The sequence below is a fragment of the Quercus suber genome, unplaced genomic scaffold (assembly GCF_002906115.3).
Source record: "Quercus suber isolate HL8 unplaced genomic scaffold, Cork oak 2.0 scaffold_417, whole genome shotgun sequence".
Lineage (NCBI taxonomy): Eukaryota > Viridiplantae > Streptophyta > Magnoliopsida > Fagales > Fagaceae > Quercus > Quercus suber.
In genome coordinates, this window is record NW_027069868.1 from 376,986 (window position 1) to 449,074 (window position 72,089).

General features: G+C 34.1%; 5 protein-coding genes across 5 annotated transcripts; 3 read left to right on the top strand and 2 right to left on the bottom strand.

Annotated features, from left to right (window-relative positions):
* Positions 1-16,144: 16,144 nt before the first annotated feature.
* LOC112040099 (protein SULFUR DEFICIENCY-INDUCED 1) lies at positions 16,145-20,121 on the top strand. Its single transcript, XM_065761536.1, has 4 exons — positions 16,145-16,380; positions 17,731-17,943; positions 18,780-18,935; positions 19,539-20,121. The coding sequence occupies exons 1-4, from the start codon at positions 16,258-16,260 to the stop codon at positions 19,944-19,946; spliced, it is 900 nt and encodes a 299-aa protein (XP_065617608.1). The 5' UTR covers positions 16,145-16,257; the 3' UTR covers positions 19,947-20,121.
* A 14,709-nt stretch (positions 20,122-34,830) lies between these two features.
* On the top strand, positions 34,831-39,326 carry LOC112040101 (uncharacterized). Its single transcript, XM_024073004.2, has 8 exons — positions 34,831-35,070; positions 35,167-35,283; positions 36,620-36,813; positions 36,896-37,001; positions 37,116-37,263; positions 37,455-37,594; positions 38,502-38,668; positions 38,754-39,326. Exons 1-8 carry the CDS (start codon positions 35,007-35,009, stop codon positions 39,045-39,047), a joined length of 1,230 nt encoding a protein of 409 aa, XP_023928772.1. The 5' UTR covers positions 34,831-35,006; the 3' UTR covers positions 39,048-39,326.
* Positions 39,327-45,367: 6,041 nt separating this feature from the next.
* Positions 45,368-49,809, bottom strand: LOC112040096 (putative vesicle-associated membrane protein 726). Its single transcript, XM_024072998.2, has 5 exons — positions 49,422-49,809; positions 46,672-46,813; positions 46,468-46,588; positions 46,167-46,229; positions 45,368-45,851 (listed from the first exon to the last, which is right to left on the bottom strand). The coding sequence occupies exons 1-5, from the start codon at positions 49,609-49,611 to the stop codon at positions 45,708-45,710; spliced, it is 660 nt and encodes a 219-aa protein (XP_023928766.1). The 5' UTR covers positions 49,612-49,809; the 3' UTR covers positions 45,368-45,707.
* An 11,373-nt stretch (positions 49,810-61,182) lies between these two features.
* Positions 61,183-61,551, bottom strand: LOC136062461 (protein FAR1-RELATED SEQUENCE 7-like). Its single transcript, XM_065761525.1, has one exon. It carries the CDS (start codon positions 61,549-61,551, stop codon positions 61,183-61,185), a length of 369 nt encoding a protein of 122 aa, XP_065617597.1.
* Positions 61,552-65,137: 3,586 nt separating this feature from the next.
* Positions 65,138-71,798, top strand: LOC136062463 (uncharacterized). Its single transcript, XM_065761532.1, has 4 exons — positions 65,138-65,748; positions 70,166-70,227; positions 71,161-71,298; positions 71,433-71,798. The coding sequence occupies exons 1-4, from the start codon at positions 65,238-65,240 to the stop codon at positions 71,781-71,783; spliced, it is 1,062 nt and encodes a 353-aa protein (XP_065617604.1). The 5' UTR covers positions 65,138-65,237; the 3' UTR covers positions 71,784-71,798.
* Positions 71,799-72,089: the final 291 nt, after the last annotated feature.

Genomic DNA, 72,089 nt, shown 5'->3' on the forward strand with positions numbered 1-72,089 from the left:
AAAAAGAACAATCACCCAAATTTATTAAAAAAAATAAAAATTATGTTCCAAAAAAAAAAAAACATGTCTAGTTTTTTTTTAAAACTATCACGCCCAAACCCTAGAAAATCAAAAGAAAAAAAAAAGAATAGGAAAAAAAAAGGCAACGTTACTCCAGAAAAAAAAAAAAAAAAAAAAAAAAAAAAAAAAAAACAACAACAACAACCACAACGTTACTGTCCAAAAAAAAAAAAAAAGGCAACTAGACGAAACCCATGTGTGCACATACACATGGACATTTTTTTTCAATCAAGAAAAAATGCAGCCCTACTCAGTTTTTTCTCCATTTTGGAGAGAAAACATTTTGGTGGGCTCAATGAGAAAATACCTAAGCCCCACCATTTATTTTCCTTCCTTCTCACCCAACCAAACACACTCTAAAAAAAATTTTCCTTCCCATTTTCTTTCTAGAGTTTTCCATATATCCTATTTCACCTCCAAACAAACACACCCTTAATGCCTTTGTCTGTGAAAGCAATAAGTTGTTGTCCACTTCTCCTTGCCATTGATCCCTCATCCCTACTTCAATCAAATAATGGATTGCCTTTGCCTAGAACCTCCAAAGGATGTTTCCAAAGTGAAAACAATTTTTGTTGTTTAATTATTGCTCTCTTCAACTGATGTACAATCTTTATTCTTTTCTCAATTCTAAAAACTTAAGTCTGGTTTTATAATTTACTAGTTTGTAATTTAAGCATATGCATAAATGTATTTAAAAATAAACAGTTTTTTTTTTTTTTATCATGAAAATATACATAATTAATCGAATTATTTGAAAAAAAAAATAAACATAATTAGATGCAAGTTAAAATTCTTGCCTAAGTTTAATATTACTTATGATCATTTTTATTCTAATTGTTAATAAGATAGAACGTGTGGTAATTTTTGTTGAGTAGATATATGATTTTTGTTGAGTATATATATATATATATGTTGGGATATAATAGATTTACCCCAATTAATTAATTCAATTACTTAAGTTGATTAATTAAGTCAAATTGCATGTAAATCGTGGAGGCACCAAAAAAATCACCAAATAAACTAAGTGCAGTGGAAATTAAATTGATATGGTGATTTGTTGACGGATGGTTAAAACCTCTTGCAAGGCCAAAACTCTACCGGGTGAATTTTAGATCACCATTCCCAAAAATCCACTAATCAATAATCAAGTGATTACAAGTATGAGAAATTTTACCACTATCCTGGCCTATCCTAAAATACCAACCTAGTTTATTTGGTGATTTGTCCCAAAATACCAACCTATAGCTGAACCTTTGCTCCAATACCCAATTAGACTTAATCTTGTAAAAGACTTCTTCCTTTGTACAAATCTCCAATTTGTGACTAATTTTTTTCACGGATCCTAGTACGTGACTAACTCCAGCAACTTGATTGATTGTTGTTAGCTACAAAGTTCTTCACTTCAATGATGTTGAAGATCAGGAAGCACTTGATTACAAAACCCTAAGTTGCACAAACACAGTAACTTCTCATAGAGTATATGTTCTAAGTCTCTATTTCCATACTTTAATAGAGTCGCCACTTAGATTAGGTTTAGGAACTATATTTGGCCTTATGGGCCAATTACTTACACACATGAATCCACGTATCAAATTATGGGTCTAGAGTTTGGGTATAGCTTGGGAATGTGTTAGACACCTAAGACTGCCCGGCTTGTGAGCCGGCCTCCCTTATGTGTTTCTAGGCTATATTTAACTAAAGAGTTTATTAAGAGAGCCCTAATCCTTAACCTAAACATACATCATGCACTTTAAATAAAAATAACACATACAACATGTTAAAACCATATCACAATATAAAAGGAAATAAATAAAACACAATAAAATAAAATAAAATAAACATGGTAAGTTGACAATTAAATAAAACACACAAGGAAATAATATCAAATAGACTAAACATGGCAAAAATACTAAAACAAACATGGAAAATAGTTAAACCTAAATAATTAACCTAAAATAGAGTCAAATAGAATCAAAGATTATGTGAAAAATGATTAAAAAAAATAAAAACAAGATTTTACCATAATCTAGATTCGGGGTGCATGCGCATATTCAACTATGCTACGCATGGTTGAACCACGCGCACTCATACTCGATGATGCGCACGCATCCTTTAACACAAATTCAAAAAATTCCATTTTTTTAGAGATTTAATTAAACAAAGATATAATACGTGAGATCAAACAAGCATGTTAAAAACCCTAAAAATTAAACTAACATAAAACAAAAATACAAAGCATTAACATAAACAAATAAACATGAAACAAAACAAATAATTAAACTAAACTACATAAAATAAACATACATATTATACTTTACATGAAACCAAAATAACAAATCAAGGACAACAAGGATAGATTATAAACAACCTAAAATCATATTAGAACATATCAAACATAATTAAAACATCAAACATATCAAATAAAAAATATATAAAAACTATGTTAAGAAACTCATGTGAATCTCGTTAAACAAAGGTAGAGTTCATGGAAAGAACACTCATCTTGCTTTAGATTATGAGTTTAGAGTTTGTTTAACCGACCCCTCAGTGCCTACAATACAAAGATTAGATTGATAGGATAAGAATAATCAAAAGAACACAATAGTTTGTTAGTAATCATAACTCAAGAACAAAAAGTTTTGAAAAGTTTCTTAGAAAATAATGTTTAAAAACAATTTTTCCTACTTAGTACTAACTAAAGAGAGCTTCTTTTGATGATTAAAAAACGTGCTAAGGGGCTGCCCTCCAGTTTTGAAAAGAGAAAAAAACAAAATTTAGAGAAGATGGAGGCCAAAAAATCACTCTCACTAAATAGGGTTTTGATTTGAGACATAAGATGAGTACTTATAAGTTAAAATTAGGATTTTTAGACTTTTTTATGATCTTTGGACGCTCTCAAGGGTTTATGGGCTGGCCCACATCAAAACATGATGTTTTGGGCCCTTAAAACGAATTTTTATAACCCAAAAAATCGGACTGCCCAGTTAGCCTAACTTCAAACAGTCATAACTCACTCACTATAAGTCCAAATTAGGAATAATTTGTATTCAAATTGAAGTCTAGGATGTTTAATTTCAAATGAAATAAACCACACTAAAAAATTCTGTGTGGAGCAAAAGTTATAGTCAAAATAGTAAGCAAATGTCATTTTTCAGTATTGATTTCAAAGCGATTTGAGCATTTTTGAGTTGTGATTACTTCCAAACTATTATAAACTCTTTAATCCTTGGTTGACATGTGTCAAGCTCATTATTAGGGCCGGGGACCAAAAATTATTAACGGGTACAAAATGTGATATCTACAGTACTTGATGACTTTTAAAATAAGCCTTATATATACTAGGTTTGTAGAGAGGGAAATCCTAATCATTCAAGTCATCATGGGCCGAAATTCATATCTAAGAATTCTAAATTCATAAGTCTCGATAGATCGAGCTTGTGTCAAGCTCCCTCATTAAATCTCGATAGTAAAAGTTTTAATGAAATAACTTTTCTTCACTTGTTTTTTGGATCAATCATCATGTCTTTAATGATACCACTTGTAAAGTAAACTTCACATACTTGATGATACATTAAACCCAACTTAGATCTAACCAATTACAAGTAAAGTGCGTTTTGTTAAAAGATTAGCCAATACATAGAAAATATGACCCTAACAATATATATGATTTACCCAAAAAAGGGTGTTTAGAAATAAACAAGGAAACGGAAGTTAATAGGGCACAAATGGGAACTTGTAAGAGGCAATATTTTCAATCCTACTTTTGCATGTCCTTGTTTATATGTGTGTGTGTGTGTGTTTTGCTTATATAATTAGTTCTACTAACAAGTCTTTTAAGGGCGTGGGTTAATGAGCCAAAAACTATCAGCATATTGTAACTAGGAGTGTGCATTGTGCGGTTGGGGTTTTTTTGTGAAATTTTTTCACTACGCCGTAGGGGTCGGTTTCCACTTCATCACCTCTGTTCATCACCATCGGAGGTCGATTCTCCGGCCTCCATCAGTGCGGTTTTTTAGTACCAGTGCGACTCTGTTTTGTCGGTCTTTCTAATCCATACCCATAGATCAAAACCCATGCCTTCACAAGTCACAATCATAGATTGAAAACCCACATCCACAAATAGATTGAAAACCCATATTCACAAATCTAAAATCCCATAGAGAACCAAAAATTCAAAACCACAAAGGAAGAAATTAAGAGCTAATACCTTAACAATCAAATCAAAGGAAAAAGAACTAATAATACATCCAAAGTACCAAGATTCAAGGAGTGGTGGCACCAGATTTCGAGAGAGAGATAGCACGTAGTGGATAGAGTTTAGGTTTGTGAGGAAGAGACTAAAAGAAATTAAGTGTCTGAGTTTGAGAAATGAGAAAGTGTTAGCTGTTTATGATGGGGTTTGTGGTTTGTGTGTGATAGAGATAGATTGCTAACCTAATGACCCAAAGGCTAAAGCCCAAGGCCTCAAGCCCAACCCATATTAAATAGAGAAATTTAATTTGAGTTATTAGCCCGTATGGACCAAACTTACAGTCCAAAAAGGAAAACTCATGCAACAAACTAGTCCATAAGCAGCAAAACCCTAACGTCCACACCCTCACAGCTTACTCATCATGTAGACACTCAATTTTGCACCCATAATTTAATCAAGGAGAATGACTTGAATGACCATCCATGTACCCTACAAATCATGATTGCATTACATGCATCAACTTGTCTTTGCATTACACGTATTAATTCATTCATTGCATATCATAAAAATGATCTTGAGATTCTAACGGTCACAATGGTGTTTTTGGTTTTCAAATTGGACCATCGGATCGAAAGATATTGCATGATCAAGTTTGCACGATCAACATGCATTGCGTCTAGGTAAGTTCGACCACACATGATTAATTTAAATTAATTCCGATTGGGTAAACCATTAAAATTAATTAAATAATTCTGTTATTGGTTGATAATTAGTGTTTAAAATAGGATTGCATGCATAGGAATAAAAGGGATGATTGAATAACAATAAAATTTTGGATAATCTGAAGTTTATCAAGATTTATTTTAGGGTACTTATTTACAAGATAATTGTTCTTAAATAGCCTGAATTATCTAGAAAAGAGATGAAAAATCATAAACAAGGGATGAAAACACGTCTAGGTACAAGGACCAGTAAAAAAACCTTAGAAAAGGAGTCCAAATAACACCCGAGCACGAAAGAGTGTTTGGTATCCAAAGGCCAATTTGGCACTTTTAGAGTGCCGAACGGCACTCTAAAAGGGCCGAATTTTCCTTTGTTGGGCTTTGGCCCAATGGCCTTCGAGTGACAATAATGTATACCCTTTTCGATCATTTCGCAAAAGGATGAGTCCGGATTCACACCCTAATCATTCGTGCCTATTTTTTAGAGTTCTCTAACCTCTATAAATAGAGACTGAACCTCATAATTTAGCACCTTTTTTTTTACGCTCTGAGAGGCATATGTTTTAGGCTCTTAAATTGCTCATATTTTCTGATCCCCTCAAGAACAGAGAGTGCTCATGCAAGAGGTTGTTTCCTTCACCCTATCTTTTCTTTATGCTTCTTTTTATGTTGATGATTGTTTTATTCATAGCATGAATTATTAATCATTATTTTGTTTTAAGCATGATTGTTTTTATGCAATTGTTATAATCTCTTTCTTGAATATCAATAATCTGCATGTGAACAACTCTTTTTTTAAAATAAAAATAGATTTGCATCTTCCCTAAATGTAGATCTAATTTTTTCTTCAAAATAAAATAGATCCCTAGATGTAGATCTGAATTTTTCTTCAAAATAAAAAACAGATTTACATCTTCCCTAGATGTAGATTTGAATTTTTTTTTTCAAAATAAAATAGATCTGCATCTTCCCTAGATGTAGATCTGAATTTTTCTTCACAATAAAACAAATCTGCATCTTCCTTTGATGTAGATTTGGATTTTTTTTTAATCAAAATTGGTTTGTGTCTTCATTAGATGCAAATCCGAACATTTTATATATATATATATATATATATATATAATATAATATTAAAAAANTTTTGTAATTTTCAAGTTTTTCAGGATATGTAATTTTTTATTCAATCAATGAAGAAAACAATTCAGCCATGTATTTGTATATATATTTTTTTTTCTTTTCTTTTCTTTTTTTGCATAAAAAAAAAAGTGGCGACTCCACACCATTTACCCAAAAAGAGAGGTGCCCCAAAAGGTACCCGAATCTCTTTTTTGAGGGACACTTTTTTCGAGGTTTTTCACACATCATATTTCATTTCTTATCTAATATTTCTTCCACCGCTTACTCTCAGTTGAGTTAGCTTTAAGGTCAGTTTGTCTTATAAAAAAAAAGAGACTATACTCACAGTAACTCAGCATATCACTCTATAGTCTATACATGTTTAAGAATATATATATATATTTATATATATTGGTGCGGTTTGGTTAACATCGGAATACAGCATCTATCTCCGATGAGCATACCGCACCGACGTCGGAATTATCCATCTTCTCTAATTGCTGGCTTCAGTTCAATCGATTGGCCTACGAAGCGGCGCGGTTTAATCGGTTTTGGGATGACAATCGGTGCAGTTTGGTGCTTGCACACCCCTAATTGTAACTATTTCAAAAAAGTTAAAAGAGTAATAAATTATAAATTGGAGTTGTTATTTAAGTTTTTCTAAAAGAAATATTTACTTGTCAACAATGTATTTGTTTGCAAGCACAAATTTATTGTGGTTGTTTGTATTTTCTTTGATGTGTACAATTTAATTTTAATTTTAATTTTTTAATAAAAATATATAAAAGCATCATTTAATCTATACTATTATTTAAGGGGTTTTTCCTGTTTGGATTTCTCAATTTCGATGTCCAAAATACCCTCAAATTTACCAGTTTGTAAAACTTAAATAATAGGGTTATATATGTAAATTTGCTAATTTAAAAACTCCTAAATTTTAGCAAAATTTAAAAAGCATTTCACAAACTATTTGCTCCTTGAATAACTGACTCCCACTCTTCAAACACCATACACAACCATCCCACTAACTTCCCACTAAATCAAAATCTCCTAGGATCACTTTTACTTGCTCTTCTCCTCATTTTTCAATTCCAAATAATCTCATTCTACTCCTAATTTAGATTCAGTTTCACCTTGCAACACGTTACTTCATTACTCTAGAGAAAAATTAGAATGAATTATAGGGCTGGTGACTCACCAATCTATCTTTCCATCAAACAATTTTAAAGAATTTTCTTCAACTCTTGCCTTTTCAACCAAAGCCCACAATGATGGTGAGCAATTCCTAAGATCCCCTGAATTGCACATTTCCCATTGTTTGGATTTTTCCTAAGTTAATTTCATCAATTCAACTACATTTATAAATGAAAACTAAAACTTTGAAAACATGCAATAGGAATACTAAGTTAATTTCATCAATTCAACTACATTTATAAATGAAAACTAAAACTTTGAAAACATGCAATAGGAATCGACGAAGAAATGCATACAAAGGTTAGTAATGTAGAACTTGATTTAACTATTACGTATCTGTTTTTATGTTGATGTGTTATTGGCAAGGGAGTCAATTCGTACCCGAGGCTGTACTGGTTTGGCCAGTGGAATGATATATTTCGATATCGATCAATACTGGTGTACCGTTTTGGGTTTACCGCTTTTTTATATATTTAATATATATATATATATATATATATTATAAATGTACTACGTCCACAATATTTTCTCAACACTTTTACAACAAATTATATGTGACTATTTTTTATTGGTTCTAATTTGAACTTATCACTAAAATAATTTTTTTGCCCCACTAATAAAAATCCATAACAACCTAAAACTTAAAACTTATTGTGAAAATGTTGTAAAGAATTTTTTTTATACACGTATCTCAATTTTCCACTACCCTCTGCCAACAAATTTTTTTTAATAACTCACATTTTTTCACCTCCACCCATTCTCTTTTACTTTTACAATTTATATTTCTTTATTTTTATATTGATTTTATCTCCTCCACATGTTTACCTCCACTGAGTCTTATCTCATTTCAAATTTCAAAAAGCTAGTCTTATCTCCTTACCTGTGGTCAGTCATCACGTGGGCACCCAAAGCAAAACTCTCTGAGAAACACTTAAAGACGTAAAAAAAGCAGAGAAGAAGGAGAAGAAGAAGACTAGAGTAACACAGAGTCACAGGCATTGCAGAGACCACGAAGAAAAATGGAAAGCTAAGCAGAAAAGAGACCAAGATACAAGAGAGATGCATCAAATCGTGAAATTTGTTAAGAAATTATCTTAGGTGAGTGAAAAACTACAAAGAAATCTGTTTTTTTGTTTCGGGCCGGTATCCATTTTTCAGCCGAAATCCGGTATTTAGCTGAAATGCTCTCGGTACTCCTGATATTTAAACCAGTACAAAATGAGGATGTTTTTGTACCATTTCAGGCACCGGCATGAAAAATATCGGCCGTATTAGCCGGTACGGTATGAAACTGACTGCCTTGGTTATTGGTTCTTTTCCATGTAGCCTTTTCAAATTGAATAGAAATGACCTGCTCTTAATGAAAAATGCCAAAAATTATGATATTATTTCAACAAAAGAGAAATTCATTCGTGCTAAGATATTCCTCTAACAAATTTAGTTTCTAGCCTTGGGTACATGCCAATAAAAACCTTGGTTATTGGTTCTTTTCCATGTAGCCTTTTCAAATTGAATAGAAATGACCTGCTCTTAATGAAAAATGCCAAAAATTATGATATTATTTCAACAAAAGAGAAATTCATTCGTGCTAAGATATTCCTCTAACAAATTTAGTTTCTAGCCTTGGGTACATGCCAATAAAAAATGGCACATAAAATTACAATCTCATGTAAAGATGAATAAAAAGTTATATTCAAATGATTTTTTTTTCTTTTTTTAATAAAAGAGTGTCATTGGTGACGAACATCCATGATAGGTTGTCTGTAAGAGTGATGATCACAACTGCGTCCTTTGACGAACATAGGGGCAAGACCCCGTCGACACGATTGGCAAGGCATGCGTGCACACATTGATAGCACAGATAAATGCCAGTTGGGTAGCTGGCAATCCATAACTATGCCGAGACAATTACAAAAGCAATAACGGCACAACAGTCATCCGTCGTGCCTTAACTGAGACTATCATTACCCATTAAAGGCAACGGTTAGGGGAAAAACGCTCGACCCAACATTTATCGAACATAATTGCACCAACTTGAAGAAAGCTATAAAAGGTGAACCCAGCACTAAGGTAGGGGACAGGTAAAAAATTACTAGAGAAAGAGAACTGTGAGAAAGTTTATTCTGGGAGTACGTAATCTAAATTAAGCATCGAAATATTCTCAGCTGGCCTCACACCGGTGAAGACATTCTTTTGCTCTCCTTTTGTCTTGACAACAGGTCCTGGAGATCGTCCATTGCACTAACGAGAAACATACTAACGAGGCACATTGCCAACTTCATCAATTGGAATTATAGTAAACTACATATTCATGATTATGTCATATGTTTGTTTCTGCTAATCGATTGTTTATATTGGCAGTTGTTAAGTCTTTCAATTGTTCTATGTCTATGTCTATTGGAACGGAAATCTCAAGCGCAAAGCAAAGAAGTTATGACTGGAGTTGAGTCATGCTGTACATATTTTTTCCAATATCTACAACATTTTTACAACAAATCCTAAATGCCACCTACGATTTGTTGTGAAAGTATTGTGGACGTAACACTTCTCTTTTTTTCAATAGTCGGGTGAAACATTTATTCCATAAATTTTAGTTTTTCGTATTAAGAATTTGTTCCATAAATCTACATATGAACATATGTTTTCAATGCTATATCGGTGTTCATTTTTTGGAGTGACTCTCATGACACTTTTGGTCATATTAGTAGTTTAAAATGCATAAATATTAACTAGCCTCTAAGCATGCACACGAGAGGCTCTTCTATTTTTTTATAAAGGTTAATAATTTGCATATATTATAAATTAGGATTACTACATTTTTAATCACAAAAATACCTAGGAGTGTGACGACCGTTTGTACCAAATATTAAAATTATTAACTTTTTTCCACGCATAACACTTATCACACTCCTAGTTATTTTTGTGATTGAAAAATATAGTAATCCCAATTTATGATGGATGCAAATTATTAACCTTTACCAAAAAAATAGAAGAGCCCCTATGCACGCGCGCGAGTGCGTGCTAGTGTGTGCTCAGAGGCTAGTATAAGATATAATGTATCTTAAGTTGTGTCCTTAATTAGGACACACTTGATAACAAAAGTCTTCTAATAAATAAATAACTTGTTACAACTCCTTTTCAAAGCTAAAATTGTTTATTAAAAAATGGTTAATTAATTGCATACAAGTGATGTCACAAAAGTTTACTAATCTATATATACTAGTTACAGGCCCGTGTGTTGCACGGTTTTATGAAAAAACTTATAAAATAAATGTATAAATAATTATATATTTTAATAGATTCAATAAAGATAAAAGAAAAAATTATCAAATGTAAATAATTATCTCACTAAAATAAGGGGAAAAGATTTCTTCCTAAAACTAAATTAAATTGATAATTCCAAATTGAATTTTAAATTGATAATTATTTTTAAAAAAAGGTACTAAACAATTGATAAATCTAAAATTAATATAATCTTGATAATATTATAAACTAGTTGCTAACCCGTGCAATGCACGGGAAAGATATTGAAAAATAGATTTAATCTTTCTTTTATTCTATTATATGTCATGTATATATAAGTGTGTTTAGGTCTGTTGATAGAGAGCAATCATTTAAACAATCGCAGCAAAAAAATTTTCTATTAATAGTAAAATTTGTGTATACATAAATTACAGTTTCATGTAAAGTGTACATACACATGCTCTATACGTCTAAGGAAGGAAACATCACAAACCCTTTACATATGTGGGTTAGATTTAAAACAAACACATATATTCCAAATCTGATAAGCCAACTCAATGGTAGAAAAATGTTCTTTATAAAATTAGATAGTAACTTATTTTACAAAAGGAGGCAATTCTTTGTAACTCTATCTTGCTGCTCATATTCTGCAGTATACAACAAAGTGATTTACCTATCTAGGTACAATGGGCAATAGCATTGGCTGTTCTTAAGCACAATTCAATACTGACAAATGAGATAGAAAAGTAAAAATAAATAACATAACAAATACAAAAATTACCACTGTTCCAACCCTCCAAAACTCCATAAACAAAACCCTTTCCTAGCCCAAATATACAAAAAGTTCCCTCCTTTCCCACAAATCCAAGAGGGCTGAGACCACCAACAACTCCCCACAGCAGTCAGACAAACCTCTCAAAGAAACCCAAAGAAAGCATGACCCAACAAAGGCAGTTCCTGTTCCCATTCACTCTCAAAAACCAACAGAACAAAATAGCAAGAACATATACAACAAAGCAAGCAGCAAGGCATGGGAGCAAAAGTAAAAAAAGAGATATGAACAAAAAGCAGGGCAAAGAAAAGAAAAGAGAAAGAAGTAGAGATGAATCAATAACATTTCCCCACGCAGAAATTAATATCTAAAACTAAAGAAGTATATCTTGCTCAAAAACTTTTTTATTTCAATAAGATCAAACCTGGCTCAAAAAACCTTAAATTAAAAGAACACAATTTAAATAGATTAGTAAACCCAATGGCCAAATAAAGAAAACAGGTAAGCAGGAAAATCCTAAAATTATATTAAAAACATCACTAATTATTTTAAAAACTCCAAGCGACGAAAAATGGCAACCCCCCAACTCAACAACATCTTTGCCAAAGAATGCGTACTATGAAACATCTCCAAACCTACAATTTTAAAAAAATAACCTCCATATATAAGAAAGACATTTAATGAAATTAATTATTCCCAATGAGAAAAATACACACACAGTCTTGCATGCTAATATACATATAGGGCAGGACAATAGCTAATCATAGCCTCACTCTCAAGCCATTTTTGAATTCAAACATGTTCCAATTTTCTCTAACAAAATTAAGAATATTTTTCTCAAATCCGCATCATAAAACACAAATTATATCCACTAAAGTGACAATTTGTGAATGCAGTATTATACAAAATATGAATGGTTTTGATTCATGGGCAATTAAACAGGCCTAAGAGATGTGCCTAATGAGGGAAACATGCAAAGAAGAATCCATTATCAGGTCTAATGTTATTTGCCTAAGTCAAATAGTTCGATAGTCAATAGATTCATAATTTCTCTACAACTAAAAGTAATGGCTTATAGGTATTTATCATGACCAACTCTAGAATGTGACAGAGACTAATTTTACAACAAAAAGCTTGCATTTCTTCTCAGCGTCAAAACAAAGGTTATTGTTTCAAATTTGTTGTTAATATAACACCATGGTATCATCCAAACTCACTCAAGCCCTTAGCAGGTGGATTTCACACAAGTTAGGAGAAGTGTTCAGTTGGTGAATAGTTTATATGTAGGCTCTATAAAGTTAGAGGAAGCACTAAACATCATATACCTGTATTCATAAAAAGCAAGGACTTCACATAGCGTGAAAATACCAGAATTGTTATTTTCAAGAGAAATACCTGTTGGGGAATGAGTTGTCCCTTTGTGGCCTAAAAAAAACCTAAAAACTCCTGAATAACAATAAAAAATTAAGCTATAATCAAATTAAGTAATAGAACTTTGACTAAAACAATCAAATCAGGGAGGAGTAAAATAAAAATCAGATAATGATTCATAGATATAAAACCCAAATCGCCCAGATCATAAACCAACCAATCAAATCTTCATTAATTTTGACCCTTTTTTCCAGTAGAGAAACCCCCTGATAGGATTAAAATCAAAAGCACATTAAATTATCAAGTAGATTATAAAGTTAGCCAAAAAAAAAAAAAACACAAAACCCCTTAGTAACAATCGAAAATTAAGCGAAAATTGAAATTAGTAAATATATCTTTGACTAAAAAAATCCAAAAAGGAAGGAGGAAAACAAAAATCAGATAATAAGTCATAGATTAAAACCCAAATTTCCCAACAAAAACAACGAAATTTCCCATTTTTTAATCAAATGAAAGCAAACCCAGATTATAAATCAATTAGGACTGCCCAAATTTTGATCGCATAAACACAATAAACCTAAAAACCCTAGAATATGAAACTAAGATCAAAAACCGAAAAACAGAAGGCAAATAATAGAAAGATTCAGAGAGAGAGAGAGTAGAAACATTGTGGATTTGAAATATCTTTTCCCTTCGTGGCCTGTGTTTGCTCCACTACCTTCTTGTCTAATAACCCAGATATCAAGCCAAATAAATAAAAATAAAAAACAAAATAGAACTGAACATGAAATTGAAACTTACCGACAACTGTGTGGAACCGAAAGATGGAGGGAGATCGGTCTAACAGTAGTGAAGAGGCCTCCCTCAAGTTTCAAAAGCTTCGGTTTTATATATATATATATAGATTAAAATTAAAGTTGATAATTCAAGAATATACGTGTAGAACATCTTGATAATTTGATGTAACATAAAAATCAAATAAGAAAATTGTTAAAATTAATCTATTAATTCTAACCATATTTAATAATTAATTCTAAGACCCTAACCCTAAGCATATAAATTAGATCAAAGCTAATAAAATTAGTTTAAACAAAAGGCAACCAATACACAAAACCTAATCAATTTAATAAAAACAAAATACAAAAACAAAGAAGGAGCCTTTAAAATTTTGACAATGTTTTGAATTCATTAATTAAGATCACATTAAGACAAAAAACCAATAATAACACTAAAGAAAATAAACAAAATGAAAATAATAATAATAAAAGAAGAAAGAATGTATACCTGCATTATTATGGGATTTAGGCATTCACATATTGAAATAAGATTCACTCCAAAAAGGATATATAGGGTTATATATATTGGTAGAATTCCATTTGAAATTAATTCATTTAAATCTTATTGAAATTAAAGATATCTAATCAATGAGTTTGTTTTATCTCGTAAAAATAGGGGGGGGGGGGTTTGGAGGAACAAGAGGAAAAGAGCCTCCTCGGCCATGGGTCGAGGAGCATCTCCTAGCTGTAAATTGTTCCAAGTATTCCTTCAATAAGAGAAAGAGATGTTCATGCTTCTAGGACGCCGGTCAGTGCCTAAACCTTCAACTCACTCTCTACAAATTCATTGTTCTGGGTTCGTTGGGTCTATAACCAATCTCTTTTGGGCTTAGGCTACAAAAACCAACCCTACAATATTAATTTAATAATATTAAAATTTTGAAAATTTAGATGATAAATATTATCTAAATTAAATTTTTGTATGTTAAATATTATCCCCTAATTTAAGAAATATATCCTAACAAATAAATAATAATAATGTTAATTAGATGATAAATATTATCTAAATTAAATTTTTGTATGTTAAATATTATCCCTTAATTTAAGAAATATATCCTAACAAATAAAAAAATAATGTTAATCTAATTTTATTTAATGAAAAGAATGAATTAGAGTCCTAGTAGTATACTATTCCTTTTTAGTTCTTTAAAAATCTAAAAATTTAATAAAATTTTTGCAATTTGGTAAAGTCACATGGCATAACCACGGCGTTTAAGCCCAAATTTTATTATATTATTATCTAAATTAAATTTTTGTACGTTAAATATTATTCCCTAATTTAAGAAATCTATCCTAAGAAATAAAAAAAATAATGTTAATTAGATGATAAATATTATCTAAATTAAATTTTTACATGTTAAATATTATCCCTTAATTTAAGAAATATATCCTAACAAATAAAAAAATAATGTTAATCTAATTTTATTTAATGATAAGAATGAATTAGAGTCCTAGTAGTATACTATTCCTTTTTAGTTCTTTAAAAATCTAAAAATTTAATAAAATTTTTGCAATTTGGTGAAACCACGGCGTCTAAGCCCAATTTTTATTATATATAATATGATATATATATATATATAACCGAAACATTTGAAACTTTCATAATTTTTCACGTCAACACAATATTTAAATAAAGTTATCATTTTATTTAAATAAAATTATTATTTTTTAGTTCAAATTTATTCAGAAGTGAAACTCTATCTCTTTAATAAGTCCAACTTAAACGTAAACTCATCATTATCATTTTTTTTTAAATAAAATTATTTTTATTTAATCAAAACTTAACAAAAAAATGAAATTCTATCTCTCTAACAAGTCCTACTTAAATTCAAACTCAAATGTTGATAATCTATATAAAAACAAAAATTATGATAGGACTAAAAAAAAAAGACTAACGTTTAAAAAAAAGAGACTCACGTTGATAATTGTGAGTTTGGTTTTTGGGTTGAAATTTTTACTATTTTTTTTATTGTATATGGTAGATAAAGCATCTCTATTTTTTTGAAAAAAAAAAAATCAAAGATGCAACCTATGTCTTCCAACCTAGGGAACGATAAATTTTTTTCTGATATGTTATATATAAATTTGTTGAATTTGGTTTGGTTTTGAAGTAGAATTTGGAAATTCAATAAATTTTGAAGTTTTAAGTCTTGAAGTTTTTGGTACTTGCGTCTCAGTAGGTTAATCTTAATTCTCCACCTCAAATGCTTTTTATTTATGTTCATGTGATTTTTGGTTTTCTTACTTGGTTTTCTTATTTAAAGCTATATTTTTAAAAAAAAAAAAAAAAAAAGTGAGTGAGAAGAATCGGATTACAAGAAGATTCGCAGAAAACAGTGGATCAAAACCGCAAACAAAGAAGAGTTATGAGGCCAAAACGAAAATGCCATATTTTATTTATTTATTATTATAAATTTTAATTTTCGAAAAGAAAAGAAAGCCGAAGTGGCTAAACATTTAGAGCAACACGCGTCAAAATCCAATACGTGGCAAAGGAACACGTCCAACCAACGTGAGCACATTAAGAAGGAGAAATGAATTAGGACGCAAACCCGACCAAGTTCATTCCTCTTCCCTTCTCCCTCCCAAACCAAACATTATAAAAAATAAAAATAAAAAATTCAGCATTTCTGTCTCTCTCTGTGTTCATACCTCCAAATCTACTTTTTCTTTTGTTTCTTCCATCACTACTACAAAGAAAGATTGAGAGATTTTAATTTGTTGGGGGAGAGAGAGATATCAAATCAGACGATGAGTCAGAAGAAGGAATTAGAGGGCGGTTCTCCTTCTCAGCCTCAGCCACAGCCACCGTATCATGTAATTCATAAGCTCCCACCTGGAAACACCCCTTACGTCCGTGCTAAGCACGTCCAGGTTACACCCTCCACTTTCTTTCCTTTTTATCCATTCTCTTATATTAAACGGTGCATTTTTAAATTTTGATATTATGTATGTATATAGTAGTGGACTTGAATTGTTCAGAAATCAGAACTATATATATGTGAAAAAAAAGATGCTATAATTAATTTGATAGTTCTTAATTATTATAATTATAATGACGGGGAGATCTTATTTCTGCAAATCTCAAAGGGACATTATTATTATTATTTTTTATTTTATGACGCGGGTAAGTGATCAGTGATACTAATTATAGAGTTTCAGGATAAAATTTAGTTATAGTTTTATGAATTTATGATGATGGATGGATAATCCTAATAATAGTTACCATATTAATTTTATGCTCACAGGCACACCAAAAAACTACTATTAGTATTAGCTACTCTTCCATTATTAACCACGGTTAAAAAGTTACATGCTTTACACATGAAAAACTTTCCTCAAGATTGGAATTTTCTCCTTTAATTTTGCATGCCTTGAAACTTAAAAACCTAAAATCTAATGATTAATACATTGCCATGCGGTACTTCCTCCTTTCTTCTCACACACACACATATATAGTAGCCAATCTTATTAATTTAATTTATGATGAAATTTATCATTCTTGCATGCATGGAGAGGGTATTAATTATAATTTTGTACTCTCATAATAATTTTTTTTTTTTTAAAAGTATGAGACAGACAGATTAGAGGTGATTTTATCATTTCTGAAAAATTTAAGAAATAAAAACAACTAGTACACTAATATCTCCATTTATTGAATTACTTTTTGTATTTGTCGCTTCATGATTTTTTCTTTTTTCTTTTTTTTGTGAGGCATTGGTTCATAATTGAGCAGATCATATTCATATAGAGGCCTTGGTCTTTACTAATTAAAACAATCCTACAAGATAAAATTTGTGGGTCTGGGCCATTTGGCATTTTTAATAGTATTATTGATTTTTTGTATGCTAAAATTCTCAAAAAAGAAAAAAAATCCCACACGTACGTTATTCCATTCTTTGAACTTTGAAGTTTGAACTCTAGAGTGGAGACGCAAAGTTGCGACTTGAAATTCTAAACCTTAATGTCATTTTGTCATTTCTCACATTTAAAAGCTATTTATCTTTATTTAAAAATGATAAAAAAAAATGCTATTTATCAATTTGGTAAGTACCCAGCTTCAAAAAAAAAAAAAATCACTGTATTTGTCAAATGTTTTTTCGAAATGTTAAAAGCTCTTTTTCAGTTAAAACTCTTCCTCTATATATATATATATATATATGATAGTGCAAAACTGATCTCTAATCTAAATGATTTACTAAAACTTTTGGGTTTAATTTACAGTTAGTTGAGAAGGATCCAGAAGCAGCTATAATTTTGTTTTGGAAGGCTATAAATGAGGGTGATAGAGTAGATAGTGCTCTCAAAGACATGGCAGTAGTTATGAAACAGCAAGATAGAGCAGAAGAAGCAATTGAAGCTATAAAATCTTTCAGGGATCGTTGCTCCAGACAAGCTCAGGAATCATTGGACAATGTCCTTATTGACTTGTACAAGGTATACTTATATAACCAAACGAATTTTTAAATCCTTATGGCTTAGGTTATTGCTAAATTAATAAATTTTTTTTTTTTATACAAGATAGAAATTCTATTCTAACCTAATTTAAATGTATATGTGTATGAAACTCCCTCCTGAAAACTTGAACCCTAACCCTTGGCTCCCATACCCCACAAGCACTCATACTTGTGGAGTGACTACCGCACTAAGAGTACACGGTGCTAAATTAATAATCATTAATTATCCGTTTATCTTTTTTTTTTTTTTTTCTTTTTTATATATAGTTTAAGATAGTGGCATCTTATTTTCACCATTATATTGGCAGTCAATCGGTCATATTATATATGGTGATGTCTCCAAATTATATACTTCTCCATAACGTGTGGTTGAATGTGTTAAAAACAAAGGCCAAATTCATCCAAGTTCCTATAAATAAAAATTTAAGCATTTCTTGTTGAGAAGCTCATAAATTTCTGTCGTTTCTTATACAAACGGCTTTTCTTCATAATTATATTTATGAGACATCTCGTAAAGTTAGCATATTCAGAATTTTCTTACAGAAAGTAATTGGATGCTGTTGGGGATGAAAAGATGGAAACTTTGAATGTTACAAAATTCCTAATTTTCTTGTCCTTTTCCCCTACTTCAGAACCTTCTATAAAGGAAGCCCTTAGACATCTTGAATATGATCTGGTCATATCTACAAGCACTTCCACTTCTTTTATGTTTCTTATGTTGTGTTTCTAGCTAGATAAAAGACAGTTGGGATTCTCTATCTGCCTTCGTTAACTTTTTGTTTTTTTAAATGGTACTAACCATAATAAGCTTGGCAGAAATGTGGGAGAATGGAGGAGCAGATTGAACTATTGAAACGAAAGCTTCGGATGATTTACCATGGAGAGGCCTTCAACGGTAAGGCTACCAAGACGGCTCGCTCTCATGGAAAGAAGTTCCAGGTTACAATCAAGCAAGAGACCTCCAGAATACTGGTAATAAATAACATCGAAATTCTGCTTAGTACTTGTTTGAGCTTGTCAGCCTAGCCAAATTTTCAAATTTTTGTCACAATTGTGATTTTTTCGTTCCATATTTTCTACTAATCAAGCATAAAACTATTAAGACATTTTAAGATTTTGTAAACTATTTCCTGACCAACCACAATTATGCCAACAAGTTTTGTTTGAAATCCATATTGCTTGTTTTATGTCCCCTTGGAATTAAGGATTTCCTCTACTGCCTCATGTATATTCTATTTTGCTTATATCATGTATGAGTTGCCTGTTTTCACTTTTATTTACACGTGATCTTATGTTTGCATATTTAATCTTCTGTACCCAAAAATTGCATAAATTAATAAATAAGAAGGAAGAAGGAAGAGCCTTCATGAACATGAGTACTGGCTTTAAAATTCACCTTTGCTTTATCATGTAATTTTACATACGTAAATCTAATGGCTTTCACTTTGTCTAATACAAGCACAAACTTCTTGGAAAAAATTAAATAATCAATGAACCCCACCTTGCATTTCCCTTCCCCCATTTCATTATCTAAATTGTTAGCATAGAGATGTGACTCTGGAAGTATTTGCACAGGGAAACTTGGGATGGGCCTATATGCAACTAGGAAACCATATGGCCGCGGAAGTAGTCTATCGTAAAGCTCAATTAATCGACCCTGATGCAAACAAAGCCTGCAACTTGTGCCTGTGCCTGATCAAACAAAGTCGACATGCTGAGGCACAGTCGGTTGTTGAAGAAGTATTGCAGGGTAAACTTGCAGGGTCCCAAGACCCCAAGTCAAGAAATCGTGCAGAGGAGCTGGTGCAGGAATTAGAACAATACCAACCTGCACCATCATCTCCAAACATGTCAAGATTAAGTATAGAAGATGCTTTCATTGAGGGGCTTGACCAGTTGATGAACCAATGGACCCCAATAAGATCAAAGAGACTTCCAATCTTTGAAGAGATCTCTTCATTTAGAGATCAGTTAGCTTGTTAATGTGGTCTTTTAATGTTTGATTGTGAATCTTGTTTGTTTATGTGGAATAGGAGGGTGACGAGAGATTCAATTGAATCTGGGGTGCCAGTGTAAGTGTAACAAATGAGCATTTTTCATAGTACTGTATATTTTTTCTTCAAGTGTCTTTTTGTAATAGGAGTGCTTACGTTTTCTAGTGGGCCTGACTTGTGTCTTCTACCAGTTTGGAGATAGCATGATTGACCTATAGTTGGTTGTCCTTATTGAAGAATAAAGAAGGCAATAATGTGAGGACAAGCTTGTCTGTTAACGCGGTTGGAGAATAAAGTCCAACCTGAATTTTTCGTTAAACAATCATGTGAAAGCAATCTAGGCGATGCGAGCAAAAGGAATACACCATGTACTAAAGTAGTAGATCTATAAAACATGAAGTTGAGGGACCTTGTTTTACACGAATAAATTAAACCCAATTATTTTATTTGGATAGAAAATAACATTACATGTATATAAAATAAAAGGTACGCCTTTTTTGTGTGGAAAGAAGCATGAATTTTGATATGTTTCACATACGAGAAAACCTTTGTACCATTTTTTAATTTTTTATGTTTTACCGGTCATCATTTATCATGTATTTGCTTGACTTTTCTTACAAATAATTAAAATTTAAAATAGAAAAAAAAAAATCAAACACATATCATACTATAATTGGTGAAACATAAAATGAAACGCAAAAAGTAGTACAAAAGATTTGAATAATCTAAATTGTAATAAAAATTAATTATTATAAGTAAAATTGAATAACCCATCAATTATTATGACTTTAAATATTGATGTAATTGTCAAAAAAACAAAAAATGTAACATCAAAGTAGAGAGAGAGAGAGAGAGAGAACCCTTACATTTAGGTGATAAGCTCGTTGGTTTGGAGTGTGGCATAAACCCAGAGTTTCTATGTTCAATCCATACCATTAGTTAATGAATTTTCAAAATGTCTCACAGGTAAGAAGTACAATACTTTTTTTGTCCCAAAAAAAAATGTACAATAGTTTTCATTATATCAAAAATAAATAAATAAGAATTGAGAGAGAGAGAGAGAGAGAGAGAGGATTTTAGAGCCCTTTCTCTCAAGGGTGACTCTTGCAAATGACTATATATTTATAGACCTTTCTATTCTCAAATATTCAATATCCTTGAAAATCAAAATATTTTACATTCATAAAATATTAGTTCTATTTGTTCCCTCAATTAGTACTGATATTCCTATTACAAATAAAACTTATTCTTCTTAAGAAATTACAAACTTTATACCCTATTATTGTGGTTCACCAGGTAACCGGTTATGAACTCTACTCCCTCTTACACAATATTTTGGCATCTCTAGGTATCTTTTTGAGCTTGGTGAGTTCGTTAGTTAATTATTTCCACTAACTTCTTAAGCATATAAACTATTTTTTACATTCTTGATTATGTGTTATTAAACTTGCTTTATTCTTATGTTGAATTTTGTTTCACTTGTTGCAAAAGCGACTAAATTTAAGTATAAATTTCCTATTTCAAATCAATTGTTTCACATATAAATCTTATAGAAATAAATATATTTATCTTATCAATACTCTTTTTAATTACATAGCTGTAGACACCACATATTGTACCCCTTACAACTCGGGCTCCCATTCCCCAAGAATGTTGGAATTCTAAAGTCTAAGGTCGGTTTAGGGCCTAATCGGAAAGAAATTGACTTGAGGAAGTGTTTTTGGAAAAATACAATTCTTTTTAGACTAAATAAATCTATTTTTGAAAAATAAAAACCACGGAAACCCTAGGGCATGCATACGCATACACACGTGTGGGCACGCTTGCACGAGGCATGTGTGTGCGCACGCATACATGGGGCATGTGTGCGCATGCTAGGGTTGCAAAAACCAGAAATGAAAGATTTTTTGCATTTAAAACTTGGTTTGGAACGAATTCCACATCGTCTGGGAGCCGCCCCAAACTCCTATTTTCGACTATAAAAAGCCTGAAATGGTAGATTTTCAAAGGAGGAGGAATTCTGAAGGAAAAAACACACGAGATTCACTAGAAAATGGTGAATCAAAGAGGGATTTTTTCACAAAACTCCCTTAAGTCAATATTTTTATGTTTGAGACATTTTCTAATCTTGATCTTCGAGTTTCAAATGTTACTAACTAATTTTGGTTTCATAGTGACTAGATTGACTAAAGGGAGCGGTCGAAATCAAGCTCTAAAGAGTTCTTGTGTTGAGGTAAAGTTTCTATCTTTGACTCTTCATTTTTCTTAGTTTTCTTTGATTCCTTTGTTTGTTTATATGTTTTAAGGTTTTAATATATCAGTTTAGTTTAGGTTTTTGTTTTGTTTTATGTCTAAAGCATGTTAGGTTGCTAGATTTCTGCTTTTGTGTTTTTGTTCTGCAAGTTTCTAGGTTTAGGGCTTAGGGCGTGTATGTGTGCACATGCTTACTGCATGCGTACACATATAGCTGGGCTACGCATGCATGCCCTATGTATGTGCACAAATACTCATGCCTAAAAACCCTAATCCAAGCCTTTTTGCTTTTGTTTCTTTGTTTTGTTTACACAACATGCCTCTATTTGAGTTGTTTTTCACATCTATAAGTCTCTGCTTCTCTATTTTTCTTTGTTTACCTCTTTGATGCTAGTTAAGGTTTTGATTTGTTTGTTTGCCATGAACATACATATGAATATGGCATGCATTGATGCATAGGTGCTGTGGTGTAGTGAGGTAAGCCATGCACTCATATGAACATGCATTGATTTGAATATGATCTTGCTTTGGATGATGAACATGAATATGTTTGCTTGTTTGCCTTTTCCTTAATAATGAGATGCTTTTAGCACGTTTGTTCAAATCTACCTTGTGATGTTTCTGCCCTTGGAAATATATGTTTAATGCCATGATGGATAATGATTAGGCTTCGGGATGAATATGTCATATTTGCTTGCTTTTAGGTGCACACAAGTTAGGATAACAATGTTGAGTGTGCCTTTAATGGGATTAAGACATGGAATACAATAAGTGGAAGCCGACCCACGGGTCAAGTGGGTTGGGTGTCTAACACCTTCCCATCCCCATACCTAAACTCTAGACACGTGCTCTGGTAATAGATCAATCCTTCCATGAAATGTGCTATATTTATGATTCCTAGACCTAATCTAGGTGGCGACTCCATTTTTTCGCTGCCACGGTCCATCCTAGGCCAAGATGTACCCCCAAACACCTGCATAATCGCAGGCACTTGTGCCCACAATAGCACAAATTTAAGCTACTATAATGTTGGTTTCACATTGCATCCACATACACATATATAAAACATGTCACTGAAAGGGTTTAGAGAACATAAATTTTTAAGATTAATATTAGTGAATTCAAATATTTTATTATCCTCCCTAATTTAAAAAATGGACACTTTTTTTTAATATTCTTGATTGCATGTGTCATTAAATTTGCTTTTTGATGATTTTTGTTTCTATGAAAGAAACTAAACATAAGGAAGAATGACATATTCAAAATAAATTATTATTTTATTATTACTTGGATAATAGGTATTCCAAATAAAAATAGTTACTTATATAAAATTGATAAGAATAAGTGAATAACTATTACATTCATTTTATACACTTTATATTTTGACATGATTTAAGAGCTAAAACATTAACATAGCAAAATCCTAAGGCCAATTGTGTTTTGTGGGATGGGGAAAATATTATTTAAGTCCTTAAATTTTGGAGTCACAAGCAATTTGGTCTCTACTTTTTTGGTAGCATTCAATTTGGTCTTTATTATTTTTAACTTATAAACAATTTGGTCCCTTCTATCAACTTACTAACGAAAAATGCCTATGTTGGAACTGGTTTACATTACTAGTGCACATGTGGTCAAATAATAACATAAAAATCAAATAATTAAACATGAAAAAAGCTACATAAGCATTTTAATGAAAAAGAAAAAGTCATGTCTAAGAAAAAAAATAAAGAATTTTTTTGTAAAAAAAAAAAAAAACCTCAACTTCTTTTCTTTTGTATTCTTGCACTTTCTTAGCTACCAAGCATAATACCCAATGCACAATAATATGAAAATCCCAAACTAAATTGAAACCCTTTACCAAATCAAGCACCCAAAAAGACCCATCAAACTCCAATAATGAACAAACATTGAAAAGATATCAATATCGATCATTTCACCTCTCTAACTATTCAAATCTCAATGCACCCAAACTTGATTCAAGAAATCAAGCCAATCACCACCATTCTCCTAAACCTAAACTTCACTCCAATAAGACAAAAAGACCCAATTTGGATCAAGGAATTGAATCCAATCACAGTAAAGCGAAATAGAAAAGAAATCAAACCCACCTCCACCATCAGCCCCAAACCTATCTCATGAAACCCTTTACCAAATCAAGCACCCAAAAAGACCCATCAAACTCCAATAATGAACAAACATTGAAAAGATATCAATATCGATCATTTCACCTCTCTAACTATTCAAATCTCAATGCACCCAAACTTGATTCAAGAAATCAAGCCAATCACCACCATTCTCCTAAACCTAAACTTCACTCCAATAAGACAAAAAGACCCAATTTGGATCAAGGAATTGAATCCAATCACAGTAAAGCGAAATAGAAAAGAAATCAAACCCACCTCCACCATCAGCCCCAAACCTATCTCCGCCAGCCATAGTTTCGCAAATCCATGCGATGAAGCCTGTCTTTGGTAACTAAGAAAGTAAAAGAATACAAAAGAAAATAATAGAAATTGAAAAAAATTTAATTCATATTTTTCTCTCAATTAATTTTTTTTTGTCTGACATGGCTTTTTCTTTTTCATTAAAATGCTTATGTGGTTTTTTAATGTTTAATTATTTGATTTTATATTATTATTTTAACCAATTGTGTGCCAACAATGCAAACCGTTCGCCACGTAAGCATATTCTGTTAGTGACTTGATGGTAGGGAACAAATTAATTGCAAGTTAAAAATAACTAGGACCAAATTGACTACTACCAAAATGTAGAGACCAAATTGATTGTGATCCCAAAATATAAGAACCAAAATAGTATTTTAGCTTTATGAGAGTTATCATTTGTTTTAGTGGTTGCATAGTGTATACAACATCCAACAAATGGTTGTATTCAACATCTCACTTACATGGGCATGAATGTGACACTAAAAGGATCATTGAATGCAGTTGTTATACAGGATTGCACCTCGTGACAAAAAATAAAATGTTGATTAAGTCTAAGGAGCAAGGACACTATTTTTCACAATTGACGACATAATTACCTATCATGATTGGTGTATTATAAAAGTGATGTTAGTCATAGACATGGACCCAAGTAAAATTGATATTGTTCCAATCATAATACATAAATTCAATAACTCTTTTTTTTTTTTTTTTTTTTTTTTGTGAAGAAGGTAAAGCTAATTACATCAAAAAAGAAGAGAAGAGACAAGGAGACTCAAGTTTAGTAGGAAGGACAAAGGGCCAACAAACCATTTTCCAGACCATATTTCTTATTCACTAGATTACTATTATATCCACCAAACATTGTTGAACAAGTTTCAGTTTTATACACCTATGTTCCAATCCAGCAAAGATTTGGAATGTACATGCAACTTACTAATAAGATACCAGTATAATAGCATACCTCAAACCATGGATAATATTTCTCATTTCCTCAAAGTGAATGAGGAAGCTCAGTTGTATCAATGTCAGGCCGAATGATGAGACATCCCAATGCATGGATAGCCCGCAATGCATGCTAAAACCGCCTTTGAATGATCTCGAGAGAAAGTTGGAAGTGGTTGGAAGTTAGCCGGAAGTCAGCGTTGTGTCCGATGATAAATAACAATGTCCCAACGGACTCCTCCACTGAAACAATACCAGTGTCCTCCTCTAATAGGTGTAGCCTCTTTAACTCATTACACAAATGCCTAAAAATGTTCTTGTCCATGCGAAAGATGTTGTAACAAACTTAGGGATTTCCTTCTAGTACTTCTTGGACGTACGACCTCCCACTCAGGATACTAGTGCACATAGGTCGCTTCATGTAGTACTTTTGAATGTACTCTATACATAGTTGAACGTAGACTGTGGCAATCTCAAGCTTGACATCACTATTGTACTCAGCTGAATCGGAGTCAGCCATGACTAAATTATGATCTGAATCAGCATCAGCCATAACTGAATCACACCTATGGGCAACCAACAAGTTCACATGAGCCACTATATAGAAGTACACACACACACACACACATATATATATATATATATATATATTGCTGTATGTATGTATGTTACTAAATTGGTATATGTAAATGTGGGTACATATATAGATATATATATATATATATGTTACAATATATGTATATCCCAGTTATTGTATGTACATATATATGTGTGTGTGTGTATATATATATCTATTAGTGTAGGTACATAGATATATTTGATATGTCCTAATATTTATATAAATAAATATATATATATATATATATATTGTTCTCATATTATATATATACACATACATGTTACTGTGTGTACTAAAGAAGAAGTAAAGAACACATCAGATTTTCTAAAATATATATGTCACCAAACAAAGCAATTCATAGAAGAGAAGACAACCACAAAACATATTTCATACATAAATAGCATAGATGTCCAAAGCATTCAACATAATAAAGGAAGGCAACATGCAAACATTGTCCAAAATATTAACATAACTATTATGTTGCCACGGCAATCTAAACGGCGCACACCATCAACCTTCCCCACCACTACTGCAATCCACCACCAACAAACTCAATCCAAGCCCTTCTTCTATCTACCATCACAGCAAAGAAAGCGGCTCTACTCTTGGGATTATGAAACTCTGTTACGACCTTGCAATATGTGAAATGATCCACATCAGTGTGCTCGTTGAGCATTGATACAGCTTGCGTAATTGATTCTTGCTCACCCCACACAAAAGACTCTCTGGTGTCGATGGACTTTTTCCCCCTCCGATTACTCATCTCAGTAAACCCCCAAATTGCCTCAGTCATGGTTTCAAGGGAGCCTTCTTTCTTCCTTTTTCCATTTGATTGAGACGATTCAGCTAGCTGCTTTTTAGGTCGCCTCCGGCTTTACCCTTCACCTGGTGTAGGCAGCTCCTCCATGTCATCCACACTATCGGCGTCGACATTGACATGTACCCCCGATGATAGGAAGGCTGCATCCAACTCTCACTCTTCGAAATTGTTTGGAGCTGGTTGGGTAGATGATATTTGGAGGAAACTCGTGACTGTGTTCGCATTGAAATGCCTGCCTAACAGGTCATAGTGTTGCAACCCCTTTTTGTAGAATTCCTTGCATCAATGGTTGGCCTATTAACAATCATATATATTGGGTTAAATGACTTATTTATATAAAAACCAATACAAATCAGATGAGTAATTAAATTTTGTTTGGAGTATGTTCAGCACTTACCGCAATTGCACTAGCCCATGCTTCCTCAGTTCCCGTCACTGTATTTGCAATAAGGTCCCATCCCTTTCCCGTACGTTCGAGGAGCTGGGAGAATGTACGGTGTCGACTTTCAATCTTTGATATTTTTGCCTAAGTTGTTCTTTATTGTAATTTTTATTTGTGCATAAGTTAAACTCCTTAACAATGGCAGTCTAAAGTCTGTTCTTGAACTAGCCTTGGGGCATGTTCCCTTTAAGTTCCTCCTCTACCAATATATCAATGAAATGCTTCTCCATTGGGGGAGGCCACAACTTCTCATCCTCAGTATTAGTTGTGGCATTTGCCATCTAAATAAATTTTGTTATATTCACATATACTCGTCATTTGAAATTTTATGATACAAATTAAAAAAACATGAACTTCCTACTCATTAAAACTACAAAACAATAGGCATATAAGAGAAACTAAGATCTAAAACTAAAAATTTTAAGACAGATTTTCTGAATTTTCATATAAGCAAGGCCAAGGACCATAAATGATCACATATCGTAGTGATGATATGAGAACCCAATAATTTAAGTGGCTGCAAAGTTACTAACAAAGAGGATTAACAAATATTTGCACATTTGAAGAACATATAATAAAAGTCTTGTAATTATAATGGAGTAGTACAGACATAAATTACATATCAACAACAATCATTTCTCAATAACTCGTATCAACAACAATCGTTATTATAATTCCTTGCCAGGACTCATTTTATTTAATCTTATAGTAAATAAAAGCTAAGAATATTCACTCCAAAGTTTCAACTTACAGATAGTTAGTGTATTATTAGTATAATAAATAAGAAACTCTTAAGCATCAGTACTTTAAAAATAAAAAATAAAAATAAAAATAAAAATAAAAATAAAAAAAAAAGGGAGGGGGGAGGTAACAAGGGTAAAAATGATCTAATTAGATTATTGTAAAGCAGGAGAGCTAAAGAGCAGTAATCAATTGCATGTGGGAATTCCTATTTGGGCATGAAAACAAGCATTGCTCAAAACATTTGCAAGTTTAATTGGGATTATTTCATTTTCTTTTGTTTATTTTGCTTAAAAAACAAATTTGATGTAATTACAATTAATTTTAAAAATATTGTATTCCATCATATCTTAAAAGTTTGTCAAATGAAAGGGATTATTAAGTAGATCATGTTTACTTATATTGTGCATCAATTAGAAATTTAGAAGTACAGTAAGAAACATGGATTATTCCTTTCAAGCATTAGGTAAGGGAGAGTGGCCCAATGATCTAACTTTATACCCTTCATTCTTTTGAAAGCAAAAGATACAAGAATTTTGGAGTATTCATATGTCAAATCTCTCAATAATGCAATTTTTTAGCATTTTAGTCTTTAATCCTTCTATGAAATGATTAAAGGCATATATTGTTGGATTAAGACAGACGAATGTGGCTATCAAGAGAACTAATCTAAGTTCACACGAATGATGGTGATGATGCAAAAAATCAACAGTTGAGCTCCTCGTCGTAACGGGTAGACGATGTTGTGAATGGGGTCGTCTCTGTAGATGAGAAACTTGCAAAATGAACTGAGTGGAAGAGTAACATGCCAGTTTGAAGTCAGCCAAACCACCTCAAATGCTTAAGTCAGTAAAGGTGAAAGATTCTAGAGAGAAAATGAGTACATGGTGATTTCGTAGAGTATTTGTGTGTAATTAGGCATACCTTAGGTTTCTGTTATCTTCTCTTTTATAGTGGTATGCCTCATTAATGGGCAATGATGTGCTGCATTTATGCTCAATGGCTAAGTGCATTACAAAATTTCTATCTGGAGGCCACAGCTCATTCTGTGACCATTGGTCCGTCAGTTATGTTTTGCATCAATGATCGTAATAAATGTGTAACATCTTCTCTAGGTAAATGACAACCTTCTTATAATGACAACCATAAATTTCTGGTTCATCAGTTGCCCCTTGTTCGTTATCTCGTCTTTTAGACGAGATAAGAACAGATTTGTTTAACGCTTTGTATTCCGTGTGCTGCGCATTTATGACGATTTGATGTCTGGGTGGTTAAGCGTCATGTGTACAGCGTGTTCGACGTGCAAATATGTCTCGATTTTCCCGCGTGAGTTTTGGGAACTTGTTTTGCACTTTTCCCTCCTCTTTCCATCCTTCTGTATTTCTCCTTATTCAGTTCTTTGTTCTAGGGTTTGTTTCTACAAGATTCCTTTCTTTGTCCTGCGTTTCCTGGTAAGTCCTTCATGCTTCTTCTTCTTTTCTAATTCTTCCATGGTAAACTATTCTGCTGTTAAAGTGAATTGTCCTTCCATAGCCTTCTTTTTTGCTCATTTAGGTAGTTTACTTGAGTTTGTAGAAGGGGAGTGTCTTGAAAGGATTAGTTCTTTCATAGGAAAGGACTGTCCATATATTTCTGTTCTTTCTTCCTTGTTTCCTTTAGTTTCCCATTCTACTAAGGTAGCTAGATTGTTGAGGATGTCCGAGGTAAGATCAAGTGACCTGGAGAAAGGGCTATCCTCATTTGATGATCATGTGTTCTTAGGGGCCACTTCTATTTCTACCCCCTATAAAGCTTGGAACATCTCGTGTTCTCTCTCTAAGAAGGACGAGAAACGAATTAGGGACAGATTTCAATTCCCTGATTCTATAAAAAATAGGATCTTGAGTGACAAGGAAAGAGCTTGTCACTCATATGCTGATGAGATTTGTTTCTACGAGGCGGATTTTACCAGCGGCCTTCGCTTCCCTATTCATCCCTTTGTCAAGGATCTTTTTTCCTATTTGCATCTTGCTCTGGCGCACTTGATGCCTAACTCTTGGCGAATCCTTGTTTCTTGTATGGTGGAATGGATGTCTGCCAATGAGGGTGATGTCATTAAGAGGGACGAATTCCTCCATTTTTATCGTCCGAAGAAGTCTAAAGACCCTGGCTATTACAAGTTTAAGCTGTAGAATAGGGCTTCTAGGTTAATACTTGATTACCCATCGTCTCTTCGTAATTGGAAACCAAATTTCTTTTTTCATTTCTGGAAGTGGCTAGGAGTTCGTCCCTGGTGAGGTCTTGGACGAAGACCCCAAGTTTTTTCAGAGTTAGGGAGTTCCCGTGTCTAGTGTATCTTCTTCGTCTTTTCAGTTGGGAGTGACGGTGATAGGTGACTTACTTGTATCCTTGTTTTGCAGTTACCCAGCGTCCTCATCTAAAGAAGAGATATCAACTGCGTGTGGAAAAAGTAAAGGAATATTTGGAGACCGTCAAGGATTTTGACGAGATCATCTCTACTCAGTCTTTATTTCTTCACTTTTTGGGTCCAAAACCGTCTACTAAGGTTCGGAGGGACCTGGAAGTTGTGAAAAAGAGTAAGCGCTCATTTTTTTTTTTTAACCTTTTCTTCATACTTTTAGGAATGACTAATAAGTTTAGTAAGCAAACGTTAGCCAAGGTTCAAAGAAAGAAGAACAAGGGAGGAACCGTCACTAGCCTCCTGTCCAAGAAGAAAACTGGTGAGGTGGTTAAGCAAGAACCTTCGAAAATGCCTCCTACCAAGTGTCCTGCTTCTCCCACTTCGTCACTGAAGATGATTGTCTCTGGTGGAGAAGAGGTTAGGAAGAAGAAGAAGTCAGGTGGTAAATCTTTCCTTCCTACTTTCTGGGATGATGCTGATGCAGCGGCTTTGAAGGCTCACGAGGCACTCTCTGTGGACGATCTGAGTCTGTTGATGGTGAAGTCATCTAGTGAGGTGATGTCGTCTCACATTCAGAAACTTGTACAGGTGAGCATTGTAGGCCATCTTTACTTCTCCTTTTCCTTTGCTATATTTTTACTAAGGGAGGTTCTTTGCAAGCTTTGGGTGAATCTCTGTTTGTCTCTGGGAAGTTTTTGGACTTGGAAAAGAAGGTGGCTACGTCTAAGCCTCTGATCAGGTCTTTATCAGCTGAGAACGAGACGTTCAAGAACAAGGTTGCCATCCTTATTGCTGAAGCTGAGAATGACAAGGAGCGTGTGGCGACCCTGGAGAAAAGCCTACAAGTGGAGAAGGACTTTTGCAAGCTGAAGGACAAGCAGATCAGTGACCTGGAGTTGAAGCTACAGAGTGTTGAGGCCACGGCGGTACAGGATTTTAAGGACTCTGACGAGTATTCTAATGATTTATGCAAGTATTACGTGGAGGGCTTTGATCTTCTTGTGAAATGGATGGCAAAGCATAACCCTGGTTTAGACCTCTCTAGCTTGGCTGTTGGGGACGTTGAAAAAGAGCTTATGTCTAATCATCCTTCTGAGGCCATGGCAAAGAATGTGACAGAGGAGGCCATAGATGTTGCAGGAGGAGTGAAGGAGGCTATTGTTGTAACCCCTGTAGACCCCGTCCCTGAAGATCAGTAACCTTTTATTTTTTTGTACTTTCTTTTTCTTTTTATTTCCTTGCAAGGCAAGAATAATATTTCTTTTTGGGCCCGTTGTTTTGGGCAACTAAACAATTCCTTTGATAATGGTAGATAGGTTTATGAACTTCCTGCTATTAGCTGTAGTAGACAACTCCTTTATGCTTGGACAATCTTTTGTGATGATGTTAGTTGAGACTACCTTTATGTTTAGCTTGCACTTGAGCAGCTTTTCTATACTTAGCTTGTATATGAATAGCTTTTTATTGAGTCATATTCGAATAATGGTCTTAGTTGTGTTTGAACAACTTAGTATTTTTTTTGGGCTATGTTTAGACAGCTTTTTATTGAGTCATATTCGAATGACGGTCTCAGTTGTGTTTAAACAACTTAGTATTTTTTTGAGCTATGTTTAGACAGTTTTTAATTGAGTCATGTTTGAATGACGATGTTAGTTGTGTTTGAGCAACTTAATATTTTTTAGCTGTGTTTGAACAACTTTTTATTGAGTCATGTTTGAATGACGATGTTAGTTGTGTTTGAACAACTTAGTATTTTTCAGCTGTGTTTGAACAACTTTTTATTTAGTCATTTTTGAATGACGATGTTTGTTGTGTTTGAACAACTTAGTATTTTTCAGCTGTGTTTGAATAGCTTCTTATTGAGTCATGTTTGAATGACAATGTTAATTGTGTTTGAAAAACTTAGTATTTTTCAGCTGTGTTTGAACAACTTCTTATTAAGTCATGTTTGAATGACGATGTTAGTTGTGTTTGAACAACTTAGTATTTTTCAGCTGTGTTTGAACAGCTTTTTATTGAGTCATCTTTGAATGATGATGTTAGTTGTATTTGGACAACTTAGTATTTTTCAGCTATATTTGAACAGCTTTTTATTGAGCCATGTTTGAATGACGATGTTGCGCTCTACTCGTGACTTAGAGTCGTGGTATTGGAGTGTCTTTTAGGTTAACCGTTTTTGTTTCGTATTGAATGACGATTATATTGGTTGTATTTGAACAACTCTAATTTAGTCGACTTTGGTAGTTGTGTATCAACAACTTTGCTGGCTTATGACGCCGTTGGTTGTGCATGAATAGCTCTTAATTTGAAATACTAATGACAAAGATCCTTGAGACGTCTCCTAAGGACAACTTCTAAGCGTTGCACACGTTTTGATAGTGATAGGGCATGAATAATCGTTGTTAAATACGCATTGACAAGTCATTGATGAATATGCATGGATAATGCTTTCATGTATTATTAATCTTATGAATGACGAAAGTAATGGTTGTCATACATACTGATATGAAGATTAAGCAACTTGGAAATGTAAAGCGTTTCTTACTGGTAGTATTTCTTCAAATGTTCTATGTTCCATGGTTGAGGCAATTCTTGGCCATCTAAAGACTTTAGGTACTAGGAGCCTTCTCTGGAATGACAGATTACCTTGTAGGGACCTTCCCAGGCTAGTCCAAGTTTTCCTTGAGATGGGTCATTTGTTGCTTGTGGCACCTTCCTAAGGACGAGATCTCCTGTGTTGAATCTTCTCACCTTGACCTTTTATAGTATCTAGCCATTGCTTCCTTGTGCTTGGCCATTCACTTCATAATTTCTTCGCTGACTTCGTCAATTAGGCCCGGATTGCTATTAAGCTCCTGCTGATTTTTCTGGTCTTCATATGTTTTGACTCAGTAGCTCATCAGTGCTACTTCCACCAGTATGACGGTCTCAATGCCAAATGTCAGTCTGAATGATGTTTCTCTTGTTGAAACCCTTGTGGTTGTCCTATATACCCAAAGGACATTTTGTAGTTCTTCAGGCCATGCCCCTTTTGCCCTTTCAAGCCTAGTTTTGATAATTTTGAGCAAGCTTCTATTCGTCACTTCTATCTGGCCGTTGGCCTAAGGGTGTCTTGGAAAAGAATAATGATTCTTGACTCCTAAGTCTTGGCAAAATTTTCGAAACTTGGGGTTGTCAAATTGCCTTCCATTGTTTGATATTATGACACGTGGGACTCCAAACCTACAGATGATGTTTATCCACACAAAACTTGTGATTTTAGCCTCTGCTATCGTCGTCACTGGTTCTACTTCTACCCATTTTGTGAAGTAATCAATTGCCACGATTAGAAATTTGAGTTGCTTCTTCCCTAAAAGGAATGGACCCATAATATCAATTCCCCATTAGGCAAAGGGCCATGGTGAGGATATTGGTGTCATCATCTCTCCCGGTCTCATCTGGACATTTACGAAGCGTTGACACTTGTCGCATAAATTGAGTCTCAAAGACTCGGTTTTCATGTTTTGATCAGATCTGAGCTGGCACTTTTCCATGTGGCGTCCACCTGGAAATCAAGTCTTAAAGACTCGATTTATATCTGTAAAACATTTACAATGAAAAGAAAGCGTGAATATGGAAAAAAAAATCTCTAACATTGAATAGAAAGCATCTCTAACACTGAACAGTACCATCCTAGCAGATGGCAAAGCTACAATGGATAGGGAAAAAAATTAGAGTGAATGCTATTGGTTTGTCTTGCAGAATTTAAAGGAGTAGGTAGGAAAAAAAAATTTCAAAGTACATAATTTATTTTTTCTGAGTTTGCAGTCATTGATTAAAGATGCTCAAAACTTCTATCTTTTTCTGCGTTTGAGGTTTGTTTTAGTCAAGCATATTTATTGGAGTAGGTAGGACCAGGACTCAATAATTTTAGGCTCAATCTATTATGGCCAGTTGGCTTGGATGGAGGGGTCATGTCCACAAGGTCTTTTTTGTATCTTCATTTTCGGCCAAAATTGGGAATTAAATTGGGTCGGCTCATAAATCAAGTTTTAAAAACTTGATTTGCAAGTAGACGCCACGTGAAAAAAATGCTAAATTAGATGCGATCAGAACACTAAAACTGAGTGTTTAACAATCAATTTATAAATCCTAAATCGAGTTTTTTTAAACTCAAGACATTAATAAAAATATAGTTTTGTAACAAGCAGAGTAAATTCCCAATTTTGGGCCGGTTCCCTCCCCTCCCCAGTAAAATAAAAAAAAAATAATAAGCCATCATTCCCAAAATTCCTGCCCCTAACCCGACACTGAGGGAAAAAGAGATAAGAGGAAACCGAGATTGAGATCGCGAGAGCCTTGGGGGCTCCAGGGAGGTATTTTGGGCGGTGTCTCAAATCTCAAAAGTATGGAGAGAAAGAAGGATAGCTCCAAATTGAACATCGCCATCATTCATCCCGATCTTGGTATAGGTATGTCTTTCTTTTTTAATCTTCGATAATGGATGGGTATTTGATTTCACTTGTTTTTGCTTTTTAATCTATTTTGGTTATCTATACTATACATAGGTGGTGCTGAAAGATTAATAGTTGATGCGGCTGTTGAACTTGCATCCCATGGCCACAATGTTCATATTTTTACTGCTCACCATGATGAAGCTCGGTGTTTTGAGGAAACGCTTGCTGGTCAGTGACTTACCCTTAAAAGTTCTTCTTCCTTCCTTTTTTTTTTCCTCAATATGAATATGGACTTGAATGAGCTAAAAAGCAAAAGGCAATTTTAAATCCCAAACGCTAGGGTTGCTTCAATGTTGGCGTAGAAGTCAGTTATAGATGCTAGCGTACAAGATCAAAAACTTTCAGGAACATAGGCTAGCTAGAATCTATGGAGGGAGAGGAATAAGAGGATCTATAGGGTGACTAAAATCGCAGTTTATCAGGACCTTATTTTATTGGCTCTCCTTGGATCCCATGAGAAATTATTTTGCTTATTTGGTCATTTATGAATGAATCTTGAGGTATAAAACCAGTATAACTTAAACAAAATTGTCTGAATATATGTGATGATCTGATGACACAGTGCAAAGGAAAGAAAATTAGATGGGCCTTCTTCAATTGAAAATTTTTATGAAAGGTAGAAGGATATTTATAGTTATGTATGTATTTATGTATGGCTGTGTTTGGTACACCGTATAAATTGCTGGATTGATATCTCATCCTGTGGTTGGAACACACCTGGATTGGATTGAATTAAATATAATAATAATAATAAAGATGTAATTTATTACTGGTGTTTGGCAGCCAACTGTAAGCTTCAGTTATCAAGTTGGAAAGAGGATTCCTTTGTTTTGGACGAAAGAAAATTACTGGAAGTCAGTTCTCACCTGCAAGCTTGAGTGGCTGGTATTTGGTAGTTGGTGGTAAGCTTGAGTGGCTGGTGGCAATCTTGAGACCGTGGGTGGTCGTCAAGGTGACCCATCACGGTTTTTACGCAACTATCAAGGAATCTATGTTATCACTGTTAGCCGTATATACCACCTCCCCCATAGTATTATTATGCATTATGTTTTTTAATTGTTAAGTTATGTACACCTAATGAGTTTTGAACACAAGACTTTGTTAGAAAAATGGTTAAATGATTAAAATTTAACATTTTCTAACAGCTCAAGCTTTAGAGATAAGTGGTAATTTATCAGACTTCACCCTCCATCCATATTCTTTTGGGAGGAGGAAGTGCCATTTTAGCTGAAGCTCATTTTCTATTATTATCATATATGCCCTATAGAGGATTAAAAAAATTCCATGGGAAATATTATCTCCAATCCAATGGTTGTGCCAAGTGTTGGATACAGTTAAATTTAACCAATTCACGTAGCCTATATGTGTATATTTGTAGATATGCATGCGTGCTTGTGTTTATGTGCATATATATATTATATGCCTTGGTTTAAAAAGCTCTTTGTGTAAGATGTAATGCATCTAGCATTCTAATATGTCTTACTGACGTTCATTGGTTGTCCAGGTACCTTTTCAGTTACAGTATATGGTGCCTTCCTTCCCCGACATATTTTCTACCGTTTTCATGCTTTATGTGCATATCTGCAGTGCATTTTTGTTGCTCTTTGTGTGCTGTTCATGTGGCCTTCATTTGATGTTATACTAGCAGATCAGGTCTCTGTTGTCATTCCAATATTGAAACTTAAAAAGCCAATGAAGGTATCTATACTTCTTTCATATAAACTGTTATCTGGATGTCCTGGCATCATTTTTGTTTCATGCACCACATTCTTTTGCCCAGGTTGTATTCTATTGTCACTTTCCAGATCTGTTGCTGGCTCAGCACAATACTGTTCTCAGGAGGATATATAGGAAACCAATTGACTTCATAGAAGAAATAACCACTGGTTAGATTCCATGTCTTGACTTTGGCTACTCTTGTAAATTATCCTCATCTCCTAAGTGTACGCTTGTGCCATGTAAATCTACCATTTGTTTTTAATTTTCTTTTGGGACTCTAGGAATGGCAGATATGATACTTGTTAACAGCAGATTTACTGCATCTACCTTCGCAAATACATTCAAGCATCTTCATACTCGGGGACTTCGACCAGCTGTTCTTTATCCAGCTGTTAATGTGGATCAGTTTGATGAACCCCATTCAAATAAGTAAGTAATGTTTGTGCATCTCCCTTTAAATTTTCTAGTTCTAGGCATAGGATGTTATGTGTAGACATTTCTTTTACTATGTTTACTTTGTCCACTATAAGCTTAGAGTCTAATTCTCTTTATCTTTTTCTTTTTTCTTTTTTCTTTTTTTTTGGGGGGGGGGGGGGAGGGGGGGGGGGGGGTGTTTATAGGTTGAATTTTCTGTCCATCAACCGATTTGAAAGAAAAAAGAATATAGATCTAGCAATTTCAGCCTTTGCTATGCTTCACAACCTTGAAGGAGATGTCCACCAAAATAGTAACCTGGATGATGCTTCATTGACCATTGCAGGCAAGTCTCTAACGATTTTGTGACTGCATACTCTTTTTGACAGATATCTCATACCTTTGGGTAAATAATTGTGAAAGTTTATGTCTTGGGGTAGGGTTTGTTTATCTCCAATTTATGATTGCTCAGAAGGCATTGTGTACTTAAAGTAAGACTAATTATGCATACCTGACCAATTAGAAGTAACACCTCAATACTAGATTCTTCATTAGATTAGCTGGGCAACTCTCTGTTTTGCCATTGGGCTCTTCTGGTAACTTAACATAGAAGGCTTTCCATTGTCTCTCTGTAAGTTCACAAATCAAACTTATATATTTCAACTGCCATATATAATTAATATTTGAGTGGAGCTACATTGTTCATATCATAACTGGCTTGGTAATTTATGCGCACTAAATTACTTACCCAAAAAATTTCGTGTACTAAATTTGTAATTAAAAAACATGGTTGGCTATAATATGACATGTAGATGGTAAGAAACAATTTATCTGGCCAAATGAGTTGGTCATTTTGACATGAGGGAAACTGTTCACATGATAAAGCAAAACTCTTGCTAGAATAGTTGATTGAAGAGGATTTGCTATATTTGTCTGCGCATCCTTCTGTTTAGCCATACATGATACGGGGATGGACTTTTATGTTAAGGGTTATGTGATGAAATGAATTTGCTACTTACATGGCAAAAGAAGACCTACATTCGCCCATTTGAAATAGTTACAACATTTAGTATGGGAATTCTCTATAAAAGGGACTAATGGTGTAATGTTTCTAACTGGTAATAAAACTTGATCATGGTCTTAAAAATGCAATTAATGGGATTCACAAGATTTGGTAAACAAAGTATAAAAAATTTGCCTTTATTTTCTTTCAAACCATCTATTCCACATAAAAAATTCATAATATGTTGCAGGTGGATATGATAAACGCCTGAGAGAGAATGTTGAATACCTGGAGGAGCTTAAAAGCTTAGCAGAAAGGGAAGGAGTGTCTCATCGGGTTAACTTCATTACATCATGCTCAACAGATGAAAGAAATGCACTTCTCTCCCAATGTCTGTGCGTAGTTTATACACCAAAGGTTTGAGCATTTTTATTCTCATGAAATTGATCAGTTTTGGAAAAAGGAAATTTGGGTTTTATATCTAAGTGTTCAATTATTGTAGGATGAACATTTTGGGATTGTTCCATTGGAGTCCATGGCAGCTCATAAACCTGTTATTGCATGCAACAGTGGTGGCCCTGTAGAGACAATTAAGGATGGGGAAACAGGATTTCTTTGTGATCCTACTCCACAAAAGTTCTCTTTGGCTATGGCTAAACTTATTCAGGACCCTACAATGGCTAAGAGAATGGGTGAAGAGGCCCGGCGACATGTTACTGAGTCATTTTCCACAAAGATATTTGGCCAGCGACTAAATCAATATATTTTTGACATTGCTCAGCCTAAGAGAGACTAAGAATAGTGAACATGGCATTAAGAAGATGACAAAGAAGATAATAATATCTATATGCATAGCTCTTGATCTTTATGGTAACATAGGACAGTGTTGTCCAATAATGAATTCATGAATAGTGACTCATCTGTGTAGTTGTTAGAAAGGAACCTTTCATTATACTCCATGCATTTGAATTTCAGTTGCTCAGTTGGAGTTCACTAAGAGCTAACAGGATTTTGGTGTATTTGATTACATTCCGGTTACGTTATATCATCAAAGCTCAACCCCTTCCTCCGCAAAGTCTCCGCATGATGCATGATTGCGTAATTGGGTTAACATGCGCTATTGGGTTAACATGCGCATCAAGCTTTTTCAGCAGCCACAGTGAGTGACGCTCTATAGTCTATAGCGGACTGTCCCCATGTTTTGAGGGTTCTTCTACCTCTTAAGTGCGGTCTCATGCCGCCAATCATCGTCGTTGGCCTGCTGCTTTTTGCGGTTTTTGATCTGACCAGATCGGGGCTGGTTCCTCCTTACAAATCAAAATATTTTATATTAATAAAATTGGTTTTATGCTTTGTGTATATATATATATATATACACACAATCAGTACTAATAATCTTATTACAAATAACTTTTTTTAATAAATAATTTGATAGTTATAACGGGGAGGGGAGATTTGACATCTGGATGTCTCTATTGAAAACATCAAAAGATACCAACCAATTAAGCTTCAAAACTTTTGGCCAATTGCAAATAACATTGATTCTTTGAAAGTAAAGACTAAATGCATACCGTATTAGATTTGATAAATTGCTCTCCTAAGGATCCAAATAACTTGCTAGGAAAAAAAATGGTTTACCCCAAATGCCAGTGTCTTACATTTAAAAATAAGAAATACCCTATTAGATTTGATAAATTGCTCTCCTAAGGATCCAAATAACTTGAAAATGGTTTACCCCAAATGCCAATGTCTTACATTTAAAATAAGAAACAAAAATGATTTGAAAAAAATTTATTCATATTATATCTTTAGACTTATTGTATTTTAAATCAGTTCAAACAAGTGCCAGTGCAAACTTTGGTTAATTAAAAAAAAAATATATATATATATATATATAAAAAAAAAAAAAAAGAGGTTTTAGTGGAAAGTACACAAGTAGGGGTGTGCACAAAATCGACGAATTGGAAAAATCGGCCGAACTATTGCCAAATTTTTGGTTCGGTTTGGGTTCGGTTTTAAATTTTTAAAACCAAAAATATTCGATTTGATTTTTGGTGGCAGGTTTGAATGCACCAAACCGACTGAAACCGAACTGAATCATAATAATATATTTTATATTAAATATATAATATATAATATTTGGGCCTGCGATACGAATTTGGCATTTTAATTCTTTTTTTTTAACCATTTGGGCCTTTCCTTTTTTCTATTATATGATTTGGCCTTTTCTTGTTTTTGATAGGAATCAATCAATTATAGGAATAAGATCCAGCCCTTTCACATTTTCCATGTTTTCATTTTATTTTTAGAATATGTAAGTATAATTAAACTAATTACTAATTAGATATCTAATTAGCCTAATTAAACTCAATCTAATTTAACTATAAAAACAAAAGTTAAAAACCCTACCCATAGCCCACACATTTTACTTTCACTTTCACAACCTCCACTCTTCAGCCCTCCACTCTCACCGCTCCACATGCCGCCTCCACACGTCAGCCTTCCTATGCCAGCCTCCACACGCTGGCCTTCCTACGCCAGCTCCCTACACCAGCCTAATCTTTTCATTCTCACAGTGACCTCTCTCTCTCTCTCTCTCTCTCTCTCTCTCTCTCTCTCTCTTTAATTTCTCCATAATTTCCTTTCTTTTTTTTATATTCTGGGTTTGTTTAATATTGAATCAATGCTATTTTTTCAATTTTTATGTGCAAATAAAGTTAGAGTTTTGAAAAAACCCATGTGCTTGGTTGCTTGTGTTGGTTGGTTTCTTTATTAAAGATTAGATGAGAAGCCATTGGAGATCAGAAGAAGTGCTACCACTCTATTTGCTTGGATTTAAGTTTGCTAGGTTTATATTTTGAGTTTGTTCTTTGTTCTTTTCTCTGGATCAATTTCTTTTTTTTTTTTTTTTCTTTGTTTGCTTTCTTAGAAATAAATGATAAGGAAACTAAAAAAACCCACCGAAACTGAAATCCAACCGAAACCAATTGATTTCCAATTACTTCGGTTGGTTTCGGTTGAGAATTTCACAAACCAAAAATTTCAATTTCGGTTGGCCAACACTTAGAAAACCAACCGAACCGAACCGATTAACACAAGCAATCTTAAATTCTTAATTCTTAGTGTGTAAAAAGTAAATAAGATATTTTTGAAAAGTTTAGGTATTATCTGACATTAGTCCAAACATTAGAGGTGATTTTTGAATTTTACCCAAAAAAGATAGAAATTTTATATGATTAACATCAATGGCCTTATCATCACAAGTCACAAATAAACTTGTTTATTATGGCAATCTAAAGATTAGATTTACGATAAGGTAGTAACAACATCAATGATTTTTAATATTTATATTAAATCTTAACATTGCCCATTTTTTTCAGTTAGAATATTTATAAATAAAAAAAAATTAAAAAAAAATTGTGTTTATTTAGAATCTTCAATTTTTCATCTATTAGGATGTTTCCATTTACTCCTTTCTTGACACAAATGTACAATTATACATAAAAAGAATGAAGAATAAGAAGACAAACTAATAGGAATCATCTAGTGCATGCATAGGTGTTGATAAGGTATAACTAAAATTCTCTTACTGGTGTACGGATATGTACGACTTCTTCACATAAGGTAATTATAGACATTGGTTGGCAATTGTCCATTTACTGTTTGCAAAGGTCCACCAAGCTTTACGCATGTGCGAATCTTATCCCTATATCTAATTGATAAGGTTATGATATTCTTCTTCGTTTAATGATGGCAAAGAGATAGGGCTGGGCTTTTATCAATCTAACATAATATATTCTTTACCTAATCAAAGAATTGTATGTATCTATACACTTAGTTACACATTATTGTATTAGGACATTTATTGTCTTAGTCCCTGTTTTGAGATCTAAGTCAACTGTTGTACCTATTTGCCTTACATTATTATTTGTCTTATCCATACTCCTTGACATATAGTTTTTTCAACCCAAAAAAAAAAAAAAAGACATGTATTGTTTTGATTAATAATCTGACAGAACAATCCAAGATTGAATCTCATGTAGTCCTGTCTTTGGTTACATGCTTACATCATTGCTGATCCTCCCATATGAAGCTTCATTTGAAATGGCAGGGAAGAAATTTAGGGACTTGCGACTACCTAACAATGGAAACGACTTGGTAGACTATTGGTGTTCTAGAATAGCTTCGTGTCGTACAAAATCATAATGAAGGCGTGGCCTAAATTGATCAAACATCCTCCTGTCAGATACAACCTATAGGATTGAAAGGTTTATTCATGCGGCAAAACGATGACTAAGAATACCACTAGAAAAAAGGTAAAAAATAAAAAATAAAAAATAAAAGAATACTAGAAAAATAAAATCGTAATTCATGCTCAACCAAAAATAAAACATAAATAAAAATGAAAGGGGAGACAAAATATAAAAAATGTCAATAATAGAGAAGAAATGCCTGAATTAATTTGCAAAATCACATTAGTTTTGTGAGAAAGCCCAAGGATATAACAAATGTCACAAAATTTTCACAACATTCTTATTTTCACTTGTGATAAGTCCCAATTTAAAATTTTATTATTGTATTTTATTATCACAATTTAAAATTTTATTATTGTATTTTTTTTTTTTTTTTTGATAACTGAAACCTCAACTATTGTGAAAAAATATTATTACAATTGGTTGTAAAACTTTTTAATTTTTACTCAAGTTCGTTGTTAATATGTTATGTTGTCACCAGAATGAATGGTCAATGAGACCAACTCCAATCTTTTCAAACATCCTCTAGCTTTACCGCCCAAACAGTCATCACTGCTGGGCACGGGAGCGTGCAGATAAAGATATGGACAACCATGGCAATTATACTTTTGTTGATTGATTTGGATTAGCTTTTTTCTATGATTCGCTGAATGTGGATAAAAATAAGACTGTACCCTAAAAAAATATTGAGATCAATGAGCTAAATAAAAGCAATCACATCAGCCCATCTATAGTCTTCTAAAATAGAAAAAAGTACAAATTTTACACATTTTGAGCAAAAAACACCCACTAAAGATGTGTAAATATTTCCATGAGTTACAGTAACCGTGTATATTTACACAGTTACTGTAACTCTTTTATCCCTTATTTTAATATTATCTTTGTACAGTATAAAACAACTTTTTCGCTCTTTTTTTTCTCTCTCCTCTCACTGAGCAACACCAACGCCTCTCAGGTCTCAGCTTCTCTCTAAAACTCTCTCAGCCCGAGCTCCATGCCTGAACATTCCAACTCTACCTCTAAGCATCACGCCACCATAGACGATGGTCCAACCCATCCTCTAGCTTTACCACCCAAACAATCATCACTGCTGGGCACAGGAGCGTGCAGATAAAGATATGGACAACCATGGCAATTATACTTTTGTTGATTGATTTGGATTAGCTTTTTTCTATGATTCGCTAAATGTGGATAAAAATAAGACTGTACCCTAAAAAAATATTGAGGTCAATGAGCTAAATAAAAGCAATCACATCAGCCCATCTATAGTCTTCTAAAATAGAAAAAAAAATACAAATTTTACACATTTTGAGCAAAAAACACCCATTAAAGATGTGTAAATATTTCCATGAGCTACAGTAACCATGTATATTTACACAGTTACTATAACTCTTTTATCCCTTATTTTAATATTATCTTTGTATAGTATAAAACAACTTTTTCGCTCTTTTTTTTCTCTCTCCTCTCATTGAGCAACACCAACGCCTCTCAGGTCTCAGCTTCTCTTTGAAACTCTCTCAACTCGAGCTCCATGCCTGAAATTCAAACTCTACCTCTAAGCATCACGCCACCATAGACGGTGGTCCAACCCTAAATCTAAACCTCTCTATATTCTCGGCCTAACTCTTTCTACCTTCGAGGATCTTTTGCTCTCAAACTCGAGCTCCATGGCTAACCACCGAAGTCACCCATCTTCGATCATCAACCACCACCATTCCACGATGATTCACCCCTTGATCTCTCTAAATCCAAGCCAAAACAATTCCTATCTCTGTATCTCCAGGTTCAAACCCCAAATCCACTCTCTCTAATCGATTCTCTCTTCTCCTTTCTCCGATCTAAACGAGGTTTCCTCTTTAGCACTCACAAGGCTTTTGGCCTAAGATTAAAACCAACAGACACTTTCTTTAAACCCAATCCAAGATCTCAATGATTCTTTCTACTCTCAAACCCATAAACTAATCTCTGATCTATGAGCTAAGAGTGCCTTGAACGGCGCGTGAACCACAAGAAGTTGATGTGGAGGTGAAAGGTCTCAAGGATCTACCAAGAACCAAGACCATGGTGTTATTTTTCTACATAATTATTTGTTTTTGCAGAAACTGTTTTATTTTTCTGCATATTTCTTGCTTCTGCAGTATAGGTCCATTGACCGAGCCACGGTGTTGGTAATTTACTTCAGATATAAGTTTAAATTAAAAAAGTATGACCATTAGAGAAAATAATAAAAAATTGATGAAGAACGAATATTTTGTTAAAAAGTCTTGTAAAATAAATAAACTAATATGAGTGTATTGTAAAAGTGATGGTGTAAAATAAAAAATAAAAAATATATATATATATATATTTATATATATATCTTGTGTGTAAAATAAACAGAATTTTTTTCACGCGCTAATGTGATTGCTCTAATACAGGGAGGGGAATAGATTAAAGAGTGTGGGAATTATTACGGGTGCTTGTTATTGTCAAATGGCCCAAGAATGATTACATATAGGTCACAAATCACACATATTGGCATTTTTCCTCCTTGAAGTAAAAATATTGAGAAACTTTACAGGGAACAATTCTCGAGTGCAGTGATTCAAAGAGGATGTTTAAAATCGACCTAAAGTTCCAAGGAAGCAGTAATTTTATTTTTCCCTCATTAACACTCAAATCCTATTATCCTATAACAGACATTTTACTCAAATCCTATAAAATGAGATAAATGTGAATATTTAATCCAACAAGAACTACCCGCATGCACTACTCACACTTTGTTGTTAATATTAAGATTAACATGAAAAAGCCAATTCCAAAGACTCCACCAAACCTACCAGGCTACCACCACCTATCACCCAAAACGGCAAAGGAAAGGAAATTACACGAACAAAAACAATGAGACATATATATATATTGAAAACATTCCGAGAGGACATACCATAGCAGGCATCCAAATATTCCTTCAATACACCTTAAACAAAAAATCCACAAAACATATAGAAAATTTATCTACTTGCAGAAGTTGAAGCATATTACCTATACAACCAATCCAAAATACAAATGCTCCCCAATCCTAAAAGGCTAGCAGAAGAAGGTAGGTATAACCTAAAAGATCAAAGACCCAAGAGAAAGGATCCGCAAGGGGGAATGGAATCTACCAAGATAGTCCAAATCAGTAAGAAGACAGCGGTGAAGCCTCTGGGAAGTTCCAAGCCAATTTAACATTTGAAGCCATGGCAAACAGACAAAACAATGATAAGAATCAAGGCAATGATGATACCCAAAACAATCAATTTTATCTTCATATTCTGAAGCCACATCTTCCTTCTCATTTTAGTTCCCTGTTGCCTAAAATCTTGTGCCTGCAAGGAAGAGTTAATGTTAATACCATCATATCATATACCAAGTCAAAGTGTTGCTCCCAACTAATTAGGATCAGCTAATTCAATATCAACAAATCAGAGAGGAGAAGAAAATGTGCAAAATAGGAAAGAGACAAAGAATGAGAACCAATACAAATACAGTTTCCATATAAGTATGGAATATTATATAAGAACACTTAAATCTTGCATGGATCAATCCAGTAATTTCCAGAGGCTAAAAACGTTATCCAAACCCAAGAATGGAATTGTTTTCTGCAGTCAATTCATCTCCCAAAGAGATTTTCTGGGACTAACCTGTGAGCGAAGGTTCTCAGTTTTATCCACCAGCAGCTCAATCTTCTCACCACGGTCAAGAACCTGCACAAAAAGACGGATTTCCTCAATCAGAACATGCAGATTTTTTTCTCTTTTAGAATAGGGAGGAATAAGTAGAGGCAAACTTCAAATCCTTAACATCAATGCCTAATAATTTACACTATCAGCAATAATACAGTTTACCAAAAACATGCATGCAAATGCAGGATTTATCTTCAGCCAACTTCAACTTCCAAATTACATCATAACATTAAAAAAGCAACCAGCATTAGCACCAAACCTTCTCAATATTTTCCATCATAACACCCTTGACTTCAGAAACCTGGGCCTTCACTTTTGCAAGCTTGCTTATCTCTTCAGGATGATCCACGCAATACTGCATGTGCTCCTTCAGTTTGGACCTATAATATATACCAGAGAGTCAAGATACTTTAGAAGAAACAAAGGTACATCCCTATGAAATGAAATAAAGGATAATAAATACCCAAACTCTTTATTGAGGCTGTTGGCAACAGCAGTTGCAGCTTTCCCCCCACCATATCTCTTGTTGAAATCTTCCTTAACTCGCTCCAAAAAGGCAATGGGAATCTGTCTACCGGCAGATTCGACAGCAACCACACAATAGGCTGCAGTATCCAAAATAAAGCAGCAGGGTTAAAATAAAATCATGCATGCTCTCTGGAGATTATTAACAAACCAATAAAGCATTTCACTTTATTTTGTAAATTGCTTTGATAAAATCAAACTCTCCAATAATCCTTTTGTCATTTGCTTTTAAACAAGTGATATAACAGAACAAACTTGAAAAGAAAACAAGGGGGCGGGGGAGGGGGGGGGGGAGGGGATGGTGGAGAGAACATGTAATTTTTTTAAGTATTAGCACCAAAGATGGTATCAAATAACTATAGGAAATAGACGCCATAATTCTTGAGTACTTTTTGATTTATATACCCAGCATCTTTTATTTCTGATTGGTAAGCTACACGTGCACCAAGTGGGTTTTGAATGCATGACCTCAGCCTCGACCCATTCTTATGGAAGAAGAAAGTGCCACTTGAGCTAGGGCACATTGGCTATAAAAGCAGCACCTTCTACAAGTAAGGTAATTAAGAATCGCTGCAGCCAATATGATATAGCATCTTACTTTGTCCCTTCTTTTTCTTTCAATGAATCCCCAATGAAAAAGTTCTACACAAAAACCACCATATTGATGAAAGGAAAAAACAAAGGAAAGCAGCATCCTTATGAGACACAGTAAGCAATTTAGAAACTTTAAAGCACAAAGTGAAAGACACCATCCATGGTAATAAAACCAGAAATGGCTTAGAACACACTTCAGAATGTCAGAAACATGTCATACATGAGACTTGAATGCCTACACTTGAGAGGAGACTTGATGCATACAGCTGGGTATAATTGACTTGATATGGTCAGTGAAAATATGATCACTCAAATTATAAAAGCCACAATTCCATCTCAACACACACAAATCCCTCCACCTATCCAAAAAATACATGCACTGGTTTAAAGGGAATGAAGAAAAACTACAAAATTGATGCAAATGAGTTACTCCATTTTAAAATTTAAATCAATAAGTTGACATGCTACTATAAACAACTAGAAGTTGGAAAAATCCAGTAAAGTAAGCCTATGGAGATAATCTGTGTATCAATGAACTGTCTCCTTTCCTCAAGAGGGAGCATCTACAGATGGACAAATCCCAAAAGAAGTGAACTTTGTTGAAACTATTAAATTTGAAGAAATTGTTGTAATGTTTACGACAGACCTGAAACATGGATCTGGTTAAAGTCTAAACTTTGAAAATCTACTGTATTGACTCAGGGTTCTAAACCAGTGATATTCTTACTTTTAGGCAGATGGTTGGTTCTAGTTTTTCTTGATGGTGTTGTTGAAGGAATATTCCCATAAACATGGGATACCATAGCATTAATTCATGTATGAAGGCAACTTCACATGGTCAAGAGTTGAAACCCATATACATCAAGTTATTAGCACACCAATAATCCCCCCATTGATCACCCACACAGACAAAATTTAAAATTTTTTAACAATCATCCATACTGAGAATTAATATAAAGTAATGTCAAAATAAGCAGACACTAAAATAAGCATAAGCCATACTTCAGTCACAAAAACAACTTGTTATCAACTATCAACACCCAAATTCAATAATTTAATAACTTCCTGTTAAAGACTTCCTACATGCCCAGATTTCAATTTGGATAAAATAAGCCACCCTAAGATTTCAATTTTCCTTCTTTAGGCTAAAGAAGAAACTCCAAAGGCCACAAGAAATCCATTGTTGTTTTATATGACCCCATTGGAGTCAACTGATCAATGTTATATCCAATCCCAGATCAGATTACAGTTGGATCAAAAGAAAAAGATGCTAATTTTTCCATTCCAAACGATTGAATCTGGAAGCCCAAGCATTCCACATGTCTCTTCCATTCTTACCCATTTTAAGAGAAATATAAAAGGTAAGAAATCAAAACATCATGGGACCTCAAATTTTGGAGGGAAAAGGCCTTTTTGGCCAAAGATTCTAACTAAAGAAATCTGAATAACACTGCCTCAAACCGCATCCCAAAATAATAGGTCCACACTATTGAAAATCCCCATTTCAGAATGCATACTGCAGCAATCTACATTTCTCCTAATATTGCCACTGATATTACAGATGCTCATAAAAATACGAACACTATTCCCCCATTTCAATTGTTGAGGAAAACGCAGGAGAGAAAAGACAATGAACACACAACTTTTTTTACAACCTTAAATGTTATATATATCTATGTAATTTTAAAATCACAGAAAACACAAACACTCAAGATAGATCATTCAAATCCAATCCTCTGAATCAAATTTCAATAGTAATAAACAGAAACGATTAAAAACACAAATCTACAAATTCCTTTCCACATCCATTTTCTCAAAAGCCAAACAAAGAGCCACGGATCTACCTATTAGCGGTCCTTCCTATTCCAAATCGAGCAAGAAAATCCATAGAAAAGATTCAAACAAATACAATACAGCTCAAACACAACGAAATTTGACGAATCCAGAACTTCATGATTCAAAAAATTAATAAAAATAAATAAATAAAATTATTAGTGAGATTTCGTTATTTCTGATTGATTTGAGGTCAAATAGACCCAGATCTTGAGCAAATGATGAAGAAAATGAAGGCCGAGATTGAGATCTAGATCATACTGAAGCCATTTTCGACGAGGTAATTGAAGGTGTGGCCGTCACAGTTGTAGGTGAACTTGTTGTTGGAAGCCGGAAGCTTCTGTAGGCATTGGGAAGCGATGCTCGTGAAATTTCCGGTGAACTCCGTGTACTCCGCCAGAATCACCGTGCCTCGAGCCACGAAGCTGTAGATCAGAGATTGTTGCCCCATCTTTTTTCTCTCTCTTTTTATCTAGAATTCAAACCCAAACCCTAACCCTAAACCAAAACAAATTAATTGCAGAATTTGAAAGGAAACGCTGCGAGAAAGAAAGAAAAAATTGGTTTCGTGTAATAATAATAAGCTGTTTCTGTTGTGAAATTACTTATATTTAGAGAGAGAGAGAGAGAGTTTTCACCTTGCTATTAGGTTGTTATATATATATATATATATAATAGGAAGAGGAAATGGAATTTTCTTTTTCGGTTTGAGAAGGCTCTATTGGACCAAACCCAAGAATATTTATAATGTTTGGGTAGAAACTAGAAAAAATAAAGTAGGAAGGAAATTTATGAAAATGGTGGCTCTCTCTCTCTCTCTCTCTCTCTCTCTCTCATCACGCGGTTCTTTATTTTGAATTTCTGTGTACACATTTTGAAAGCCTTGGAAGGTTCCAAGTGGGGAGTTTTCTTTGGCCGACCACCACCTATTTTAAATATATTATATATATATATGATATATAAGAAGTATTTTTATGTATGATATTATTTTGGCGAAAAGTCACTTTTAGTTCCTTCGTTTTCAAGCAATTCTCATTTTAGTTCCTATATTTTATTTTTACTACTTTTAGTCCATATCATGAAAAATGCTTTCCGTTTTAGTCTCTACCCTTATATCAAAGACAAAGAAAGTTGACATGACAAACGGTAAGAATAAATAATACTTATTTAATATCCACGTGGCCTAAATTAATAATAAAAATGTCACGTCAGCATCTAAACTAAAAAAATTAATTTATTAATTTTAACTAAATAAAAGAATTAAAAACTAAAAGTTGTATGAATTGATATCTAAGTATGTATTGAACAAGAACTATAAGAACACAAATCTAAATTCAAGAACACAAACCCATAAATTCAAAAAAAAAAAAAAAAACCAATAAATCAAAACCTAGCCAAATCAAGAACAAAACATCTAAATCATCCAACATCAACAACAAAACAACATAGCACCAATTAGACCACAGATTATCAACAAACCCTATAGAAAACTCAATCAACCCAAAATCTATAAATTACATCATCAAACCACAGATCCTCAACAAACCAAAAAAAAAATTGCCTTCTGTAGAGTGAATAAGCTAGAATTGCAAAAGAAGTTGAAGCCCATGAGATTCGAATTAGGAAAGAGCTTGAGAAACAAGATATATTGAGATTTGGATCAAATAGTATCGCCAACTGTCTGCCTGAGCCAATCCCAGGCGAGATCCTCGACCCTTCTCTCGAAGTAAATCCGCCACATGGTCGCAAAAACGTGCAGCACCGTGCAGCCTTTGGCGAAGAAAGCCTGAAACTCCCTATCCTTGACGAAGGAAACCATGAAGAGGAAGAACCTGATTGCGAACAACAAGAGACCCAAGAAGGAGTCGGAGGTCCGAATCAAGAGCTAGTCATGCGGGGTAGAGCCCAAAAGCTTCGTGGTGGTCTCGACCCCGTGGCTGATGGTGTAGATTTCCGTCATGTAGAACATCATTAGAGCCCCACACGTGGCCACGATCGCCGAGTGGAGCAGGCAAATCGCCATGAATGCCGACGACGATGATGATGCCATTCTAATGCTCAGATTGTTTTTCAGAAACAGATTTGTAATGTAGGCATAGGTGATTGTATGTATGTATTGGGAACCTGCAAAACCCTAAAGCTAGATTATCAAGAAGAAGAAGAAGAAGAAGGTTGTGGAATTTTTTTTTTTTTCGTTTTTGTTTTTATTTTAAAGATTCTTAGAGACTGAGAAAATGACCAAATTCCACCCGTCTCCACCTTCTATCTTTCCTTTTCCCCCCTTCTCTGGTTATACCAAAGGCTAAGAAAAGGAGGCAAAAAGAAGAGCTCTAGAAAGAGAGAGGCAGTAAGACGCAAAGCTGCCATTGAGAAGGTTACTGCATGCAGAATAGCTAGAGAATCTATGGAGCTTATTTGATGATGTAATTTATGGATTTTGGGTTGATGATTGGATTTTCTATAGGGTTTGTTGATGATCTGTGGTTTGATTGGTGCTATGTTGTTTTGTTGTTGAAGTTGGATGATTTAGATGTTTTGTTCTTGATTTGGCTGGGTTTTGATTTATTGGTGTTTTTTTTTTTAATTTTTGGGTTTGTGTTCTTGAATCTGGATTTATGTTTTTGTTGTTCTTGTTCAAGATACACTTAGATCTCAATTCATACAATTTTTATTTTTTAATTTTTTTATTTAGTTAAAATTAATAAATTAATTTTTTTTTAATTTAGATGCTGACGTGGCATTTTTTATTATTAATTTAGGCCACGTGGATATTAAATAAGTATTATTTATTCCTACCATTTGCCACGTTAGCTTTCTCCGTCTCTGATGTAACGGCAGGGACCAAAACGGGAAGCGTTTTTCAGGATATGGACTAAAAGCGGTAAAAATAAAATGTAGGGACTAAAATGGAAATCACCTAAAAATGTAGGGACTAAAAATGGCTTTTCGCCTATTATTTTTACATAGGCTGAAACTCTCTAAAAGGTTTTACATATGATATTATCAGTACAAATGATGGTATAATTTTTGCCTACAATTAAAATTCATTACTGTCTTTATCTGATAATAAAGTGCTATTATTAAAAAAGAACGCTGCAAATTGAATCTCTCACTTCCAAAAAAAAAAAAAGTATTAAAACACCAAAAAATTCCTACCTCAACCAATAAAGTTTCTAGTTCAACGTCTCAACAAATGCATATATAGTATATTAGTAGACTAGATTCTAAAAAAAAGAAAAAAAAAACTGCATAAATATTAAATAGTCGAAAGTGTTGTAGCTATATCTCAATTGGCACTTTTTTGGTATTTTTTGTCCAAGAACATCCAAGATTTAGATATTAAACAAAAACATCCAAGATTTAGATTTTTTTTGTCCTCATTGTAATTATCAAATTATTAAAAATTTAAGCTAGAAAACGAATGCAAATATAATTATTTATACTATCTCATCCAAAAATTTAAATATTTATACTATATAGATTCATTAAAAAAAACAATATATATATAATATCACTATTTTTTTTTTACCCTTATTATTTATATATATTATACATACATTGGTGATGTAACATGGCTCTATTTTTAATTTCCATACTTTTTTTTAGATTTTTTTTTTTTTTTGGGGATAAACGGCAGATAACTTTTTTTAGAGTTGAAAAGGAGTAATGTAAGCGAAAATGACATCTTTTTTATATTATTAAAAACGTTTAAAAAAATTCCTATTTATTGATGTTGCAAAACATAATGAAACCTTGTTTCAGCTTTCTTTATGTTTATCCTCCATGATTACGACAGAGTACTGGCCCAGGAAAAAAAACAACTTCGGTGGTCTTCTGTAGAAATACAGACATCATAATTCATGATACATAAAGATGTCAAAGATCATACAAAACAGGGGAGCTATTCGGTAAAGAGCGGGTACCATGTTGCAAGGCTGTTATTTCGGGGTGAGAATTGGGCTGAACCTTCTGCTGGGTCAATGAGCCAAAGGATCTGGAAAAAACTATGGAGGCTGAAGATCCCAAACAAAGTTAAGGTGTTCGGGTGGAGAGCCTGCCTAAATGCTTTGCCTACACGTCAGAATTTGGTGCTAGGGTTCTTGACGAGGCTAGGTGTAATTTGTGTTCCCTGGCTCCTGAAGACTGTGCCCACGCCCTTTGGGAGTGTGGTGTTGCCCAAGATGTGTGGGCTGGTAGCTTGGTGGGTTTGCAGAAGTTTTCGTCGCAGCAGGTCTCCTTTTTGCACCTAGTTGAAAAAGTTTTGGATGTGATGCCTCTGGAGGTGTGTGAGTTGTTCTTTGTGCAGGCTTGGTTCATCTGGTATCAGAGGAACTCGTGGTGTATGGAGGTCTGATTCAGGACCCTTCAATTCTAAATAGGAGAGCTAAAGAATATTTGGAGGACTTCAGGAGTTCTCATGTTAAGCTTGCTATGATGCAGCGCACCTCTCACCGTTGCAAGTGGTTTCCTCCTCCTATTGGGCACTATAAGCTCAACTTTGACGCTGCCATGTTTCCGGACCCACCTTTCACGGGTTATGGAGCTGTTATTCGCAATGAGAACGCTGAAGTGATGGCGTCCTTTTCTGTGCGTGGCCTGAAAGCTGTTGACAGTGGTGAAGCTGAACTTCTCGCCTGTCGAAGAGCAATCAAATTTGCTGTGGAAGTGGGTTTCAAGGATGTTGTTATTGAAGGGGACAATGCTATGGTTATGGAGGCTATTTCTAAGTGTGAACTTTGTGGGGCTCGGCTGGGACATATATTTACAGATATCCATTCTCTGTTGGCAGATTTTGATTGGTTTTCTTTTAGTTGTGTGAAAAGGGAAGCCAATACTGTGGCTCACTCTCTTGCCCGCTTTGCTAAACATACTTTGGAGGATGTTTTTTGGATTGAGGACATTCCTCCCCCGCTATGGAAGCTCTGTACTGTGACTCTGTTTTTATTCATTAATGAAACTTTGGTTGTTTTCTCAAAAAAAAAAAAAATGGGAGTTAAGGGACCGCCAACATGAGAAATTGCTTGGTATGCCATCTATCATTGAAATATCAATGTATATGATATTCAAGGAAATCAAATACTCATTAAAATAAATAGAAAATTATAAAAATAAAAGGCCCTTTTGAGGGTTTTAATTGGGAATCTACTTGGAAAATCCCTTTTGGAGACAAATTTGTACCCATTGAAAATACTCATCTTTTGAAGGAACAGAGCATTCACACTAAGAGCATTCGTAGCAGTGATCCTAAAATTTTAGCTTTTAATACACAAAAAGTCACTTTATTTATTTTACCTACATATATACTGCAGCAGTGAATCTATTTTAACTTTTTAACTCAATAAAATAATAAAAACACTGCAATAAAATAATATTTCTACGACAATAAAATAATATATGCCTTATCCAAAAAAAAAAATCCACATCACCAATCAGAATCACCTCTACCATCAGCCATAACCACCACTAACACACCACCACCACCACCCCACAGCAGTTAAAAAAAAAAAAAAAAAAAAAAAAACCCAAATCTTCAATCTTTTTACTCAGTCATAGCCAAATCACAGTTACAATGACCACCAACACTCACCACCACCACCACCAGCCCACAGCAGGAAAAAAAAAAAAAAAAACCCAAATCTCCAATCTTTTTCTTCAACCACAGCCACAATCACAGCTACCACCACCAGTCCACAGAAAAAAAAAAAAAAAAAAAAAAAAAACCACCACGAGCAAGCACTCCAATCACGTCGGCAAGCTAGGGCGGCAATCCGCAGTGAGAGAGTGAGAGGCCGGAGTGAGGCTGATCAACGGCTTGGGAGATTGAAGTTGAGAGAGTAAGAGGCCAGAGTGACGGAGTGAGGCCAGAGTGAGGCTGATCGGTGGCTTGGGAGACCGGAGTGAGAGAGTGAGAGGGCGGAGTCTTTGAGAGAGATTTTCAGAGAAGAGAGAAGAGATTAGAGTGAATGAGAGAGAGAGAGGCATTATTTTAATAACCGGCAAATTAAAATTATATATATATATATATATATATATTTTTTTTTTACTTTGAGCTACAGTACACATCTATCTCCACTGCTATGGGCTTTTTTGTGTTCATGGTGCTAAAAAATAGCAATATAGCTATTTAGCACCACTGCTACAAATGCTCTAAAGTTGCGATAAATGCTAAAAACTTATTTTAGCAACAAAACCACCAAAATGCAAGCTACAACAAAGATGCTATATAGCATCTTTGTTTAGCTTGCATTTAAAAAAGATTAAAAAAAAAAGATAAAAATTACAAAGTTAGTTCTTAGCATTTACGTCATATTTCAATTTGGTACTTAACCTTTTACTTGTGTCAATTTGGTCTCTAACCTTTCAAGGCCATGTCATTTTGGTCATTGCCGTTATCTCTTAGATGAAAAAGTCTAATATGTCAAATGTAATAAAAAATAAAATAATTTATTTGCCACTTCAATTGCCAACTGTACACCCACATCATATTAAAAAAAAAAATTTAGAAGAAAAAAAACTAAATCGTTGTTCTCACTTCTCACATGAGATTGGCTTGGGAAAATATTTAAAATCCCTCTCAATTTCACTCTGACTCTCATCTCTATACCTAATCCCTAACTCTCTTAGCTAAAACAGGAGTTGCAGACAGATGGCAATGGAAGGTCAGGTGGCTGGGTTTTCTCTCAAGCCACATCAATTGACTTTTGGAATTTTCTTTAAATTTTAATTTTCCCATACTCTGTTTGTTAATCAGTTTACACAAACTATTTCCAATTTTGAGAAATGAGACCAAAAAAAGAAAAATCCAACCAAAAAAAGAAAAAATAAACAAACAACAAAATCAAAGAACGCACCTATCTTCAAGTAACTGAGCAAACTCCTCTTTTATAATCTGGTACATGTAGTTTATCGATTGGATTTTACTTTGGGGTTCGCAAACAGCCATCTGGTACATGTAGTTTATGGACATGGATTGAATATGGTAATAATGATTTCGATGATATCATGTGGTCATTATCTTCTAGAGCACCAAAACAGTCGAATCTCCCATATGCCTAAATATACAACTAGTAGATTGATAAATCCATATTTCTAACTTTTATACACGATCTCTGTTATGACCACTGACAGAGAGGATAGAAAGTAGAAACCATAAACAATCACCCAAACCCCAAATGAAAATCCACCTTTTCAAAACACCCAAACCCAAATTCCAAATCAGTAAACCTAAGATAAGCGTGAGAGTTATTAGGGATATAGATGAGCATGAGAACAATGAGAGAGATTTTAATTTTTTTATTATTTTGTTTGACATATGGCATTTGGTGTGACAAATAAATTAATTTTTTATTATTCAATTTGACACATTAGACTTTTTCATCTAAGAGATAACGGGAAGGACCAAAATGACATGGTGCTGAAAGGTTAAGGACCAAATTGACACAATTGAAAGATTATGGACTAAACTGAAATATGGTGTAAACGATAAGGACCAACTCTGTAATTTACCAAAAAAAAAAAATATATAGCAATGGAGCTATAATAAGAGCATTCATAGCATCTTTGTTGTAGCTTGCATTTAAAAAAAAAAATATATATATATATATATAGCAATGGAGCTATAGTAATAGCATTCACATTCACTTTATAAAAATTATCCCATTTTACCATCTCAAAAACTACTCTTTCTAGCATCTTTATTGTAGCTTGCATTTTAAAAAAAATAAATAGCAATGGAGCTATAGTAAGAGCATTCACATTCGCTTTCTAAAAATTATCCCATTTTACCATCTCAAAAACTACTTTATCTATTATACCATACTATTTTGCAATACACCCAACATCCCATTTCTTATTTATCTCATCTATTCATTAAAATATTAATTTCATCACTTCTTTCTCTCTCTTCCTCTCCTCTTTCTCTCTTAGTCTCTCTTCCTCTTCATAAAAATAATTAATAAAATCCATCCACCACCAGAAAAAATACTAACCACCACCGCCATCAACCACTGCCTTCAACACAACCAAAACCAAAACCACCACCATCAACCCACTCTTCCTCTCCATTTCATTGTGTCTAAAAGATCACCATTACCATAAAAAAAATATTAAAAAAAAAAAAAAAAAAAAACCAGCCCCCACCAAGAAAAAAAACTATCCACCACTGCCATCAAGTAAACTCATCACGCCAACAGCCAACAACCACCACCATGCCAACCCCCAAACCCATTAAAAAAATCACCAAACCCACCACCAACACCAACCACTAGAAAGCCAAATTCAAAAATAAGGAGCAAGGAATAACAGCCTCCAAATTTTAATCCTCGAAGGCCATCATAAGATCTCATGCTTGCCTTTCGCTGCATGTAGCCAATCATAAAGGTTACAATTTGATACATATTTGTTCACTAAAAGCTTTTCCTTCCCTTCTATACGGTATCCTAACAGAGGAACTATGTTATAGTGTCTCAATCTACCTAGAGCCAACAGCTTAGAAACAAATTGTTTTTCAAAAGATTGAGAATCATTTAAGCTTTTCTAGAAACCCACACAACAACTTGCCAATCTCCACCGCTAGAAACCCACAACAACTCACCAATCGAGAAAGCTAGAAACCCACAACAACTTGTCGATCTAGAAAACCAGTAACCCGCAACAACTCGTTGATCACTACCACGCTGATATCGACCTCAACCACGTTGATCTCCAGTGCCGGTGGTAAGTTTTGATTGAGAGAGAGAGATGTGAGAGAGGGAGTAATCGGCAAAGGCATGGGAGAGAGAGAGAGGCTCAGCGTTGATGAGCTCTGGCCATGAAGAAAAAAAAAAGGAAATCTCATATTTTGGGAATAAAATAAAATATAATTATTTACAATTGTCCTACAGTAGCATCATAAATTTATGATGATACTGTAGCACAATTATAAAATTTTTACAATTAGAAACCAAGTAAAGGGAGCTTTTGGTATTTTGATGCTAAAATATACCAACATATGGCATTTGAGAGACTAGGTATTGATGCTCTAAGTTATCATCTTTGACAACTTAGAGCATTCACAGCAAAGAAGTTAAAATTTTTAGCATTTAGCAATTCAAAAAGCTACTTTATCTATTTTAACAACTTACTTTACAATACACCCAACATCAAAAGTTTTATTTTAACATTCAACACATTAAAATAATATAAACAGTATAATAAAATAATATATTTAACACAATAAACAACAACCACAACTATCAATATATTAAAATACTTTTTTTAACCCTATATTAAAAAATTATTTTTTGTTTTGAGTTTTAAGTTACAGTGAGCTGCTATTGATAGCAGTCTACTCTAGCTGAAACTCAAATTCTTTTAACTTTGGTTTCTTTGCTGTAGAAGCTATTTTAATAGGATTGATTGCTAAATTGACTTTTTAGTCAATTTAGCAAACTTATTGCTTGCTCTTACTGTAGTTAGATCATTCACAGCAAGGTTGCTAAAAAAATAATTTTTAATAAATCAAAATACTACTTTATCTATTTTAACACCCCACTTTATAATACATCCAACATCAAATGTTTTATTTTAATATTCAACACATTAAAATAATATAAATAATACAATAAAATAATATATTCAATACAATAAATAACAACTACAATCATCAACACATTAAAATACTATTTTTTTTAATACCCTGCATTATTTATTTATTTTTTTGTATACAAGATAAAATTTATACTCTAGCCTAATCTAAGTGTATATATGTGTGAATCTTCCTTCTGGATACTTGAACCTCGGCCCTTACTCTTTACATCCCACAAGCATTTATACTTGTAAAGTAACCACCGCACCAAGAATGCACGATAATTTTTTTGTTTTGAGTTTAAGTTATAGTAAGTGCATCACCATCAAGTCTTTCATAATAAATGTCATTTTGACACACCAAAAGCCTACTTTATTATTTTAGCACACCATTTTACAATATATTTATTTATCAGATGTTCTATTCTTCAATCCCATATATTAAAATAATATATACATCACATTAAAATATCATTAAAAAAAAAACTTCAAACAGTAATATATACTGCACATTTGTTCTCCTATTGTCCAAGATACATCCATATTTTGCTCTCTTGTCCATATTTTCAAAATGTACATAACATGAATTGTTTTTATATCAAGTGAGTCAAAAACTTTCAGAACATGGCAACATAAATTTCCAACTATTTCTAACTTTCTACAACTACATAAAAATGTCTTATTTGTAGTGTCATAAGAGACTATCTACACACCAGGCTTATAGAGAAACTCAACAATGTATGTAACTAGGAGTGTGCATGGGTCGGGTTGAGGGAATTTTTTGACCCAACCCACCATGGTGGGTCAAAAAAAATTTGACCCAACCCAACCCATCATATAAGTCCAACCCAACCCTCATGGGTCGGGTTGGATTGGGTTGAACCCATGGGTTTGACAAATTTTTTATTATTATTATTAAATTGAGTAGAAAAAAATATAAATATTAATATATTAAAAAAAAAACCCAAAGATTAGTATCAATGTAACTCCTTAACGGCAAACAACATTAATTACTAAACAACAATAGTAATTTACTAAGGTTTATGTGAACTAATTGGCTTTTATATGGGATAGGAAGAGCTAAATAAATAATATATTTTAAATATATATTAAATATAGGTGGGTCGGGTCAGGTTTGGCGGGTTTGTAATTTTATGACCCAAACCCAACTCGACCCGCTATAAATTTTTTTTTTTTTTGTAACCTAACCCAACCCACCAAGCCCTAAAAACCAACCCAACCCAGGGGGTCGGGTCGGGTTTGGCGGGTTAGTGGGTTTTCTGCACACCCCTATATGTAACTAACAAGTTCTCTTAGTGATTTTTTTTTCTTTACTGCTGATACAATGTCAAACTAATCATGAAGCATTCAAAAGATTGTAGGTGTGTACACTTATACTGCTTGCTTTAATAAGGGAGAATTTTTCATGTCTAATTGGGGAAATTTTTGCTTACCATTAAATTCAACCTATAACTCTCTTTGTCGTTGTAGAAAGTTAGAAATTCAACCATTAATTCAACCATTAAGAAAGTTAGAAATTCAACCATTAATTTCAACCACTCCATCAAAATGTTTAAAAATATCTCCATTTAAATTAAATTTCAAGTAATTTTTCAAATCTCCATTCAAACTTTCACTGAGTTGGGTACTTCGCACTCCCAATGTAAATTCATTCTTCATGTAACACTGCCCATTTTCTTTTCAATTTGTAGATACTATCCAACCAACTACGATTATTTATAGCATATGTGTCGATCATGTCCTTCCATGTTTTTTCAATTTCATCATTATAATCAAACGTATAAATTTTAAAAACTTGAAGAAAAGAAAGACCATCTTTCATCAAATTTTCCAAATGTTTTATCCCATTTTGCATTATGTGCCAAGTACATAATCCTTGGTAAGTGTTAGACATTACCTCATTCACTGCCTTTGCCATTGCAAGATCTTGATCTGTAAAAATTGTTTTAGGTATTTTACCTACATATGCAACTAGAAATCTTTCACAAAGCCACTTAAATGATTCTGTTGTTTCATCATGTAAAAGAGAAATCCCAAAAATTGTTAACCCTCTATGGAAATTGAAACCGGTAAACACCCCTAACGGTCTTAACTCTTTATTAGTACAATATGTAGTGTCAAATGTCAACACATCACCAAAATTATCATAATCAATAGGATCGACCCAAAAAATGTTAGTTATTTGTTCAATGTTATCCAACTATACTCCATATTGAAATGATGAATTTTTAGTCAATTGTTTCTGAAAGTACCCTAATAAACATCTAGCTTCACCGTATATTCAGTTTTTTTGCCATCTTATTCTAAGGTAATTTTTATGATCAAGATTAGCTCTCCCACCAGCCTCTCTACTCATTAACTCATATATTGCTTTTGGCTTGATTCCAAAAGAGGATGCTAAATCAATCAATCCTGCATGAACTTCTGAAATTTTTCGTTAAGATCTCATCATATAAACTGTTTCTGATAGACGAAGAGTGTGATCATGTTCTCCAACAAAATCAGCCACTTTATACTTTCCAGTTTCTTGCACTAATGAAACATATAACCTTAAAGGACAACTAGTCCTTGTATCATCTCGGTTATGAGTGAGAATGATATCTTCTTCTTCTGTACCTCGAATGCCTTGTTTTGTGCATACAAGTCCCCTCGATGTTACCTTTCCATCCTTCTTACTTTTATTTATGTAATGTTTTCTAACATCAAAGCCCATTTGCCTTCCATATTTTACCCCAAATTCCCATGCATCTTCTAATGTATCGAATTCCATACCAACTCTAGGATTCAAATTTGCATTGGCATCCATGTTTTGAGAGAATTCTCTCGCCACGCCATGCGATGAATTAAAGTATACTCTTGTAATTAACAAACAACTGTACAAAATATCTACTATTATAAATATAGAATAATGATTGTTTTTCTTTGAAAATAAAAGCTGAAAATTTGTGTATTAACATTGTACTTATCATATATAAGAATTACAACAAACCAATATATGATCATGAGAGATGATGACCCAATTGATAAAGAATAGTTCAAGCTAAAATTTATTAAAAATTTGTTAAAGTGTATCATACCTATACAAAGACAAAAATTCAATTGTCAAAATTTTCAATTTCTATGACAGTAAATTTTGATCACTAAATTTTGTTTGCAAACATGAAATGCAAAGACTAAAACACTACAGTTCAAACACATTCAAGACCTAAAAGCATAGACTTCAACCAATGTAACATCTAACTAGTAAAATAGGAATTTTAGCTATATCCCCTGTATCATTGACCATCCATTTCTTTAATTTTGCTAGACCATATTTCATATATCCATTTGAAAATGTGCAGCATTCAAGTTGGAGCAAAAAACTACCCAAAAATATTCCTCAAAACAAGAACTAAATAATTATTCCATGATGAAATATAGATCACTAGTAGAATTAAAATTAAACCCCAACGTACAAGCCCTATCCCCTAATCCCTGACCTGATGTGGGAAGCAGCATAGGAAGCAAAGATGGATCGGTAGTGACTATGCCAAATGGGATTTTGAGGATTTTCAAGATATAATGGCCAAGTACCGTTAGAACCAGCAATCTGGCCAATGGCTACGCACTTCGGAGAGAGCTTCACTCCTTGAGAGTTGAGACAACTTCATGCTTGGAGAGAGAGAGAGAGAGAGAGAGAGAGAGAGATTTTTATTTTGTGTTTTAAGCCTCTTAGGTAAGAAGAAGCACATGGGGTCTGAAAATTTTTAAGGGTGAAATGGTCTTTTTATTATTTGGTGAGGTGTTGAATTATGAGCCTTTGGATTAAATGAATGGCTAATATTAAAGTTATTGCATATCGTGCAATACCTTAGGTATTGCACTAGATCTCAATCCCCGTTGTCACTACCTTTGTCATCACCACCCATGTCATCCAAGCTATCATGAACCTAAAAAAATGCCATGAACATCAAGGCCCAAGCCCAAGTCACGAGCACTAGTCCATTCTTTGTTCCAATTTGCCTTAAAGAGTGACATGTCGAGGAATGGATCAGATTGGTTGATTTGACTTGGGTAGAAGGCATGAAATTGTTGATTGATGATTTTGTTTTAGGTAGAGGGCATGAGAGTAGTGGAATAACAATATTAGTTTTAATTTGTGGTCAATTGTGTAAAGTATAGAGGGTATGAAATTGGGGAACAATAATATTTATGGTAAGTAATACTAAATCTAAACCTTTCATGTTACTAATATTTAAAAATAAATAAAAATTTGACAAGTATGGTTTACTAAAATTTATTTTTAAAATTGATTTTATTAAATTATATTTAAAAAGTAATTGTATAATAAAATGTGGTCACCCACACAACACATGATACCTTTTGTCTTGATAAAAAGTTTAAAGGAGGCAATTTGTTCAATTGCAATATCGAATTTGAAAATGATCCCAATTTTAGGGAGTTCTTGGGTTTTATTTTTTGGAAAATTTGTCCAAGAAGCTCTCCATCATTGGACGAGCGCACAAGATAGTCTAGCTATGTTTGTCTCGGGTGTAAAAGAAATATGAAAAATATTTTACACCATTGGTTGTGTTTGGGTTAGTTGAAAAACTTAGTTAAATTGAAAATGAATTTTAGTTGATTGTAAAAAGGCACCCCCTTCAGTGTAAAACCATTTACATTTGTATTTCACCTTCAAACAAATTACACTCATTTTCAGCTTCTATGAGAGAGAGAGAGAGAGAGAGAGAGAGAGAGAGAGAGAGAGAGGCCGATACACTGTTTGTGTCCTTGACTCCGATCACCTCGCCACCACCGGTGGTGGCCTCACATCTCAACCTCAACTTCTCTCTAAAACCAAAACCCATAACCTCTCTCAATTTGGATTGGTCTCACCCTCCCTCTCTTCTTCTCTTCGATTCGATAAGGTGGAGCCTCTATGGCTCCTCCGTAGCAAACCCCAGGCAACACCACTCCATAGTGGTCTTCTCCCTTTCATCTCACTTTTTTCTCTCTAACCTGAACCAAACCCCCACTCTTCTTTGGCTGATTTTCTTTTTCTTTGATCTTTGATTTTGTGTTCGTTTTGGTGGCAAGAGAGTAGTGGTGGCAATTTGTTTCCTCCTCTCAATCTAGATTTTGGGTAGTTGGTAGTGGGTTGTGCTTGTCCTTGATGGTGGTAGCTTGTACTTATTGGAAATAAATTTTTTACATGCAAGATCAAACAAATGAAATAATTTTCCCGCATAATTTATGTTTTCGTTTACATAAAAAATTTTTAGCTAAAAATATTTTATACTTGAAAAATATTTTACATGGAGCCAAACTCAGCCTCTATTGAGATTGAGCAGAGGCATTTTTGTCATCTAATATTACTGCGAGGGTAATTTGGGAATTAGGGGGAACTCTTTGTAGCCCTCGCCCCTGGGATTTTTTTAGAAAATAACTACAAAACCCAAACAATATTATTAGTTAGCCAACGTTTCAAACATATTGCATTTCTAACAATTTGACTTCAGAGTAGTTGATTTTACTGTTCATATCGCTTATTTTTGTGCCACGTAGATAAAGAAATCGACTTCATAGAAGTCGTTTTCCATACAAAGAAAACGACTTTAGAGAAGTCGTCTTCTTTGTATAGAAGACGACTTCTTCTTTGTATAGAAGACGACTTCTCTGAAGTCGTTTTCTCTGCATAGATTCAAACTAAGCTACTGGGATGAGAAATTACTGGGATGAGAAGTCGTTTTCTTTGTATTTCAGATGAGAAATTACTTACAGCTACGCGGGTGGACACGGCGGTCCAGGCAGAGTCGGATGGTGGTGGCGCCGGCGTTCTGAATCGGCGTTTAGACGGTGGTGGCGCACCGTCGTACCCTCGGAGTTGGCGTTCAACAAAACCTCATGGATCCGTCGAGTCAGGTCCGTTTGAACGCCGATTCCATTTCGAGAGCAACAAAGTCTTCATTTCGACGACTCCATTTCGAGATCAGATCATATCAGATTTGTCATTCGTGGGTTTGGGTTTCGTTTGGGTTTGGATTTGTCATTCTTGTTTGGGTTTCATTTTTTTTTTTTTTTGGATTGAATTGGTCGCCTGAGGCTAATTTGCAGGTTTGGGTTTCTATACAAAGAAGACGACTTCTCTGAAGTCGTTTTCTTTGTATAGAAAACGACTTCTCCGAAGTCGATTTCTTTATCTACGTGGCGCAAAAATAGGCGATATGAACAGTAAAATCGACTCTCTTTGAAGTCGAGTTGTTAGAAATGCAATATATTTGAAACGTTGACTAACTAATGATATTGTTTGAAACGTTGACTAACTAATGATATTATTTGGGTTTTGTAGTTATTTTCTTAAAAATCCCTCGCCCCTGCACTTCCCTTCACTTTCCCGCCAAAAGCACTTAGTAATATAGAAAGGCATTGCCAATTTGTCATACCCTGTTTATTAGTATTTCACCATCTCTCTCACACACATACTGTTACTCAAAGCCACCTCTCAATCCACCAATGGACATGGAAATGGACATTCCTCTCCCAGAAGAGCTTGAATTCCTTGAATCCAACTCTCACCTCTACGAAGACGACTACCCAGACCTCGAACCACCGGAACCCTACCCACAACAAGAAGAACCTCAACCACCTTCACCTTCGTCGCCTACAGATCCGCCGCTTATCTCTGAAACTCAAACCAACGGCCACAAGCGTCATCGATCGGACGGCCTCCATGCCTCCACAACAGAAAACACTGCTCCCTCGGATGATAAACGGTCCAGAATTGACGACCTGGAGCCGGTGCCCGACGAGGAGGATTGGCTGCGCTACTCGCCGCCGCCAGTACGGGAGCCGAGTCCTGTGGTGGAGGAACAAGAGGAGAAGATCGTGTCCAGGTACGCGTCGCAGATCGACGGAGATTGTATTCCAGTGACTGCGCCGAGCGGAGATAGGGTTTATGCGAAGATATGTAGGGTCGTGAGGGAGGAGCGTTTGAACAAATTGCATGCGAAAACGCAGTCCGGTGGTAGGGTTATTACTTTTGCTCTTTTTCTGTTTGGTTTCCAAGAATCTTACCCTCTATTTTTTATAATTATTCATAAAATTTTCATTTGACTGCCTTGTAAAATTGTTGGTCCGTTTCAATATAAAATGTAATTGAACATTTAAGGAATAAGAGAAAAAAGAAATGTAGAAAGCGAGTTTATCTTCATCATTAGCGTGCTGAAGTTTTAGTGACAGTGATAAATTTTAATGTACCAAGCGTTAAGTATTGATTTAAAATTATAGATTAAGGAATTTTGAAAAATGTCTATTCCAAATCCTTAGGGACTACTAAATTGAGGCAGGCCACATAGAACTTTTATGATTCAAGTTTTTCAACCCCTACAGGTTATAATCTGAGTAGCACAGACATGGGCATGGGTACAACACAATGATGTGAGCAATTTCTGAAAAATTAAAACATGACAAGGCTGGTACGACACCGCTGGTATGACTTTGGTATAACATGGATATGACATGGGTATGGTATCCCAAACGAAGTGTCCATGTTTCCTAGGTTATAACTCGTGGTCTTATTTTTAGATTTGCTGCTTGTAATACTATTTGACAAACTCTGGTGGCTAGAACTTGCCTTATATCCAATATTCCCACATTGGGGAATCAAGAACCTAAAGGAGTAATGAGTTGTAGTTGAAGCCTACAAGTAAGCGCTGCACTGTTGTGAAGGGTTTGGTGGTTCCATGTCATCAAAAAATAAAATAAAATTATAGAGTAAGTTGGGGACAAAGGATGTGGAAAAGAATATTCAGAAACTTGAATTGTGTCAAAAGTAAAGAAGAGACTTGAATTGTGTCAAGTGCATTGAAGATAAAGATCAAAGAGTGTTTTTAAAGAAAGAGGAGATTAAAGAGAGATGGAAAAAGTATTTTGATAAACTTTTTAATGGAAGCGATACTAGAAGTTGGAGCGCATTGCATAACCCAATTAAGCATAGAAATTGTAGGTTTGTTTGAAGAATTGTGATAATTGAGGTAAAGGATGCATTAAGCAGGATGAAATTGGTATAAGTTGTGGAACCTCATGAAATTTCCATTAAGTGTGGAATTTCTTGGGTTATGTGGTTGTATGCTGGTTGACAAACTTTTTTCCATAAGATGTAGTGTTAACAAAATGCTTAATGATTGGAGGAGAAACACTCACTAGAACAAAGGAGATATTTAAAACTGTATAAAATATTGTGAAATTAATGTTATGAGTCGCATTATGAATATTGGGGAGAGAGTGATTGAACATATGCATGAAACAACAATATTGGGAAATGGATTTGGTTTTATGCTAGGGTGATCTATTATGGAAGTTATTTTCTTTTAGATCTCTAATGTAACTTATGGGGAAGCTTGTATAGATCTATATATGGTTTATATTGATCTTGAGAATGTGGGTGATGGTACTAGGATAAAGTTTTGGGAGGATGAATGGTGTAGGGATTGTTCTCTTAAGGAAGCATTTCCAGAATTGCATGGTATTTGTCAGACAAGGGAGTCTTCAGTGTAGGAGGTTATGCGGTTTTCTGATGGGAGGCTGCATTGGGACATTTTGTTTTGTCGTCCACCACAGGATTGGGAGTTAGTATCATTGGATCTTTTTTGGGATGTACTTTACTCCACGAATGTGCGGGGTGCTTTTTTTTTTTTTGATAGGTAAAGAAAATTTTATTCAAAGACATAATAATGAGTCACCCAAGTATATAAGAAGTATACAACAGGGGACCAAAATAATCAAAAACATAAATGACAAGCATCCATCAAATCATAGACCGAAAAAATAGAATGACTTCCTATGATAGACATCCAATCCGATAGAGTTTTAAAGAAGAAAAGTTTTAAATCAGTTATAGTCCTTTCAGAATCTTCAAAACACTAGTTTTTTCTCTCTCGCCAAATGCACCAAATCAAACAATGAGGCATAGCCATCCAAATAACACCATTACGATGATGACCAAGATTTCCTTGCCAACATGCAAGGAGCTCAACCACATTCTTTGGCATCTCCCTGTAGATACCAAACAAGGTGAACACTATAGACCACAACTCATGAACAATAGGACAATGTAGTAAAAGATGGTCTATCGATTCTACATTACTTTTGCACATATAACACCAATATAGAATCAACACCTTCTTCTTATGTAAATTATCAATAGTCGAGATAGTTCTTAAAGCTACAGTCCAAACAAGAAATGCGACTCTGGAAGGAACCTTTTGCTTCCAAATACTTCTCCAAGGAAAGGACTGAGTACATACACCTAACAAAGCTTGATAATAACTGCTTGCCTTAAAGCCCTTGCTCTTAGCAGGTGTACACATCTTATTCTCACCAACACCTCTCAACGAGACTCCATATATAACATCCCAAAAAACAGACAGAATCTAATTCCCTATCATGAATTTCTCGCAAGAATTCCAAGTCCCAAAAAAGAACCCCGTTAGGAAATTGCATGAGATTAGCCACATAAGCCTCCTTATCATTATTGATTCTGAATAAATCTGGAAAACACATACTCAAAGGATTATCCCACATCAGACATCATGCCAAAATTTCACTCTAGTCCCATCTCCAATCTGAAAATGAATGTAGTGAGAAAAAATAGACCAATCGCTACTAATAGTTTTCCATAAACTCACCCTATAGGAGTCTGGAACAAAATTAGAGCACCAATCTCCCTTCTCAACTCCATATTTAATCCTTATTACCCTTCTCCATAACGCTTCTCTCTCATACCCAAATCTCCACAACCATTTTCCCAATGACGCTTCATTAAAGTATCTCAAATTTTGAATTGCTAGACCCCCAGACTGGATAGGAGAGCATACCTTGGACCAACCAAGTGACGTTTAGAATCATCTCCTAGACCACCCCAAAGAAAATTTCGTTGAAGTTGTTCCATACAGTATGCTATATCTGCTAGGATTGGAAAAAGGGAGAGGAGATATGTAGGTAAATTGGATAAAGTACTTTTTATGAGTGTAAGTCTCCCCCCTTTGGATTGATACAATCTTTTCCACCTTGCTAACCTCCTTTCCACCTTCACAATGATGGGATTCCAAACTGCTCTATCTTTCCATTTTGCACCCAATGGAAGGCCTAAATATTTCATAGGAAGTGAGCCCTGCTTATAACCCAACGCATCTACTAGCATCTCAAAATTTGGAACCACTCCCACAGGAACTAGTTCAGACGTATTAATTTTCAATACCGATACAATCTCAAACCATGATAAAATTAGGCACAAAAACAACATCTGGTTGATATCAGCACCGCACATAATTAATGTATCATCTGCAAAGAGAAGATGCGTTACTTGTAAGTGATCACTTGTTGAGGTACTCACTAAATCTAGACAATCAACCTTCTGTCACTGCCTTATCCATCATTTTGCTAATTGCCTCCATAACAACAACAAACAACAATGAAAGCATGTGCAGGGTGTTGGTGCTAACAAACTTTGTTGAAAGCTAGTATTGAGTAGAGATTTTGGGGTTTCTATCACTCTTTTTCTCCTTTTGTCATTGATTTTCCTTGGAAAATGGTGTGGCAATCGAAGGTTCCTCCTAAAATAGCGTTCTTTTCTTGGACTATTGCCTTAGGTAAGATCTTAACTACATATAATCTTTGGAAGAGGCATATTACAGTGCTAGAGTGGTGCTTAATGTGTAAAAGGTGTGGTGAATAGGTGGATCACCTTCTTCTTCATTGAACTATAGCATATGAGTTGTGGTCTATGGTTTTTTGTTTGTTTGGTATACATTGGGTTATGCCATATAAAGTTAGTGAGTTGTTAGCTTTTTGGCAGGGCAAGTTTGGTAGACATCAAAATATAGATTTATGGAGGTTGGTGCCACATTGTTTGTTTTGGTGCTTATGACGGGAGCGGAATTCTAGATGTTTTGAGGATTGTGAATGGTCTATTCTTGACATTAAGTCCTTTTTTTTTTCCCCCTGTACTCTCCTTGATTGGAGCTATGTTTTTTGGTTTTCCATTGTTTCATAGTAAAGGAGACTGTCATTTTAGCTACATCCTTGATTGAGTAAAGGCTCTTAATTTTGAGAATTGGGCTTGGTAGTTTAAGCTTTTGGGTTTGGGTGGTGTCTCACAGTCTCTACTTCTTACCTATATTTTTATTTATTTATAAATTTGATAGTTAGCACCATATCCTCACTTATGTTGGCATTTCTAGATTGATACTTCACTTCTTAGTAACCAATTAACCAAAAACCTTGGGATTTATCTGCCAGAACTCTGTTAGACTACTTGCAGTTTCTTCAACTTGAAAATTCTTCTGTTATATTGTCATGGTGTATACCCATTTACCTTCAGTTTTCTATGATCAATTTTAGTTTCATGTTAGTTGATAGTTGGACATCTATCTTCCCTGCAGGACTTATTTTGGAACCTGTCAATGTTCTATTGCAAAGAGTTGAGCAAGAGGCTTTTGCTAAGGTAAACATCATGATATTTAATTTATTCTCAGTTGTACTGCGAAAGAAATGCCAGTGGTTTGAAAATTTAGTCTCTTGGGTCAATGGTGAAACATAAAATCTCAAGTCTTGATCCTCTGTTTTTCCTTCTTACTTAAAGCATGTTGACAAGTAATTTTAAAATCCACACACACACACACACACACACACATAATGTTTTGTAGTATTCCATTAAATTGTTTTTAAATGAATGCTCTCCTTCTCACTCTTCTCTTTGTAACAATTCCATTAAATTGTTTTTAAAGGAATGCTCTCCTTTTCGCTCTTCTCTTTCCTAAGAGAATGTAAAACTGGATTACATATGAAACAAAGAATTTGGTTCAGATTGAGGTCAAATGTTTAAAAATTCTGTAAGGTATTGGAGCCATTGTTAGAGGGGCTATGAAGTTATCACAGTGATTGATCATTATTTTGCAGTTTAGGTTTCCAGATTTGCTTCAATGTGTATCATCACTTAACAAAATCAGGTTAGAAAAGATTCAGAATTGTCAATAGGGCATGCCATCTTATCATCTAACAGGGTGAGATGCATATCATCTTACATATGAGGGTCTAAAGCAAGTTCACCATATCCTATGGTGTGATAGCATTATACTGGTCAATGTGGGTCTCTGAGAAATAAATGATTTTGGAGATGGTGATGGGGATTTAATGACTTTCAGAATGGACAGGTCTTCTGTAGTTATTTGATCTACCCACCTTGCTGTATAAGCAACAAACTTTCTCTCAAAGACAGCCATAACTATGTAGAATCTAGATTGAACTCATAATCTTTTCTGGCATGAGGTGGTAAAGGTTCATTGTTAATTAGTTATTAGCAGGAATTGTGAGATTTATGATTGACATACCCTATGCATTAGAATGATTCCTATAACTCATTCTTCTGGTGTTGAAGGCCTTGCAAGCAAGTTCTGAAGGCCAGAATGACATAATTCTTCCTGAAACACCAGTGGTGCATGAACAGCTTTGGGTTGATAAATATGCCCCAAGTTCGTTTACTGAGCTTCTCAGTGATGAACAGACAAATCGTGAGGTAAATATCTTTTTTGGTTTCTCTGAAAGCTTCTTATAAGGAAAATGTTCCAAAAAGGATTTATTTTTCTGAGGCTGCTGTTTCTTTTGACTTTTGTCTCTGTTACTTAACTCTAGATAGTTGTCTAACTACAGGTTCTCTTATGGTTGAAACAATGGGATTCTGGTGTTTTTGGATCTGAAATTAGGAGTACATCGGATGAGGTTTTGTCTGCTTTGAAACGACATTCTTCTGTTGCTCAGCATCAAAAACATTCTGATTCAAATTTTCTGAGGAAGAACAGAGGGCCTAGATGGCGTAATGAAAGATTTAGAAATTCAAACAATTTGGATCACGAAAGTAGTATTTCTAAAGGGGTTCAAGACTCATGGAACAAGAACTCAAGGCTCACTGGCCCACCAGAACACAAGGTAATAAAAATGGCTTGGAATTATTATCATTTTTTAAAGCTGATATGTTTCATTCCTGTGCTTTTTCTTGCATAGAATCTTATCTTATAAATGCATATTTCTTTGTGTCAATTCTGAAGCTTTTATGGTTACACTCTTGATAAAAGCCATTTTAATATTAGCTGGTACCTTTTATTGTGGCATTGCCTCATATCATATGCACTTGCAACATCTTTGCAGTTTTTGAGAAATTACTTCAGCTAAAAAGAGATGTACCCACATATGCATTAACAAACAAACAAATGTGCAACAGTGAAGAACACCAATTGTCTCCTCAATTTGGATTATAGTAGGACTCAGAGTCTCTACCTCTTCTAATAAACTACTTTTGGGTGAAGATTA

Excerpts from the sequence above, each read along its gene's own strand:
- LOC112040099 (XM_065761536.1), top strand. The coding sequence starts at position 16,258 with ATGAGTCAGAAGAAGGAATTAGAGGGCGGTTCTCCTTCTCAGCCTCAG. Across the intron at positions 17,944-18,779 it reads TCCTTATTGACTTGTACAAG|AAATGTGGGAGAATGGAGGA; the intron begins GTATACTTATAT and ends TAAGCTTGGCAG. Across the intron at positions 18,936-19,538 it reads AAGAGACCTCCAGAATACTG|GGAAACTTGGGATGGGCCTA; the intron begins GTAATAAATAAC and ends GTATTTGCACAG.
- LOC112040101 (XM_024073004.2), top strand. The coding sequence starts at position 35,007 with ATGGAGAGAAAGAAGGATAGCTCCAAATTGAACATCGCCATCATTCAT. Across the intron at positions 36,814-36,895 it reads AACTTAAAAAGCCAATGAAG|GTTGTATTCTATTGTCACTT; the intron begins GTATCTATACTT and ends TCTTTTGCCCAG. Across the intron at positions 38,669-38,753 it reads GCGTAGTTTATACACCAAAG|GATGAACATTTTGGGATTGT; the intron begins GTTTGAGCATTT and ends CAATTATTGTAG.
- LOC112040096 (XM_024072998.2), bottom strand. The coding sequence starts at position 49,611 with ATGGGGCAACAATCTCTGATCTACAGCTTCGTGGCTCGAGGCACGGTG. Across the intron at positions 46,589-46,671 it reads AGCCTCAATAAAGAGTTTGG|GTCCAAACTGAAGGAGCACA; the intron begins GTATTTATTATC and ends TATATATTATAG. Across the intron at positions 46,230-46,467 it reads TGATGGAAAATATTGAGAAG|GTTCTTGACCGTGGTGAGAA; the intron begins GTTTGGTGCTAA and ends CTTTTTGTGCAG.
- LOC136062461 (XM_065761525.1), bottom strand. The coding sequence starts at position 61,551 with ATGGATGCCAATGCAAATTTGAATCCTAGAGTTGGTATGGAATTCGAT.
- LOC136062463 (XM_065761532.1), top strand. The coding sequence starts at position 65,238 with ATGGACATGGAAATGGACATTCCTCTCCCAGAAGAGCTTGAATTCCTT. Across the intron at positions 65,749-70,165 it reads TGCGAAAACGCAGTCCGGTG|GACTTATTTTGGAACCTGTC; the intron begins GTAGGGTTATTA and ends TCTTCCCTGCAG. Across the intron at positions 71,299-71,432 it reads ATGAACAGACAAATCGTGAG|GTTCTCTTATGGTTGAAACA; the intron begins GTAAATATCTTT and ends GTCTAACTACAG.